The 70,508-nt window shown below is 47.2% G+C and overlaps 3 protein-coding genes across 3 annotated transcripts in view; 2 read left to right on the forward strand and 1 right to left on the reverse strand.

Moving 5' to 3' along the window:
* Nucleotides 1–3,690: 3,690 nt before the first annotated feature.
* Nucleotides 3,691–36,052, reverse strand: Scpep1 (serine carboxypeptidase 1). Its single transcript, XM_051158267.1, has 13 exons — nt 35,977–36,052; nt 34,067–34,218; nt 29,289–29,378; nt 26,669–26,824; nt 25,897–25,971; nt 23,906–23,978; nt 19,779–19,816; nt 18,379–18,507; nt 17,003–17,096; nt 15,626–15,739; nt 13,386–13,523; nt 11,015–11,178; nt 3,691–3,839 (listed from the first exon to the last, which is right to left on the reverse strand). Exons 1-13 carry the CDS (start codon nt 36,050–36,052, stop codon nt 3,777–3,779), a joined length of 1,362 nt encoding a protein of 453 aa, XP_051014224.1. The 3' UTR covers nt 3,691–3,776.
* A 6,788-nt stretch (nt 36,053–42,840) lies between these two features.
* On the forward strand, nt 42,841–55,143 carry Coil (coilin). Its single transcript, XM_051158268.1, has 7 exons — nt 42,841–43,107; nt 47,867–48,959; nt 49,067–49,153; nt 49,394–49,441; nt 51,126–51,195; nt 53,395–53,483; nt 55,069–55,143. The coding sequence occupies exons 1-7, from the start codon at nt 42,863–42,865 to the stop codon at nt 55,141–55,143; spliced, it is 1,707 nt and encodes a 568-aa protein (XP_051014225.1). The 5' UTR covers nt 42,841–42,862.
* Nucleotides 55,144–64,098: 8,955 nt separating this feature from the next.
* Trim25 (tripartite motif containing 25) overlaps nt 64,099–70,508 on the forward strand; it is a 21,562-nt gene continuing 15,152 nt past the window's right edge. The window contains exons 1-2 of the mRNA XM_051158270.1: nt 64,099–64,786; nt 69,573–69,668. Of these exons, the coding sequence (XP_051014227.1) occupies nt 64,193–64,786; nt 69,573–69,668 (690 nt within the window). The 5' untranslated portion in view covers nt 64,099–64,192. The remainder of the gene's footprint in view (nt 64,787–69,572; nt 69,669–70,508) is intronic.

Below are 70,508 nucleotides of genomic sequence, written 5' to 3' on the forward strand. Positions count from 1 at the left end.
ACCTAACTAGGATGCCAAAGGGATGAAGAAAGGACACACAGGAATGCACAGAGGGTGGCTGGAATCAGGCAGGACCTCAGTAGCCTGGAACCTCAGTAGCCCGGAACCTCAGTACATTTGTTCTGTGCAGCCCGGGAGGAGGAGTTAGCGAGTCTTTGTAGGGGAGCAGTCTCAGCTTACAGTCGCCTGGGAGGAGGAAGCTGCAGCTGTCCTTGCACACATCACTAACATTCACACTCAAGACAAGAGGAAAGCCTAGCCATCCTTCAGAGCCTCATCTCCAAAAAGCCTTGCCACCCCCATGGGTCTGCTGGCATTGGGGTCCTAGAGAGGGCTGTGCCGTGTCAACAGTACACACTCACCTGGGACTTCAGATGCTTCTTACACGTGCTGCCCCTCACACGGGAGTCAGTTTTCTCCTTCCGCCTTTGTGTGCCTTCCAGAAACTGAAATCAGGTTGTTAGGCTTATGTGGCAAGGACCTTTACCCACTGCGTCCTCTTGCAGGCCCATGGTGACCAGTTTGGTTGTTTTGTTTTTTTCTGTTTGTTTGTTTGTTTTTTTTCAAGACAGGGTTTCTCTGTGTAGCCTTGGCTGTCCTGGACTCACTTTGTAGACTCACAGCAATCCGCCTGCCTCTGCCTCCCAAGTGCTAGGATTAAAGGCATGCACCACAATGCTTGGCTGGGGACCAGTTTTGTTTTGTTTTATATGTGACCTAATGTTCACTGTATACAAATAAATAAATAAAACATGATGAGAATGCCATGTGAATAAACCAGTGGCTAACCTTTTTTTGTTTTTGTTGTTGTTGTTTTGTTTTGTTTTATTTTTTGAAACAGGATTTCTCTGTGTAGTCTTGGCTGTCCTCGACTCACTTTGTAGACCAGGCTGGCCTCGAACTCACAGAGATCCGCCTGCCTCTGCCTCCCAAGTGCTGGGATTTAAGACATGCATCACCACCCACCTCCTGGCCCAGTGGCTAATCTTGACTGCCATCTTGACAGGATTAGGATTAACTATGGAAACACACTTCTGGGCATGTGTATAAGGGTATTTCCAGGGAGATTTAACTGAGGAGGTGAGACCCAGCCTGAGTGTGAATGACACTTTCTGTAGGCTGAGGTCCTGGGACTGAATAAAAGGAACTTGGATGAGCACCAGCATCTCTCTCTCTCTCCGCCTCTCTCAGCTTCCCAACCGTGCATGCAGTGTGACCAGGCACATCACGCACCTCCCATCATGTCTTCTGAGCCCAAACAGACAAACTCTTCCTTGGGTTGCTTTTGCCACCACAAATGGAAAATAACTAATGCTGCGGTTCTTCTGCCATGCGTGCCAGGGCTGTGTGTGAACATGCCCTAAGATCGCAGGTGGCCATTTTGGCAGAAAGGGTGTGAGCAGGGAAGGCAAACGGACATCCAGAGCAAGTGTTAACTCCAGAGAAAATGAAGTATGGCCTCTTCCATATTGAAAAGTGGCTCAGGGGTAACCAAGCTCGCCCTCGGGAGCTGCCTGCACCCTAGGCAATGGTGCAGCCTTAGAGATTGGGCCTTCACTGTCACCACATGTTCATGAGCCACCATCTGCAGGAATGCCTGCAGGAGGCTGTCAGTTGTACACAGCGTGGTTATGTACAGAGCATGGGTCATCCCACACACTGGATTAGTACAATCTTCCGTTACCCTTGGGTGGGAATTCACACGGAGGACAGGACATTGACACTCAAACTAGCTTCCCACATCTTCCTCCGATTTTTCATTAGTGTTATATTCCCGTTTCTTCCCGGGCCTGGGCTAGCCTAGCAAACACAGATTTGATACTGGTCCCTTCTCCTTTCCAGGGCCTTTCAAGTGAGGCAAAGCTGGTGCATGGTTCCAAGTTCTATCCCCTGGAAGAACAGCCGTCTTTCAGGGTTATGGCTTGCATCTTCAGGAGATGTACCCGGCCAGGAATGTGTAAAGCAAGCCTTAGAGTTGCCTTCTTCAGTCAACAGATCTTGGGGAGTTCCCCGTGAAGGCATGCTTTGGAGTAGCAGCCAGTGTAATAGAGCAGTGTCTTACATTGTAACAGGATATCATAGATTGGGGACTTTTTAAACAACTCTCTTCTTTTTTTTTTTTTTTTTTGAGACAGGGTTTCTCTGTGTAGCCTTGGCCATCCTGGACTCACTTTGTAGACCAGGCTGGCCTCGAACTCACAGCGATCCACCTGCCTCTGCCTCCCGAGTGCTGGGATTAAAGGCGTGCACCACCACGCCCAGCCAACAACTCTCTTCTTATATTCACAACAAAGATACTCCTATGATAACTAAGCCATGAGTGGCATTGACACATTCATGAAGGGAGCTTTCTCGTCACCTCTTAAAGCCCCCCCCCCAACAGGAGGCAGGGGGATCTTTTTGATCTTTTTGAGTTCAAGGCCAGCCTGGACTACAAAGTGACTCCAGAACAGTCAAGGTTACACAACCCAAAGAGATCCTCTTAAATCATAGATGTCAGCACAGGATAGGCCCCCTGGGAGAGAATAAGACACAGCAAGGGCGGAAGTGAGGGATTCTCAGGAGTTGGCTCTTTAACAACAACAAATACAGAGCCGGGGTGGGCGTGGAGGCGGTGCAGGCCTTTAATCCCAGCACTCGGGAGGCAGAGGCAGGGGGATCACTGTGAGTTGAGGCCAGCCTGGTCTACAGAGTGAGTCCAGGACAGTCAGGGTGACACAGAGAAACTGTCTCGAAAAACCAAACCAAGCAAAAAACAACAACAACAACAACAAAAAACCCCAAACAAACAAACAAACAAAAACCACAAACATCAACACAGCAGGAGAAAAAGAATGCAGGGGTTTGATCCAGAACAGGCTCAAAGCGGGCACAAGAAACAGAACAGTGAGTCCAAGATCGTCTTGGAAAGTACTTAAGCACTTACTTATTCAAACCCCAAGCTGTGGTTTAAACATTAAGCCTGGAGCTTTTCATCTTAACTGTAAAGAAATGTGGAAATCTTTTGACTAAACATTTATCCTTCCAGGAGCTTACCAGAAGGAGCTGAAGTGTGCCTAGAACTATTAGCTACTAGGGTGACTCGGCAGAGTGGGACAAACCAGAACCCCCCGAGGGAAACGACTGGGAATTTGGTAAAAACACTGTGGAACCATCCTAAAATAGAATTTTCAGCAGTTGTTAAAAATATCACAGCACATTTATTGACAGGAAAAGAAGTGCGGGTCACGCTGGTAAGTGGACAAAGCAGAGGGCAAAATAGCAAACAATATGGATTCCATTTTTGTAAAAATATATATGGATATGTAGCAAGTAAAAGACCCATAGTTGGCAGCTCAGTGGGTGTTTGTTGTTTTCTTTGTGTCTTGCTCACTGTTTTTTCTCCGCCCCCCCCCCACCCCCCAATCACTTTCGGTCTTTTGTTTTTGTTTTTTGGAGACAGGGACTGTCATCTAATGCAGGCCGGGTCTGACCTTGCAACGTCGCTGAGATTGCTCTTGAACTTCCTGTCCTCTTGCATCTACCGCCCACCTGTTGGGGTGTGCATGGGTTATCATTTGCTCCTGTAGTAAGAGGCCAGTCCATCACAATCCTTCACATGGATTAAGTGAGCCTGGTTTTAAATACTCTTCAGCAAGTAGAGGAAAAGAAGCCACAGTCTTCCGGTGTAGGGGAAGAGGGCAGGAGCTCCCACTTTAGCACCTGCACCCTGGGCTCTGCTGCAGTGCGTCTCCAGGCCCCACCAGCTCAGCTCAGCTCAGCTCAGCTCAGGCTTTCTACTCCTGCTCAGTGACCAGTCTCATCATCTTCAGAGCCATTTCCCCTTGGTCAGAAGGAACCTAGAAGCAAGAAGCATTTGATTAGTGTTCCTGATGTAACCACTGGGTCAAGGTCAAGGGTGACAGACATCTTCCTTTTTTTTTTTTTTTTTTTTGAGACAGGGTCTCTCTGTGTAGCCTTGGCTGTCCTGGGCTCGCTTTGTAGACCAGGCTGGCCTCGAACTCACAGCGATCCACCTGCCTCTGCCTCCCAAGTGCTGAGATCAAAGGTGTGAGCCACCATGCCCGGCAGACATCTTCCTTTCAAGGTGAGATCTAGAAAGATCTGTGATAGCTGCCTATAAAGAAAAGGCCTCCTTGCTGGCCCCAAAGTCTTTCTGGGCTCCCAGTGTGTTGGGGCCTGAAGAAGTTGGCATTTAGGGAAGAGCCTTCTCTCCCACTTGGGGGTGACCTGTTGATCTCTCCTTCTCCTCTCTTTCTGTGCCCCCTCCCTTCTTCCCTCCTTTCTCTCTTTTTAGCAGTGCTGGGATCAAATCTAGGGCCTCACACAAGTTAGGCCAGTGCTTTACCACTGAGTCACCCCACCCCTAGTGCTTGGTGACTTTCTAATGGAGTCTGTGTTTATGGTTTGGGACCCAGACCACTGAAGAAAGAAGGAAGATGAAGCAGAAAGAAGAGCGAGCAGAGGAGCCAGGCACAGTGGTGCACACCTGTAATCCCAGCACTCAGGGAGGCAGAGGCAGACGGATCTCAGTGAGTTCAAGGCCAGCCTGGTCTACAAAGTGAATCCAAGAGAGCCAAGGCTACACAGAGAAACCCTATCTCATAACAAATAAACAAACAAAGAAGGGCTGAGGGTGTAGCTGAGCTGGTAAAAGCACTGCCTGGTATGCATAAAGTCCTGCATCCATCCATCCTTGGTACCATGTAAAAGGGGGCAAGGGCACATACATGCCCGTGAGAGTGGAAGCAAGAGGATCATGAATTCAAGACCAGCCTTGGCTATATATAGGAAGTTAGGAGTCAGCTTAGGCTAAATTATTAGACCCTGCCTCAAAAACAAAAAACCAAAACGCAAAAAAAATTATATATATTTTTTAAACTTGGTGATTGCTAGGCAAGCTAGTGCGTTTCTTTAATCCCAGCATTCGGGAGGTAGAGGCAGGCAGGCAATCTCTGTGAGTTCGAGGTCAGCCAGGGCTACACAGAGAAACCCTGACACATAAAACAAAAACAAAAACAAAAAAACCCCGCAAAATTTGGAGTGCTGGAGAGATGGCTCACTGGTTAAGAGCACTGGCTGTGCTTCTAGAGGACCCAGTTTCAATTCTTAGTACCTACATGGTGGCTCACTACTGTCTGTAACTCCAGTTCCAGGGAACCAGACACACATACAGGCAAAACACTAATGCACATAAAATAAAAATAAATAACTTCAACAATTTTTTTTTACTTAAAAAGCCAGATGTAAAAAAAAATAATAATAATTAAAAAAATAAAAAGCCGGATGTGGTGGTGTGCATCTGTAACCCACCCCAGCAGCCCTAAAGCAAGATGAAAGGTAGAGAGACAAGAGAGTCATCCAGAAACTTATGGGCCTGCGAGGCCCACAAGAGAGATCCTGGCTCATTAAGGTGGAAGGAGAGTAGCAAGTGAGTCATCCTCAGACATCCACCGATACTTTGTAACAAGTGTGTCCCCACTCATACACACATATTAACAAATAAGATAAATAATAACAAAGAAAGAAGGAAGATGTTAGACATTTGAATGTGTTCCTTTTGTGGGAGGAAGGTCCTGGTCCAGGCCGGGGTTTATAGTAGAGAGGAAGGGAAGACACAGCCTAATTAGAGAGCTGAGAACCAACAGAAATGAACCCCTGCTGGGCATGGAGCCTGAGGCTCCCGCTGTTTCTTTTCTCTCAGATTTTTTTTGAAGAAAAAAATATGTATTCAATATATATATTGATATATTAATTCAATATATATATATATTAATTTTTTCCAAGACAGGGTTACAGGGTTTCTCTGTCTAGCCTTGGCTGTCCTGGACTCACTTTGTAGACCAGACTGGCCTTGAACTCACAGCCATCAACCTGCCTCTGCCTCCAGAGTGCTGGGACTAAAGAAGCCCAGCTTTAAAAAACAAAAAACAAACAAACAAAAAAAAACCACCTTCCATACATAGGAGTTTTGAGGAAATCTGACTCCTTGGAAAAGGGACTGTTGCACCCGTATGTATTTATCTGTAGCAATAAAACACAAGCTAAGGACGCACTCAACAGACACATATAAATAAAAACTCTGCCTTACACCATTGAAGGAGGGAAAGAGGAGGCCTCAGCTTCTCTTCTTCAGTGGGAGAGGCCGAGCAGCAGTCTCTGGGTGGGATATCCCCGCCCTCCCATCCCATCTGATCCACAGTCATGGGCTCTCCTAACTAAGCCACGGTGGGGCGTGCTGAAAATGACATTTAGCCGAGGGGCTGACCTCATAACAGTTCCTAAGGATGACTTTAGCTTGTATGCGCTGTTCGGTATGTGGCAAACCAAGAAGACATGAGTGTGAATTCCACGCTGGAGTTGCTGGTTCATAGACAGTAGCGGTGGGTGTGTCACTTTAAGGCTTTCTAACAGCACTGCCTGGCTCAGTACTCACATTCACAGATCCATAACTAAAGCCACCTTAAGCCTGGTCCCTGCTGTTTCAGGTCTCTATCCTTTTCTGACAGTCTTTTATCCCAGGCTGGCCTCAAATTCACTCTGTAGCTGCGAACTCTCTAGCAGGATGTGGCAGTGGTGCCTGCGACCACAGCACTTGGGAGGTTGGGGGCACGAGAACTAGGAAGTCATCCTTACTACATGGTTCAGTTCAGACTACCCTGAGCTAAAGCAGGGTTTGTCCCCCAAACCCAACAAAAACAAAAAACAATCTGTTTGAAGCCAGGCGGTGGTGGCGCACGCCTTGAATCCCAGCACTCTGGAGGCAGAGGCAGGTGGATTGCTGTGAGTTCGAGGCCAGCCTGGTCTACAAGGTGAGTCCAGGACGGCCAAGGCTAGACAGAGAAACCCTGTCTCGAAAAACAAAATACAAAACAAAACAATCTATTTGAGTTTAGTGAAAAATTGTCATATGATACTGGGGTGATATCCCATCATTAAAAGGCTTGTCTTGCTGGAGAGATGGCTCAGAGGTTAAGAGCACTGGCTGTTCTTCCAAAGGTCCTGAGTTCAATTCCCAGCAACCCCAAGGTGGCTTATAACCATCTATAATGAGATTGGGTGTCCTCTTCTGGCCGGCAGGCACTCATGCAGGCAGAGCACTGTATACATAATGAATACATAAATATTTAAAAAAGAGAGAAAGAAAGAAAATGCTGGGTACAGCGACATGTGCTTTGAATCTTAGAGCAGTGGGAGGCAAAGGTAGGAGGATCCCTGAGGCTTGTTGGCCAGCCGGCCTTGCCTAACTGGTAAGTTCTAGGGCCAAAGACAGACCTGTCTCAAAGGAGGTTGACAGCATTCCTGAGGATAATATTACAGGTTATTCTTTGGCCTCTGCACACAAGTACTTGCATATACACACATGTACCCTCCCAAATATGTGCACTTGCACAGATACATGTATGTGAACACACAAACACACATAAACTTTTTTCTGGCTGGATGTAGCAGCTCACAATTTTAATCCCAGGGTTTAGGCAGAGGCAGCAAGATCCCTGAGTCTGAGGCTAGCCTAGTCTACATAGTGAATTTCAGGGTACATAGTGAGACACTTGTTACAAGAAGAAAAAAAAAGCCAAATGAATGTAGGCCATAATTTCCAATAATTTTTTAAATGACCCTACTTTTTTCTACTACTTCCTATGAAGCACCCTTCTCAGCGGTGACCATTATAAAATCAAAATGTCAGGCTGACTAGACGCTCAGCAGAGATGACACCCTGAGTTTGATGCTCCGGACCCACAAGGCTGAAGGAGAGAAGTGAAGAGCTCTGAGTTGTCTTTTCACCTCTATACCTCCAACCCTCTGCACAGATTAATGTAATTAAAAACATTTTAAGGTCAAAAGAGCAAGGCTGAAGACAAGGCTCAGTGGTTAAGAGCACTTGCTGCTCCCTCAGAGGACCTGAGTTTGGTTCCTAGGCTCCATCTTGGCTGGTTCACCTGTAACGCCAGCTTGACACCTTCTTTTGGTTTCCACAGGCACCCACACACATGTGCCTATTCATATAGACACATACATTGGAAAATAAAATATGGGGCTGGAGAGATGGCTCAGTGACTAAAAGCACTTGGCTGCTCTTCCAGAGAACCCAGCTGCTCTTCCAGAGAACCCAGCTTCAATTCTCAACACCTACAGGGCAGTTCATCATTGTCTGTAACTCCAGTTGCAGAGGATCTGACGCCCTCATAGAGACATACATGAAGGCAAAACACTAATGCATAGATCCTTAAAAAAATAAAAAAATAAACTCATTAAGAAAATGGCTGGGCATGGTGTGGTGGTGCATACCTTTAATCCCAGCACTTGGGAGGCAGAGGCAGGCAGATCACTGTAAGTTTGAAGCCAGCCTGGTCTACAAAGTGAGTCCAGGACAGCCAAGGCTACACAGAGAAACCCTGTCTTGAAAAACAACAGCAACAACAACAAAAAAAAAAAAAAAAAAAAGAAAGAAAGAAAAGAAAGAAAGAAAAAGAAAATGAACCTTACAAAACTAAAATAGAGGTAAACTCTGAAAAATACTGAAGATCCTCTTTGTCCCAAGTATCAAATATTCAGCTAATATGTATTTCTTTATATAAAAATACAAGTATAGGGCTGGAGATATGGCTCAGAGGTTAAGAGCACCATCTCCTTTTCTAAAGGTCCTGAGTTCAATTCCCAGCAACCACACTGTGGCTCACAACTATCTAAATGAGATCTGGTGCCCTCTTCTGGCGTGCAGGTGTACATTCAGGCAGGACATTGTATAAATAATAAATAAATAAATCTTTTTAAAAAATACAAGTATATGCAACTCACTACTAGGAAATTTACCTTAGTCTCTAATAAACAGTAAAATAAAGGATTATCTTTAAATAAACTTATGATTCACTATTAGTAAGTGTTTGGTTTATAATCCCATTTATATACCTGGGCCCCACTGAAACTTGCAGCTCCATGAGGTCAGGGACCAGCCCCATTCTCACCCCCAACCCCCGTGCTCCAGGCACTTGCACACTCGTATTTATCTAGGAGACATTCAGGTGTTTGGTTAATGAGGTCTTGGGGCCCCTCTGCCTTTTGATAGTCCCACCCAATATGGGTGGGGGAGTTGGAGGCACTTGGGATTAAGGCCTCTGTAATCTCTCTTAGATCAGAGAAAGCTATGCAACCAACACATAACCTAAGAAGAAAGTAGTACATTCCCTCCGTGGGCACAGAAGTGGTTCCTCTTTGTACTCAAAACTCCTTCTTCCTCTTCTTCTTTCTTTCTTTCTTTTTTTTTTTTTTTTTTTTTTTGGTTATTCAGGAGAAGGTTTCTCTGTGTAGCCTTAGCTGTCCTGCACTCGCTTTGTACACCAAGCTGGCCTCACAACGATCCTCCTGCCTCTGCCCTACTCCCTCCCTGAGTGCTGGGATTAAAGGTGTAAGCCACCACACCCAGCTAACAAAAAGTAATTTTATTCAATGTTTTTAAATATGTTATATCTGGGTGACATGAGATCTGGCAATAACCTTTTTCCCTGCAAAGTTGCGTTAATGTTAACAGTTTTGGATTCTAGATTTATGGATCAGCCATGCTCAATCTGTAGTAGAATTTCATAAAACAAAACAAAACAAAACAAAACAAAAAACCCAAACACGGGATGGAGAAATGGCTCAGAGGTTAAGAGCATTGACTGCTCTTCCAGAGGTCCTGAGTTCAATTCTCAGCAACCACATGGTGGCTCACAATCATCCACAATGTGATCTGATGCCCTCTTCTGGCCTGCAGGTGTACATGCAGGCAGAGCACTGTATACATAATAAAAAAATAAAAATAATAAATAAATAAATAAAAACCCCAAACATGTACTAGGGCAGTGGTTCTCAACTTCCTAATGCTGTGACCCTTTAGTACAGTTCCTCATGTTGGGGTGACCGCCCAACCATAAAATTATTTTGTTGTTACCTTATAACTGTAATTTTGCTACTGTCACGAATCATAATGTAAGTGTCTATCATGCAGGATAGCTGAATTCACTCCCAAAGGGGTCTCAACCCGCAGGTTGAGAACTAGGGTGATAACTCATTGGTAAAACGCTTGCCTCAAAAGCTTGAGGACCTGAGTTCAGATCCCTAGCACTTGTGAAAAGGCAGTCGTGGCTGGACAGGCCTGCACTCTCAGCCCTGGGAAAGGAAAGATAGATAGGCAGACACCAAGCTCACTGTGAGACCCTGTCTCAAATAATAACAATAGTAATGATGATGATGATGATGGCGGTGAGATGGCTCAGCAGTTAAGAGCAGTTAAGAAGCTACTAGCTTCTCTTCCAGGGGACCTGGGTTCAATTTTCAGCAACCACATGGCAGCTCACAACTGTCTGTAACTGCAGTTCCAGGGGATGTGACACCTTCACACAGGCAAAACACTGATGCACATTAAATAATAAATAAATAAATAAATATTTAATAAAAAATGGGCCAGGTGTGGCAACCTGTGCCTTTAATCCCAGCAGAGGCAGGCAGACCTTTGTGAGTTCAAGGTTAACCTGGTCTATTGTCTATACACTGAGCCCCTGGCTAAACCTATTTACAAGCAACAAATAAGGTGGAGAAGGAGACAACAGTCCCCACCCCCATTAAATCTGGCCTCCATGTAAGAATCCAAGACACACACACATACACACACAGAGACAGACAGACAGACACACACACACACACACACACACAGACACACACATACATAGAGACAGACAGACACACAGAGAGAGACACACACACACATACACATACACACAGAGACAGACAGACAGACACGCGCGCGCGCGCGCGCGCGCACACACACACACACACACACACACACACATGAGAGAGAGAGAGAGAGAGAGAGAGAGAGAGAGAGAGAGAGAGAGAGAGAGAGAGTGTGTCCAAATATCACCAAGCCTGAAGTTCTTTCTGAAGGCCAGTCCAGCAGTGGACATAGGCATGAAACACCGCGGCTTCCCACATGACACCATCCTTAAGTCTACAACAAAAGGCCGATGCTCACCATGTGCCCTGCCCTCAGGATCCAGTAGAAGGATAGGTTCTCATAGGACTTGACAAACGCAGACGTTTCCGAAGACTTGGGGTTGGTGTGCAGGGCCTTCCATTTCAGCTGATTGAATTTGGACAACTGTGGCCATTTCAGCCTCCGCAGCCAGGCCTCCTGACCTAGTGAGGGGCACAAGGCACAGTATCATTATAAGTGCTTGGTGGAGTCGGGGACAGAGGGGGAAAAAAATTTAGCTCTTATACCTTAGTGTTTCCCAAATGTAATGTGCATTCAGATCCCTGGGATCTTGTTCCAGGCTCCTGCCCCCTTTCTAAAAGGTTCCCATCGATACCTGGGCTAAATGACAAATCCCACAGCTATGAAGCTGGCTATTTTTGTTTTTAAACTTTTTATTCATTCATTCATTCATTCATTCATTCATCCATCTATTTATGTTTTTCAAGACAGGGCATCTCTATTACACAGAGCCCTGGCTGTCCTGGACTCTCTTTGCAGACCAGGCCAGCCTCTGCCCCTGGAGTGCTGGCATTAAAGGCATGTGTTACCACGCCCGGCTTTTTTTTTCCACGCCCCACTTTTTTAAAAAAAAATTTTTTTTTTTTGGTTTTTCAAGACATGGTTTCTCTGCATAGCCTTGGCTGTACTAGACTCACTCTGTAGACCAGGCTGTCCTCAAACTCACAGAGATCCGCCTGCCTCTGCCTCCCGAGCGCTGAGAGAGTAAAGGTGTGGGCTACCACACAGCTATTTTTTTTTTTGGTTTTTTGAGACAGGGTTTCTCTATGTAGCCTTGGCTGTCCCGGACTCGCTTTGTAGACCAGGCTGGCCTCAAACTCACAGCGATCCGCCTGCCTCTGCCTCCTGAGTGCTGGGATTAAAGGTGTGCGCCACCACGCCCGGCTTATTTTTTTCTAAAACTTATTTATTTTATGTATATGAGTGTTCTATCTGCATGTACACCTGCAGGCCAGAAAAAGGCATCAGATCCTTCTATAGATGGTCGGGAGCCACCATGTGGTTGTTGGGAATTGAACTCAGGACCTCTAGAAGAGTAGACAGTGCTCTTAACCTCTAAGCCATCTCTCCAGCCTCCTGTTTTTAAACTTTTCAATGTCACTGTCTTTTTCTTTTTCTTTTTTTTTTTTTTTAAGAGATTGTCTTGATAAATTGCAAGTGCTTCAGGTTGGCCTTGAATTTGCTGTGCTGGGCAGCAGTGGTGCATGCCTTTAATCCTAGCAGTCTGGAGGCAGAGGGAGTTGGAACTCTATAAATTGGAGGTCAGCCTGGTCTACAAAGAGAGTTCTAGTAAAGCCAGGCCACATAGAGAAACCCTGTCTCGAAAAAAAAAAAAAAAAAAAAAGATAGAAAAAAAGAAAAGAAAAAGAACTTGCTCTGGTGCTCATCCTGGCTTTGCGATTTAAACCATCCTGTCTCGGTAGCTATTATCCTAGGCCTGGGCCAATAGGCACACCTGTGTGTTCTAAGAACTGGTCTCTAGGCACCACAGGACTCTACTGCCATCAGAGGGAGTAGGTGGCTTTCAGGCAAGGCTGTGGGCTATGGGACACTGCTTGATTTTCTATAGAGACCAATTCTCCTGGGGCCTTGGAGACAGCGTTGTTAGGGGTTAGTGGTTAACGCCTTCTGTAACACCATAAAGATGAAGCTTTCCTTCAATTAAAAAGTGTATTTGAGCTGGGCGTGGTGGAGCATGCCTTTAATCCCAGCACTCAGGAGGCAGACGCAGGCGGATCGCTGTGAGTTCGAGGCCAGCCTGGTCTATAAAGCGAGGCTGGGATAGCCAAGGCTACACAGAGAAACCCTGTCTCGAAAAACAAAACAAACAAACAAAAAAAGAAGTGTATTTGGCCAAGAGCCAGGAAGACTTCAGCAGGAGGGGGCTAGATACTATTCTTTTCTTTCTTTCTTTCTTTCTTTCTTTTTTTTTTTTTTTTTGGTTTTTTGAGACAGGATTTCTCTGTGTAGCCCTAGCTGTCCTGGATGTGCTTGGTAGACCAGGCTGGCCTTGAACTCACAGAGATCCACCTGCCTTTGCCTCCCAAGTGCTGGGATTATAGGCGTGCGCCACCATGCCCAGCTATTATTCTTTCCTTTTTTTTTATTCAGAGATAGATTCTTTTCTTTAATCACACCTAGGCACCCCAGAAATAGAAAGATCCAGAATTCTCTCATGTGTCATACCTCAAGAGTCAAAGTTAGGGATGGATGGATGGATGTAGCAGGAAATGGTATTCCTCCTGGCCTTAATGCCACCAACCCCAAGGCTAATGTCTCCATTAGCAGGCCACTTCCTGTGAGCTTGACCCATGACTGCTTCTGTGTGTCCCTCAGAGTTGGGTCCTACCCATGGTGTCCACAATGAGATCCAGCTGTCCGTTATACACAGTCACATTGACCCCAGCTTCTAGCAACTCATCCACAATGCTGATGACAGGCTTCATGAAGTCCTCTTCCATGCTTAAGAACACATATGATGCCTGGCCTACAAAAGGAGAAGGAGAAAGAGTCAGCAGGTCGAAACGGGCATCTGTCAGTCCAAGCATCCTAAGGTATGGTACCTAAAAGTCCCTAGGTAGCAAAGGCTGAATGACAGGTGTGCCACAAAGTGACCAACTGGTCAGCAATAGCTGGGTGGAAATTAATAAATAAAAATAGCGCACATTGTCCCTTTGCTCAGGAGCTTGTGATGAGAGGACACGCCATGTGCCATAAGGAACTGAAATCTGCAGAAGCAAACAGAGTCAGAGGCCCAGAAACCCTTTTAGCTGGTCCATTTGGGAATACACTGTGCTTTGGCCCTGAGTTACTTTGGTGCCAAGTAGTACCTGGGCCATGTCCCAAGTTCTGAAGCTGGACAGAGAGCTATCTTACCACAATCCAAACCAGACGTAAGTTACATCAAAGCAGGCTTCCAGGAAAGGCAAATCGCTAACAGTACCAGGCAAGACAGCAGACAACACAGACTCCTGCTCAGGCCCGACCACCTGCCCTGACATCATAGTGAACGACAATTATGTTTATCTGTTTACCTGACAGGCACTAGGCTAGGTAAATATTACAGAAGCAGCTTCCACTTTGCCATCAGCATCCCTAGAAGGGAAGGAGCCTGGGCAAACTGGAGGTAAATGATGCTCAGAGAGGCTGAGGAACACAGCCAGGTGAAACTAGCCAACAGTGATCTCAGACTGACTGACCAACTCAGAGTCAAGGAAGGAGCCTTCTGAGAACTGGGACTACAAATGTCTGTCACTATATCCATCCCCCTGCAGTGTCTAATGCCACAGTCTGACTTTTTATTTGATTCAAAGATGTGAAGATACAAGCCGGGGGGTGGTGATGCAAGCCTGTGGTTCCAGCATTAGGGAGGCAGAGGCCAGCCTGGTCTACAAAGGGAGTCCAGGACAGCCAAGGCTACACAGAAAAACTCTGTCTGGAAAAACAAAACAAACAAACAAAAGACATGAAGATACTGAATGAGGAGTGAGCCCCAGCGATGCAGACTGTGTGGGAAATGACCCATGACCCCTAACGAAGTCAGGGCAAAAGCCAAAACATAGTTCTGAGCAGCTACAAGGGGGCAGGGGTGACCCGAGAAAGAGGCCTCCCGACCTTGTAGTCTTGGGGTAGGTATCTTGGATGCAAACCAAACAAATGCCACTCTACTCCTTCAGAGGCCCCTATGGGACTAAGTAGGAACTTATACAAGGTTTCAATCTGGACTTGGTCTCTAAAGACTCAAGTATTTCCACACTGTGACCTTCAGAGCAGAACACAGATGTGGCAGGCTGTATCTAGCAGCAATGTTTGAAAGGCCAGCAATGGGAACTGGCCAAAACCTGCCCACTGCACGTGGACTGTCTGATATCCTTCAAAGGACCTTTGGCTAGAAATCTCACTGTGGCCAGCTGTGGACTTACATGTTGCATTTTTATCATAATTTTAAAAAATTCTATTTATTTACTGATGGGTGGGTTGGGGTGGAGACAGGCAGATGCTGTGGTGCATCTGGTCCAGGCCAGAGGATAATTTCTGGGAGTCCATTCTCTCTTTCCAGCATGTGAGTCCCAGAGACTGAATTCAGGTCATCAAGGTTGATGGCAAGTGGCTTTAACCATTGAGCCATCTCCCTGGCCATTTATTTATTTATTTATTTATTTATTTATTTAAGAGACAGTGTTTTGATAAATTCCCAGGCTGGCCTCAAATTTGTGATGCTCCTATGTCCTGTGTCAGCCTCCTAAGTACTGGAATATCCAGGCATGCACTACCGTGGCTCACTCTTATTTTTTCACTGTTATGAAGGTAAAGACTATAATAGTCCCCATGCCCTCACATCAGGTTTTTGACAATAATCGATTCATAATCAGTCACATGTCACTTCTCTTCCCACCCATTCCTCTGCCAGCTCCTCATGCTGAATCACGTTTGCCACGTCACCGACTGATTCTACGTCTGCCGCAGACAGCAAGGTTATTTTACGTACAACAGACCGTCATCACCAAGGAAACCCATTCTATGAATTAAGGGCTCTCGATCCGCACACCCCTCCCCCTCTTACAAAGGGGAAGTGATTAGGGAAGGTACCTCCCCAGGAGCAATCCTCTGGGATGATTTTGAGCTTCTTTCTGATGGGGCCATTCATGAGTTGACTCAAGGCATCTCCTTGTAGGTGTCTCACATGACGCTGACAAAGACGAACTAAAAGCAAACTGGTACAGAGTGAGTCAAAGGGCTTCTGGGATCAGGACCCCAGAGAACTACTTTCCCAAGCTGCAGGGGGAAGATGGCACCATGGAGGGAGGTTTTTTTTCCTGGAAAAGGAAAATATGTCACTTTGATCGGTGCAGAGGAGAAAGGAGGCCAGGAGCAGGTTGAAAGCGGATCCGTTAATACTGATAACTGTATTACGTGCATGCTGGGGCCACTGGGATTGCCCTGAAGGGACTAAGAAAGTTGGTTCAGAAGAGGAAACAAGGGTGTTGGGCAAGCTCTGTGTGTTTCTTCCTTACTGAGGGAGTGTTTCAGGCATTTCACAATCAAAGCCAAGCTGGGCCAGCTGAGAGACCACTCCGGTCAGCCCTGCAGGGACCTGACACTGCAGGTGGGTGAGCAGAAACTACTTCCCCTGTGGTGCAGCTCAACCGCAAAACAGGTACTAGGGCGTACTAGGTCCTGGGCATGACGATGATGATTATTTTGAGACAGGGTTTCTCTGTGTAGCCTTAGCTATCCTAGACTCACTTTGTAGACCAGGCTGGCCTCGAACTCACAGCGATCCTCCTGCCTCTGCCTCCCGAGTGCTGGGATTAAAGGCGTGGGCCACCACACCCACCCTGGGTATGATTCTCAAGCCTCCTACATCAAAAAGGTGTTGGTTCTCATCACTTCCTGGCCCTTTGGCTAAAAAAATCACGTGTTTAAGTATGCTAAGTAACAACAACAACAACAACCAGATAGGAAGCCAGGTGCTGGCAAATGCCTTTAATTCCAGGACTTGGGAGGCAGAGGCAGGTGGATCTGTGAGTTCGAGGCCAGCCTAATCTACAGAGGAAGGGTCCAGGACAGCCAGGGCTACACAGAGAAAACCTGTCTTGAAGACAAAAAAACAAAACAAATCAAAAGACGGCAAAAGCTATTGTATGACCCCATTTGTATAGAATGTTGATAAAAGCCAAAACCCAGACAGCCAGAAAGCAGCAGCTTAGTGATTGCCTGGGGCTGGCAGCGGGAGGGGAGAGTGACCGCAAGCCGATGTGCAGGATCTTTTTGGGGGTGATGGGGATATTCTAAAACTGGATTGTGGTGATGACTGTGCAACTCTGTGAATATACTTAAAGCCACCGCAAGCTACAGTTAAAAGAAGCCAAGTTCCTGTTATATAGATGATCTCATGTTAGTAACAGGGCAGGTCGTCTTACATAGAGGCTGGGGCAGGGCCTAACAGTGGCAAGGTACACTCACCTAAGGGGCTCCGGAGGAATTCAAGGCCCGATCCCATAGCAGGTGAGGGAGTGCTTTTAGTTAAGATATTGTAGAAGTTTACCCCGTCTGTGTTCTGAAATAAAGAGTGCGTTCAGATGGCTTCTTTCTCTGTCCACCATCAAAGATGCAAATCAGAAAGGTGCTTGGCTTTCCAAGGATGACCGTAAGCTTATACATTTACTGAACTTGTAAGAAAGCCCCTCTGAAGGCTTAGACAGCAGCTGTGCACATAGCTCATGGAAGTCCTGGCACAATGGAACACAAGGGCCTGTGTGTCAATGACCAGGGAGCCTGGAGTGACAGCATGTCCTCTTGGCCATCTTCTTTTTATTTCAAGGAAGAATGTTACTTGACAAGGATCCAAATAAGAAAACATATTGTTCCTGGGCGTGGTGGCTCATGCCTTTAATCCCAGCACTTGCGAGGCAGAGGCAGGCAGGTCTCTGTGAGTTCGAGGCCAGCCTGGTCTATAAAGTGAATCTAGGCCAGCCAAAGCTACACAGAGAAACCTTGTCTCAAAAAACAACAACAAAAGAAAGGAAGAAAGAAACCATATTGTTGATCTGGGAGTGGTGGCACACACCTGTGATTCCAGCACTTAGATAGGCAGAGACAAGGCAATCTCTGTGAGTTCAAGGCCAGCCTGGTCTACAAAGCAAGTCCAGGACAGCCAAGGCTAATTACAGAGAAACCCTGTCTGGAAAAACAAAACAAAACAAAACAAAACAAAAACTATCTGAAGCAAGGCGGTCTCTTCCCTTCAGTGTTTAGAGATGTTATGTCATGTTGTGCAGGTGGGGCCTCAAACAAGCTATGTAGCTGAAGATCGCCCGGAACCCCTGGTCTTCCTGCTTCTTGCAATGGATTACAGGTGTACACTATCATACTAAGCCATTGGACCATAGTTTTGTTTGTTTGTTGGGTTTTTGTTGTTGTTTTGTTTTTGAATAAGGGCCACATGTAGCCTAAGCTGACCTTAAACTTACTATGTAGCTAAAGTGACCCCGAGCTTCTGATCCTTCTGTCTGTACCTCCCGAGTGCTGAGACATCACACCCATGTACCACTACGATGGGCCAGCAGACATTCTTTCTTATAGAATCCCAACATTCAATCAGGGACAAGAAGGTTGTTTAATGCCTAGGAAGCTTTGTGACCCTGTAAAGGGCCACTATGCCATTGCTAAGACCCTGTAGGTTTATCATTCACCATGCAAGTAGTTCTAAATCTGTGGGAGACCCAGGATAGGCGGATCCTCACAACATCAACCTCAGGTCCCATCCCCCACCCCACCCGACCCCACCCCGGGGGTGGGGGGGAAGCCATGTCCTGCTAGCCCAGAGCTTAGTCTTTTACCTTTTCAATGACCACCTCTGCTTTCCCCCACAGCTGAGTGGCCTCCTTGTACAAGCCCTTGTCTATAGCTTTGAGGACTTGCTCTGCAATGCCGGACACCTCCGCCAAGCCTTTGTCGTCAAGGAGAGACTGGAAGATAAATGAAGGACAAAAACTTTTTGATGGACTAGGGAGCGTGGATCTGGTGCTGCTGTAGCAGGTGAAGAACAAGAGAGAGAGAGAGAAGGGAAAAGAGGAGCCTCAGAGAGGTGCCGGGGATCAAACCCAGGACCCTGTGCGTTCTAGGAGGCGTGCTACCACCAAGTTATTGCCCCAGCCCCAAGTCATATACTTATCGATGGAAGAGACAGAGTAGACAGTTAAATGAATCAAGAGAGTAGGCAAATGAAGGTTTAGGTTTACCACAACCTTTCAGCTTTAGGGGAGGGGGTTATCTGAAAGGTCTTATAAGAACAAGAGAGTTTAAGGTGGTGAGTCGGGCTGAAATGGAGACAGAGGATAGGCGGATCTCTGTGAGTTTTAGGTCATCCTGGTCTTCACAGGTTTTGGGGGGAGGGGTGTAGCTTGGTTGGTGGAATAAGCAAGAAGCTATAGGACCCATGAGACCCCGCCTCAAGAATGGAAGAACCCTTGACAGGACCACACCTGGGGCTAAGCTCAGCTGGCAGAGTGGTTGCTCTGCACATAAGAGGATTTGATTTTCAACAACAATGCGCGCACGCGCACACACACACACACACACACACACACACACACACACACGATTTTTCCTTTTTCTTTTCTTTCTTTCTTTCCTTTTTTTTTTTTAAAGATTTATTTATTATCATGTATACAGTGCTCTGTCTGCATCTACACTTGCAGGCTAGAAGAGGGTGTCAGGTCACATTATAGATGGTTGTGAGCCACCATGTGGTTGCTGGGAATTGAACTCAGGACCTCTGGAAGAGCAGTCAGTGCTCTTAACCACTGAGCCATCTCTTCAGCCCCATAATTTTTCAAAAATAAATCCCCAGGGCATCAATCAGTGAGGCCTGATGTCGGGTGTGCCTGTGAAGTGTGAGTGTAGACAATCCTTGACTAGGGTCCTAGGCTGAACATAAAGGGGAAAGGAATGCCGGAGGAGTGCCAGCATTCAGTGGGAGCTCTCTGCTCCCTCATCCACCCAGATACAGGCAGGGAGCCTCCCATCCCAGCTGCTATGTCTTCCTTGTGTGTGTGTGTTGGGGGTGGGAGGGGTGGGGGGGGGTGAGGACCGGCCACACCCTCTCCAACTGTAAACCAAAACAAATCCTTCTGCCGCCAGACACTGTCCCTGGAGAACAAAGGAATCAGTTGGACTGTGGTGTGGCTCCACCCCCACACACACACAAGACTGCAGAGAGGAGGACCCACCTACTCACCATGCTGTACAGGTAAGGCCCCCAGGACAGCACTGAATCTAAAGAAAACCAAATATGTACAGATTAGCTATGTCTTTCCCGAAGACCACCCCCACTCGCTTCCCTTCAAAGCACAAAGAGACAGGAGCCAGAAACACAGTGACTTTGGGGGTAAATACTCCAGAGGCCCCTAGTATCCAAATAGCCGGCATCTCAGCAGGTGGAAGATGGGATGAGGGCCAGGCCTTCCTGCCACTGGCATGGTGATCTGATTTGACTGCCCAAAAGAGCGTCCTTGGCAGAGATGCTCTGACATACCACACAGGCAGGAGGTGGGTGTGCACTGGAGGCTTGCCTCTGTAGCCACCTAGCTTCCTGACAAATGACAAAGATTTCCCCACCCTCACACTGCCATTCTGCAATCTACTTGGCTCCTCTCCGGTGTGGAGATCTTTGCTTCTGCCAATGTACTTTAGGAAGAACATTAATGTGACCGTAGCTCCTGTGTCTGTGGCTACCCTGCCTATCAGCTCATTTGTACTCTGCAAACATGCAGAGAAGCTACTAAGGGCACCAAGGGAAGCAAACAGCTCCAAGAGACTTCAAGTTGAGTAAGAGCTGGGCGTAGTGGTGCACGCCTTTACTCCCAGCCCTTGGGAAGCAGAGGCAGGTGGCTGTGTTGAGTTTGCTGATAGTCTGGTCTACACAGTCAAGGCTACCCAGAGAAACCTTGTCTCGAAAAGCCAGGGAGAGACAGAGACAGAGAGACACACACATACAGAGACAGACAGAGACACAAATGGTTACCGTTACCTCAGGGAACACAGTGAGTGGCTGGGGCAGGTCTACAATACCACATACCCACCAGGTCAGACACAAGCTACTGAAGGGTGCCAACAAAGTATCAAGGACTTCCATGGACTGAGCGCATTTGAGAAAGTGACTCTGCTGCTTAGAACCCTCCAAGCAGGAGTCATTTAGTCCCCAAAAGAGTATCTGAAGACATGTTTGGTTGTCACACTGAGAGAAAGCCCATTGGCATCTCCTGACCAGAGGATGGGATGGGGATGCTACAAATGTCCAAAAATGGGAGTTGGGAAGAAGGCTCAAGTAGGGAAGAGGGCTTGCTGCACAAGTGTGAGGGTCTGAGTTCAAATCTCCCAAACCCAAATACAAGGCCAAGTTTGGTTACACCTGTTAATAATCCCAGAACTGTGTTGGGGCAGAAACTGAAGATTGCTGGGTCTCACTGGCTACCAGCCTAGTTCCAGCTTGAAGGAGACACCGTAACTTAAAAAAAATAAGGTTGGGGTCTGGTGGAGTGGAATGTCTCAGTAGTTAGGAGCACTTGCTGCTTTTCCAGAGGACCAAATTTGAGTCCCAGCACCCAGATCAGGTGGTTCACAATCACCTCAAACTCCAGTCCCAGAGGATCTGATGCCTTCTTCGTGCCCCTGAGGGCACTGTATGCACATGGTAGGTACATAGACATACATGTAGGCAAACACCCTTTTACATGTAATGAAAATAAACTCTCAAGAGATTTTTTTAAAAAAGCTATAAGGCAGAAAAAGTGATAAAGACATTTGATGCCTTCTGCTGGCTTATCCATACAGGCATGGGTAGAGGCACTTGCACACCCATATTAATACACCACATCTGGCACATATCACCCGCCCCCATGCACACCTGACCAAAAAGTTTGTGTTTACTACACAGAACAGTTCCCAACAACAACAAACTACACTACTCTAAGTGGCTATCACGCTGCAGTTGAGGAAACCCAAGAGAGTTAACCTGGCCAAGATGATAGATTCAGATGTCTGAAGCCACACCCTGATTGTGGCCGAGATAGGCCACTCCTGTCTGTGCTCCCAAAGGATTACGAAAGTGCAGACCTCAGAGTTGCCTTGCCACCATGGGCCACTGCAAATGCTCTTCTAGCCGATGCCAGTGGGGACACGCTGATGACACAGAGTCACCCTAGGCTGAGTCACATAAAACTGGGTCTGCCCTTTACGAGGCCACTCACCACGCCTGGGATATTTCATCATCCCTCTTAGTGTCTTCAGCGTCTCCTGCTGTAAACTTAAAGATTCTTTTTTTTATTTTATGTCATGTACATTGGTGTGAGGGTGTCAGAATTCCTGGAACTGGAATTACAGACAGTTGTGAGCTGCCATATGGTTGCTGGGAATTGAACCAGGGTCCTTTGGAAGAACACACAGTGTTCTTAACCACTGAGCTATCTCTCCAGCCCCCAACTTAAAGATTCTTTTGCTGGGAAAATCATCGCAGAGAAGGTGGAGGCTATGCCAATGCCGCTTCATCTCTAGGTATCTTGGATGCTCTTGGGGTGAATGAATGTGTTCTGTTTTTATTTTTGTTGTTGTTTTGTTTTTGTTTTTTTGAGATAGGGTTTCTCTGTGTAGCCTTGCCTGTCCTGGACTCACTTTGTAGACCAGGCTGGCCTCAAACTCACAGCGATCCGCCTGCCTCTGCCTCCTGAGTGCTGGGATTACAGGCATGTGCCACCACCACCCCCGTCGTTGAATGGTTTCTGTGATGTGCTTTCTTCTCCAAGAAATTTCTGCTGTCCTTCATCTGGACAGCATTGCCCTGTGGGATGGATGGCTGTTTCTCCCAGGCTTGACATGGTCACCACCAATGAGCAGAGTGACCTATCAGAGACCCTGAACCATTGTCAAGGCAACAAAATAAATAGAACTATGCAGCAGATAGCTAGGTCCATGATAATAGAGCAATCTAGGGAAGAAAGGAGACCACTCACTCTTCAGTAGACCCTTACTCTAGGTTCCAGGCCCACTACCTCCTGCCCCACTACACATAGTCTTAGGTACTAAAATAGACGAGGTTAAAGATTGCCTGCAGGGCCAGCAGGATGGGTCAGAGGGTAAAGGCACTTTCTGCACAAATCCCATGATCCCACCTAAATGTAGAAGAATCAACTCCACAAAGTTGTCCTGTGACTCTACATATGCACTATGGCAGACACACACACACACACACACACACACACACACACACCATTACCCTCATCATTCTCATTATCAACACTAATTTTTTTTGTTTTGTTTTGTTTTGTTTTTCGAGACAGGGTTTCTCTGTGTAGCCTTAGCTGACCTGGACTCGCTTTGTAGACCAGGCTGGCCTCGAACTCACAGCGATCCACCTGCCTCTGCCTCCCGAGTACTTGGATTAAAGGCATCAACACTAATTTTTAAACATTGCCTGGGCTGGGCATGGTGGCATATTTGGTGCGTTCCTTTAATCCCAGCACTTCAGAGGCAGAGGCAGCTAGATTTCTGTGAGTTTAAGACTAGCCTGGTCTACATAGTAAGTCGCAGGAGAGCCAAGGCAAAAAAGACCCTGTCCCCCTAAAAAAATTTTTTTTCAAGATTTATTTATTTATTATGTATACAGTGTTCTGCCTGCATGTACACCTGCCCACCAGAAAAGGACACAGACCTCATTATAGATGGTTGGGAGCCACCATGTGGTTGCTGAGAATTAAACTCAGGACCTTTGGAAGAACGGCCAGCACTCTTAACCTCTGAGCCATCTCTCCAGCTCATTAAAAAATTTTTGTTTTGTTTTGTTTTTTGAGACAGGGTTTCTCTGTGTAGCCTTGGCTGTCCTGGACTCACTTCGTAAACGAGGCTGACCTCGAACTTACAGTGATCCACCTGCCTTTGCCTCCTGAGTGCTAGGATTAAGGTGTGTGCCCTGCTTCAAAAAATTTTTTAATTGTCTAAAGACACAACTTTTCAGTGAACTGTGGTGTAAGAGGCATCTAGGGTCCTGTAGGTAACACCCATATACTCCCTGGTCCACCCAGCAGAACTTGGATGGAATCCTTCGGTCTCGGTACTGGAGGCAAATAGAGTTTTCAGTATGTTTCCCCAGAAAAGTCATACAGTAAGTCCAAAGTCACAGAAAGGGACAGGGTTAGAAAAGAGAAATTCCAGCCAGGCGCGGTGGCGCATGCCTTTAATCCTAGCACTTGGGAGAGAGAGGCAGGCAAATCGCTGTGAATTCGAGGCCAGCCTGGTCTACAAAGTGAGTCCAGGATAGCCAAGGCTGAGAGAAAGAGGGCGGGGGGGGGGGGGGCGGAATCCCAAACTTACCTATAGGGGAGATCCAGGAGTCACCCAACGCAACCCCAGAAAAGTTGCACCTGATGGCCCCTTGCTGAATAGCCTGAAAGAAAAGCCAAGAAATGTTCTGACCAAGGGCACCAAGGCCTCCATCCCTCACCAGCAGAGGCACACATACTCATGGCTTCTCCTAACCTACATTGTCCAAATTTCCCTAGGTCCAGGTGTCGGCAGACCACCCACATGACAGCACCTCCTCCCATCACCACGCAGAAGTAGAGGAGGGGCTGCTGACTCTCTGCTTTGTTTACGTGTCCTCAGGACAAGTATGGGATTTGTCCCTAGTTGTCTTTGAGAGGCTCAGGGATCTCCATGTCCTGATGCCTGGGAAGCCTCCCAAGGTGCTCAGGGGCTCCTTGGGAACAGGTACCACTGCCAAGGAGCAGTCACCAAGGCTGGGGCTCCTCAGGACATCCTTGAGGGTGGAGCCTATCCACAGGACAGGTCATCTTCTCTGCACCTGCCCAGAAACGGAAAGCTGGACATAACCTAAACATTCACCAGGATGATGGGCCACACAAACCATCGTGCATGATAAGATTCAAGGGAAGCCGGGCGTGGTGGCGCATGTCTTTAATCCCAGTACTCAAGAGACAGAGACAGGCAGATCACTGTAAGTTCGAGGCCAGCCTGGTCTACAAAGTGAGTCCAGGACAGCCAAGGCTACACAGAGAAACCTTGTCTCAAAAAACCAAAAAAAAAAAAAAAAAAAAAAAAAAAGACTCAAGTGAAAGCAGAAAGTGAAGTGAAAATACCCCCCACAGCATGTTACTGAACACTCAAAAAAACAGACTATATGCTAGGGTATCATATATGCTATCACGTGTAGTATAAATGTGGGGGGAAGATTACATATGAATTAGATTACACAGTTATGCGAATCAGTAAAATAAAGCGACTAGGGGGCTGCCAAAGGGAGTAGGGCAAAGGCTGAAAACGTGAATTATATGAGCAAATGAGACCCCAAACAAGAAAACAAGATTGGGCCTGGGCTTGCTGATACAGGCCTGTAACTCCAGCTAGATAGGAGGCTGAGGCAGGGGGACTGGATTTTCAAAGCTTGCTTGGGCCACAGAGTGAACTCAAGGCTAGCCTGGACAAGTCAGTAAAGAGGGCAGGGGTTGCGGAGCGGTAGGGTGTGTGCCTAGCACATGGAAGGCCCTGGGGTGTTTCATCCTTAGAACTAGGAAGGGAACAAAGAGAACAGGGAGAAACTGAAGGGAAGGGAAGAACAAAGGAGGAGAAGAGAGAAAAGAACAAAGCCAGGGCTGGGCCTCAGGTGTATAGCCCAGTGGTAGAGCTCGTGCTGGGCATACAGGAGGCCATGAACTCAGTCTTCTGACAGGAAGGAAGAGGGAGGGAGGCAGGAAGGAGAGGGAAGAAATCAGAGATCTGAAGCAGGGACTAAAACATTTAGAGACTGGAGAGATGGCTCAGCAGTTAAGAACACTGGCTGTTCTTTTTGAGATAGGGTTTCTCTATGTAGCCTTGGCTGTCCTGGACTGGCTTTGTAGACCAGGCTGGCCTCGAACTCACAGCGATCCATCTACCTCTACCTCCCAAGTGCTGGGATTAAAGGCGTGTGCCACCACGCCCAGCCAACAAAAGAAATCTTTAAAAAATACATTTATTTTTATTTTATGTAGAAATGTTTGCCCAAAGATGTGTGTGTGTGTGTGTGTGTGTGTGTGTGTGTGTGTGTGCGCGCGCGCGCGCACGCGCGCACAGGATGCTATGCCTGACAACCTAATTTGATGCCAAGAACCCACAGTGAAAGGAGCGAATAAACTTCTGTAAATTGACCTCTGACCTACACCCCTCCACACACACACTATGACATATGCATGCATACACACAACACTTTTTTTTTAAATAAATAAGGTCTGTTAATAGCAGGTAGGTATATGAAAGTGATGACCATATGAAAGCCAAAACCATAACAGAGTCACCCTCTTGTTTACCTTGTAAAGTTCTAGACTGATGCCAGCAGCCATCTTTCCTCCATAGGATTCTGAGAAAATGTAGAATGGAACCGTCTAGCAAGAAAAGGAATTTACAACAAATTAAAACACCCTGACCCTGATTGCTTTTCTTTTCTTTTTTTCCTTTTTGAGACAGGGTTTCTCTGTGTAGCCTCAGCTGTCCTGGACTTCCTTTGTAGACCAGGCTGGCCTCAAACTCACAGAGATCCGCTTGCCTCTACCTCCCCCGTATGCTGGGATTAAAGGAAGCCTGTGCCACCACATCCGGCCCCTGATTGCCTTTCAACTCACACAAATTATCTTCAGATTTCTAAAGTGTCCAATGCTAGATAAGGCTAGTCTGCTTTTGTCTTTGCCCTCATAACTGATTACTGATGTCTAGTCAGATGTCCGGAAATCAAAACCCACAGCCTTGGAAGGAAAGAGGAGGTCTCTGAAAGCTAGCTGCCACTGAACTCTTTTTGTTTGTTTGTTTGTCGTTTTTTGTTTTGTTTTTTGAGACAGGGTTTCTCTGTGTAGCCTTGGCTGTCTCCTGGACTCTTTATAGACCAGGCTGGCCTCGAACTCACAGCAATATGCCTTCCTCTGCCTCCGAGTTCTGGGATAAAAGGTGTGTGCCACCACACCCAGCTGTTTGTTTGTCCTAGCTGTCCTATGGCACTGAACTCTTTTTGGGGGGGCGGGAAGGGGAGGGTATGTGTCAGTATTCTGACTCTCTTGCTTGTCTTTCGTTCCCAAACTGCATAATTACCTGGAATTCTTTATGGCGATCAAAGAAGGATTTCAGAAGCACCATCATGTCGGATGCCACCGTGGCCAGATCCTTTGCGTAGGCGTCGGTAGTGTTCACGTAACTGAAGCCAGTGCCCACAGGATTATCCACAAACAGGAGACTGGCCCACTGCAGCTGCAGCCACCCCAGAAGAAGCAAGCATTGCAGCGGTTAGTCACCAATCATCTTGCTAGCAGCTAGGCAAAGCCACATTTATGATAACACAGTGTGGTGATTTTATCTTAATTGCTTAAAGTGATTTTAGGGGGGGTGGGGTGGGGAAATGGCTCAAATTAGTAAGGTATTTATTTGCCTTATGGGCATGAGGCCTTGAGCTCCAACTCCAGAACCCATGTAAAAAAAAAGTTAGGCACACGCCTGTAATCCCAGCACTCAGGAGGCAGAGGCAGGCGGGTCTATGTGAGTTCGAGGCCAGCCTGGCCTATATAGTAAGTTCTGGAATAGCCAGAGCTACATAGCGAAACCCTGTCCCAGAAAAAAAAAAAAAAAGTTGGGTAGAGTATTGCACACTTATAACCCCAGTGCTGGGGAGGTGGAGACATATATTCTGGGTCTTGCTTGGCAGTGTAGCCTAAAAGTAAGTGCTGAGTTTTAGGCCAATCACAGAATAAGAGACCTTGTCTCAAAACAACAACAAACCAAGGTGGACACACACACACTACCCAGAATAAAAGTTTTTTTTTTTTTTAAGGGAGAAGAAAGGAAAGACACAATGAACACCTACACAGGAACACAGACTTTAAGCTATTATGTCTCACGCACTGAAGCACACTACAGGTCACAATACGGGGAGCACCAGGCTGTTATAGTCCAAGCAGTAGTTTGAAGGCGGAAGCATACGCGTGGAATACGGACATCCTGGGCCAGGGATGTAGCTCAGTTCTTAGAATGTTTGCCCAGCATGCCTCAAGGCCTGGGTTCCGTGCCCAGCACGCTGCACTATGATCTTAGTGCTGAGAAAGTGGAGGTTAGAGGATTAGAGGTTCAAGGACATCTATGGATACACTGTAAATTGGGGGTGTCTTGAGCTTCATGAAATGCTGTCTCAAAAATAAAAAAAAAAAGATATATGAGCCGGGCGTGGTGGCGCACGCCTTTAATCCCAGCACTCGGGAGGCAGAGGTGGGCGGATCGCTGTGAGTTCGAGGCCAGCCTGGTCTACAAAGTGAGTCCAGGACAGCCAAGGCTAACACAGAGAGACCTTGTCTCGAAAAACCAAAAAAAAAAAAAAAAAAAAAGAAAAAAAAAAAAGATATATGGATATTGCATATCAGTTTTCTTCCAGATGAATTATTTCCCTTTTATACTTCAAGAACAGTCTCTGTTCTACTGCGGGTTTTCAAAGAAGCTGAGAATTCTTTTTGTTTTTGTTTTCTGAGACAGGGTTTCTCTGTGTAGCCTCCTGGCTGTCCTGGAACTCTCTTGGTAGACCAGGTTAGCCCCAAACTCACAAGAGATTGTCCTGCCTCTGCCTCCTGAGTGCTGAGATTAAAGGCGTGCGCCACCACGCTCAGCTAAAGTGAGACTTCTAAATCAGGTATCCAAAAGGATTCTCAGAGACGCCCATCAGCCACGTTCTGCACACTGATCAGGAAATGGAAACCCCACAAGGGCCAGGATTTGTGTGAGGTCACAAAACTGGAAAGAGGCTGGACAGACAGCAGCATCAAGACAGGGGCGCAGCCCCCCCCCCCCCCCCCCCCGCCTCCTCATTCAGGTTCTCTGCTCCTGTCTCACCACCGTCTTTGGTTCCAGAAGGTGTGGAGACAAGGCGGTGTGTGTTGGGGGGTGGGGCGTTGCCGGGATTGGCGGTGGTGGTATGTGCGTGAGTGATGGCACTGCTGTGCCTCAGCAGCAACATTAGAGCTATTTCAGGCCAGGAGAAAAAGCTACAGGAGGACAAGATGGCTTAGCACCGGATGAGAGGAAGACAAGAGAAGCCCCGCCCTGAGGACCTTGGAGAGCATTCTCGAATGCTGAGTGCTGCAGGGAAGGGAAAGAGGCGCAGTGAGGGGAGGGGCGGGGGGTGGAGGTGGGGGAGGAGCCCAGGCTAAGATAGTCAGCAGATTGGACTCAGCCAGGCTGTGGATTGAGAGAGGAGCTGCTTAGAGAAGGAAGTGTGGGGGCGGGGGTGTGGGACACAAAGAATGAGGAAGATATCAACGGGGAGGAGGACAAGGGACTTGCAAGTTTGATGAAGCCCAGATGTGAGAGGAAAGCATCGTTGGTAGTTTTATCAGACGGTGGGACTCAAGGTCTGAGACTGCAGATGGTCACCGTGTGAATAAACCCAGGATCACCACCCTCGGCTACAGGGAATTTCGGAGACAGGGTTACACATAGCCCAGGCTGGCTCTAAACTTGCTACATAGTCAAGGATTACTCTGAACTTCTCAGCCTCCAACCTCCACATCCTGTAAATGAGATGACAAGTGTTCATCCTTAAGCCTGGTTTGTTTATACAGTGCTGAGGTGGACTGCTAACCCTGTGACCCCACCCCGCCCTGGGTGGAGCTCCGGGGTCCAGCCTCTGAGAGGATGAAGGGCAGGTTATGGTTGAGGTCGGTTCTCACTGTACCCAGGTGGTGTTCCGTGGCTTGAGTTGGGTGTCAAGAGGCCCAATTTCCTCAAAGTTTCCAAATCCAGTGCTGGAACCGCCTGGACCGCCCTGTGGAAGAAAAAGGAACAGACATTAACCAGAGAAAATGCAGCCAAGCCCTGCTTGTTAAAACAGATGTGCAGCCAGGCAGTGGTGGCGCACGCCTTTAATCCCAGCATTTGGGAGGCAGAGGCAGGCAGATCACTGTGAATTTGAGGCAAGCCTGGTCTACAAAGTAAGTCCAGGACAGCCAAGGCTACAAAGAGAAACCTTGTCTCAAAAAAACCAAAAAATAAAAAAACAAAACAGATGTGCACACCCAGGGAAACAGCTTAGGACGCAGTGACGGCTGCACTGCCCTATACGAAGGGTACATCTGCAACAGGATGAGGAAATGCATGTCTATAATCCTAGGGGCATCTGGTGCCCTCGCCGGTGTACAGGTGTACATGAAGGCAGAACACTGTGTACATAATAATAAAGAAATAAATCTTTTTAAAAAAAGATTCTGCCTGCAGGCTAGAAGAGAGTACCAGATTTCATTACAGATGGTTGTGAGCCACCATGTGGTTGCTGGGAATTGAACTCATGACATTTGGAAGAGCAGTCAGTGCTCTTAACCACTGAGCCATCTCTCCAGGCCTGGAAATAAATCTTTTTAAGAAAGAAAGACAGACAGACAGAAATATGGGTGCAGAAGCAGGAGGCTAAAGGGAAGAATAAGATGGCACAACGGGCTGGGCGTGGTGGTGCACATCTTTAATCCCAGCAAAGGCAGGTGGATCACTGTGAGTTCGAGGCCAGCCTGGTCTACGAAGTAAGTCCAGGACAGCCAAGACTACACAGAGAAACCCTGTTTCGAAAAACAGAAACAAAAGACCAAAAAACAAAAACAAACAAACAAAAAGATGGCACAACAGAAGCCAGGGAAATTTGCCTAGGGAAATCTAAAGAAAAGAAACTGACCTGGGTGTAGTGACAGATACCTGTCACCCCCTGCACTGCTTACAAAGGAGAAGGATTATTGAGTGGAAGGCTAGTCTGGGAAAGACCCTGCCACTCCCAAAAAGAAGAGACAGACACAGGGGTGGGGAGGACCAGTGGGCAGGGATAAGGACCTGCAGGCCAAGCAACAGGCACTATCTGCAAAGTGTCTCCCATGTTAATGTTTTGAACAGACATTAATCCTCTTGATAAAAATCAGAGGCTCGACTCCCCCGTGATTATACACCTTTACATGTTAATATTTCTTAATACGGTGGCAAAAAGTTCTCAAACCAGTTGGAGAAGTGCATCACAGTGCCCTTAATAGCACCAAGAGTCAGAGCGCCAACTGGAATGTCTTACCACAGGGAGGAGGGGGAGAGACCACATCTGCAGGGCGATTCACAAACCTCCTGAACAAATATGAAGTACATTAAAGGGGAGAGCACCCTCCGATGAAGGCGGGCCCTTTCCTTCAAGGAGACTTGTGAGTATCGGCAGGATGAAAACCAAAGTTGCAGGGCGCCCGTCTAAGCATCTAGAGGCCTGGGGCACTGTGGGAGAATTTCCATTTTCCGCTTCTGCTCCTTCTTTCTGGGTCCATCTCTCAAAAGTTAGGAGAAACTGACTGGAAGATTCCACACGGGGTGTGTGTGTGTGTGTGTGTGCATGCGTGTGTAAGGAAACCAGAGGTCACCAATGGGTATTTGTTCAATCACTCTCCACCTTGTTTTTATTATTACTTTTATTTATTTATTTATTTATTTTTCTTTGAGACAGGGTTTCTCTGTGTAGCCTTGCCTGTCCTGGACTCATTTTGTAGACCAGGCTGGCCTCGAACTCACAGTGATCCACCTGCCTCTGCCTCCCTGAGTGCTGCAATTACAGGCATGCACCACAGTGCCTGGCTTCCACCTTATTTTTTAAGACTGAGTCTCTTGCTGAACCTGGAGTTCATAGTTCTGCCAGCCTGGCTGGCCAGTGAGCTCCAGGGATCATCCGGACTCTCTCTCCAAAACACTGGGGTTACAAACTGGTACCATTGGCGCAGCTTTTATACGAGTAATGGGTATCTAAATTCAAAACCTCATACTTGCATAGCCAGCACTGAGCCATATGTTAAGCTGCTCCAATAATAATAATAATAATAATAATAATAATAATGATAATAATAATAATAATAATAATAATAATAATAATAATATAAATAAAAGGTTCACATTCAGAAACTCTGGAAACAAGTGGAATATACAGCTGAGGCTCAGGGCTACACAGTTCCTCTGAAATGTGATAAATGTGTCTGTGATTGACCTGGAGCACTTAAATGACTTAAAAAATAGTTTACTACCCCTGAAATAGCTTACTGTTCCACTCATGATGTGACCTCAATTCTCAAACACCACCACCTCGCAAAGAAGTGACTGCATCAATCCTTGGAAGGCTGCTAACTAGATCTTTTCCTCTAAGTGAACTATTTCCTCCCTGATCAGAGTTTATTCTTCTCTGGGCCTCTGGGGACACGGAGAAGAACAGATGTGCATCTTCAGCTATGAACCCTCATACAGCGTCTCAGTTGGCGGGTTAACCCAAACAACAGCACACACCAGGCAGCTTCCAGTGCCAGGCAGAGCAAGGAAACTGTGGTCAACCGAAAGGCTGGTTTGCAACTTTGGTTTTGGTTTCCTTTTGTGTCTCGTAGTGGCGTGGGGAGGGGGGGGGCCGGGGGATGGGGTGGGGCCCAGGACTTTATGCAGGCCAGGCAAACCTCTCTACCACAAAGCTAAGTCCTGAGCCTATGAAATCCATTGTTTTTTGAACCTGTTTCTGGAAAGCCCAGAGAGAACCCTGGGTTAGCAGGGGACAAAGAGGCAGCCACATACCTAGAACTCTGCAGCTGCCCCACCCTAACCTTAACACTTCTGTTTGTTTTATATATATATATATATATATATATATATTTTTTTTTTTTTTTTGAGATAGTGTCTCTTTTTATTTGTTTATTCTGTGTGCATTGGTGCTTTACGTGTACGTTTGTCTGTATGAGGGTGCCAGGTCCTCTGGAACTGGAGTTTCAAACAATTGTGAGCTGTCATATGGGTGCTGGGAATTACACCTCTGAAAGAGCAGGCAGTGTTCTTAACCACTGAGCCATATCTCCAGCCCCAACACTTCTGCTGTTTACTTTTCTTTTCTTTCTTTCTTTTTTTTTTTTTTTTTTAATCCCCCTACCCTGCTGGCTTCATCTGAGCCAAAAAGCTCAACTAGTTAACAATCTCAAAATCCCCCAACTCAGAAAAGTAAGGCCCAGAGTAGGGAAGTGTCTCGACATGGCTAAGAGTGAAAGGATAGTGCTGAAACCCAGGTGTCCCCAGCAGCAGGCCCTGGCTTTTCCACATCCAGGCTCTTCAGGGCAAGCCACACATTCATCAACAGCTGCTGGACCCGGGAAGATCACGTGGATTCCACTCCTGATCGTTTTCCAGCTAGCACTATCGGGCGGAGCCCTATTTCCAGCCCTCAAGAGAGGGAGCTGCGACGTTCTTATAGTAGGCACACACTGCTAGTCTGTCTGACTTCACCCCAACATGAAGCCTGTAGTGACAGCCCTGGGGCATTTGAGAAGGAAGCCTCACCCATACCCCACAGAGGTGAGGCCCAGGGTGCCCTAATTACTGGTGAGACAACCGGAACCTCGAGGTACCTCAGCCCCTCCCTAGAGATTAGTCTTCAGGGGTGGGCGAGGCCACCATAGGTGCCATTTGAAGAATGCAGGAGGATCTCTGCCTATGCCTAAACAGTTCAAAGTTTTATGCCTTCAACCCTAGGGGCAGAACTCAGGGTTAAAATGCAAACACAGGACCAGGTGTGGTGGAGCACGCCTTTAATCCCAGCACTCGGCAGGCAGAGGCAGGTGGATCGCTGTGAGTTCGAGGCCAGCCTGGTCTACAAAGTGAGTCCAGGACAGCCAAGGCTACACAGAGTCTCAAAAACAAAAAAGAAAAAGCAAAACAACAACAACAAAATACAAACACAGTATGGAAAAGGGTAGGAACAACATATATATATACATGGAATAACAATGAAAAAAGAAGCCATGAATTTGAAAGAGAGCAAGGAGGGGGTATATGAGAGGGTCTGGAGGGAGGAGAGGGAAGAGAGAAATGTAATTATATTATAATCTCAAAAAGTAAAAAAAAAAAAAAGGCTTCTCTGGGGATGAGAAGTTGGGGCTCAGGACTGTGGAGAAGAAGAAAGGAGGAGAATTGGGGTACCTCATCCTTTGGTTCAGAACTTTTCAAATACTTCTGTCGAAACCTACTGTATCATTACATTCAAAAAGGGCCCTTAGAACTATCTGACCTCAAAAAACAAAACAAAACAAAACCTCTAGAGCTGGGCATGGCGGCTCAGCATTGGTAGGCAGAGGCAGGTGGTTCTCTGTGAGTTCGAGGCCGGGCTGGTCTACAAACAGGACAGCCAGGGCTATTACACAGAGATATCCTGTCTCAAAAACAAAACAAAACAAAACAAAACAAAAAAAAAATAAACAAACAAAGGAGAGAAATCAAGATCAGTGAACAGGCCTCCCTTCAGTACACCCTTGCTTCAGGCTGTCTCAGCAGCATGTGACATCCCCCTCCCCCTCCCCCCAGGACTGGATGGACCAAACTGAGTCACCACCAGCTAAACTGGAAGCTCCTAAGGACCAAGCAAAGAGGTATGAGGAGACCTGACCAGGAGGCCGAGGAGGCCGGGCCACAGAGTCACGTTACCTGGAGCCACATGACCAGGGGCAGTTCTGAAAAGTTCTTGCAAGGATTCGTGGCATAGTAGAGCCACCAGAACATGTGGGCATCCTTGCGGACAGTCACGTAATCCCAGGCTTCCTTGCCTTCTTCCTCTGCAGGCCAGTCAGCAGTGGACCCTGAAACTGAGGCTCAGTGTCAATTTCCTGAGGAGTGTCTAACACCCAGGGGCGTTCCAAGTTTGGTAGAGATGGGTTATGCCTTAGGTAAGTCACCTACCTCAGGATATTGTGCCGGTAAGGAAAAACAAAGACCAAGGGGGGGAAAAAGGCCCTAAGGCATGTTGGTGTACCCCTTTAATTCCATGACTTGAGACGCAGAGGCAGGTAGATCTCTGTGAATTCAAGGCCAGTTTGGTCTATGAAGTGAGTTCCAGGCCAGCTAAGGCTACACAGGGTGAGACTCAGTCTCAAAAACACACACATAACCAAAGACGCACACACTTCAGCGATGGAAAAGAGAAACCAAACTTTTTTGTTTGTTTGTTTGGTTCTCTTTGTTTGTCTTGTCTTTGTTTATTGATTTATTTATTTTTAATTTTTTAAAAAACCAAATTTCTAACATGGGCGACATAGCAAGACCAGCTGTAGAGGAAAAAGGCTGAGAGACAAGCTCAGGTATGGGAACCCTGGCCTGACTTGTGGGTGGACAGGGTCGGGCGGGTGGGCGACAAGGAAAGGAAGAATCCCTGGGTGGCTCCTGCTTTTTGCTTGCCTTCTCCTTCCTGCTTTCAGTCCTCTTCAGCAAGTAAGAGAACAAAAACTAGTAGTCCCAGCAGGGAAGAGGTGGGAGTGGATGAAAAGGAGATGCTGTCCTGTGACCAGGTCAGCACTTATCACTGGGCAGGCAGGAGACAGGAGGATTAGGGGTCCAAGTCCATCGAACTCAGCACATAGTGAGCTTGAGGCCAGCTGGGGCAACAAGTATCTTTAAAAAAATACTTACGAGCTCTCTACTCTCTCTTCTTCTTACTCTTCCTGTGTCTGTCTCTGTCTCTATCTGGGGCACCCCTCCCCCCTCTCCTTCTCTCCCCATGCTCATTTAATAAACTCCTCTACAACATAAAAGAAAAAAATACAAATACAAATAATAATAATAATAAAGAAGGGGAAAGACTATGAAAACCAAAAAGTGGAGCTGAAGAAGTAGGTTAGGTCAGTCAGTGAAGTGTTCACCTTGCAAGCACAAAGACCAGAGTTCGATCCCTAGCTGTGTCTGTGCTTGGGATGCCAGGACTGGAGTCAGGAGAATCCTGGTGCTTGCTGGCCTAATTGGAGGGCTTTCGACCAGTGATAGACCTTGTCTTCAAGAAAGATGGACAGTCCCCGAGGGACAGCACGTGCATGGAAACACACACGCACACGCATAAAATCAATCTGCAAGTCATTCCACAAAACAAATCTGCTTTTGCCCAAAAACAGGCCAGCGGAGTCAGCTGATACTTTGTCTCTTCTAAACCAGCAGAGGGAGGAGGCCTCGTCTCAAAGTGTGGGAAGACTTGCAGGGGTCTCTTTAGCCTCGGATTTCAGCTCCACTAAATGACCCTGTAAAGTCACTAGGCAGCCGACATCAGGAGAAACGGGAGGTGGCCTTTAGACCGTGAAGTCTCTTGCATCAGCAGTTTCCCAAAACCAAACGTTTCTGGACAACCACCTCTACCTCCCCGTAGAGGAGGAATCATCCAGAACCAGAAAAAAGCAGAAAAAGCACTTTGACTTAAAACGTAAATAAAAACTAGAAGGTTCAAAAGCAATGTAGATTATTGCAAAGGAAGAGCCGAGTGGGAAAGAAATGTGTTTAAAAAACAAGAGCACGAACCCACTAACAAATTCGAGAAGGAGGCACCCACCGCTGGTGCGCCTTCCTCGCGAACCTACCCGCGTTGAGGCCTAGGAGGAGCGACAGGAACAGCCGCCACAGTCGGACCGAACACATTCGCCACGCCAGCACCATGGTGAAGACTGCGCCGCAGCATCAGCAACAGGCAGGAGCCTTGCCCGGCAGCGAGTGACGGCGGTGGGTGGGGCCTGGGCGGGGGCAGGGGCGGGCCCTCGGCTGGGCTGGCCCGGCCCTAAATTGACCTGAGGCTCCCAGTGTACGGCGCGCCCTCTGCCGGTCAGACCCACCCAGGACCTCCTACTAGGGCTCTGTGATGTTTCTGCCTTTTAGGGAGGTGTTGCGGAAAGGAGGCATTAATGTGTCCTTTGAATTTGGATACAAAGTAGTGGATTGAGAAACCACTGTGGAAGTGTTTAATCCCAGCACTGGGGAGGCAGGCAGGGGCAGGGGCAGGGGCAGGGGCAGGGGCAGGGGCAGGGGCAGGGGCAGGGGCAGGGGCAGGGGCAGGCGGATCTCTGTTGAGTGCGAGGCCAGACAGTTCTAGGCTGGCCTGGAACTCAAGTAATCTGTCTGCCTCTGCCTCTGCCTCTCAAATGCTGGGGTTAAAGGTGTGCGCTACCACGCCTTCTTTTGTAAGACTTGTCTTTATTATTTTCTGTGTATGTATGTGTGGATGCACATGCCTCAAGTGTAGGTTATGCAGGAGAAGGAGTGGGGTCCCCTGGAGCCCGAGTTACAGGTTTATGAGTGGCTCAGTGTGGATTCTGGGACCTAAATTTGGACCTTTTGGAAAAGCAACAAGTGTTCTTTTTATTTTTTCAAAGGTTTTTTTCTTTCTTTATTATTATTATTTTTTTTTTATGTATAAAGTATTGTGCCTGCATTTATGCCTATGTGTCAGAAGAGGCCCACCAGATCTCATTATAGATGGTTGTGAGCCACCATGTGGTTTCTGGGAATTGAACTCAGGACCTTGGGAAAAGCAGACAGTGCTCTTAACCTCTGAGCCACCTCTCCAGCCTCCGCAAGTGCTCTTAATTTGAACAATCTCAACAGTCCCAGGTGTAAAAAAAACAAAAATTTTTTTTCTTTTTGGATTTTCGAGACAGGGTCTCTCTGTGTAGCCTTGGCTCTCCTGGACTCACTTCATAGACGAGGCTGGCCTCAATCTCAGAGAGATACACCTGCCTCTGCCTCCCGAGTGCTGGGATTAAAAGCATGAGCCACTGACACCAGGCCCCAGGCCTAAAATTTTATTTAAAACTGCATCTTCTGGGGCTGGAGAGATGGCCCAGAAGTTAAGAGCATTGTTACTCTTCCAGAGAACCAGAGTCTGGATCCCAGCACCCACAACCATCCGTAACTCCACATCTCATATTCCAGGGAATCTGACATTTTCTTCTGGCTTCCTCAGGCACACGTGTGATGCACATGCAAATCTGCTGGCAAAATGCTCATATAAAATAAAATGAATCTAAAATATTATTCTTAAGTCACATGCATCATGAATATGTTAGAAATTCATAAAAATAGATCACATATAACCATTTGCCCATACGTTTTTGTTATATCTTTTTGTTTGTTTCTTTTTGTTTTTTGAAACAGGGTTTCTCTGTGTAGTCTTGGCTGTCCTAGAACTTACTCTGTAGACCAGGCTGGCCTCGAACTCACAGTGATCTGCCTGGCTCTGGGCCCCTGGAGTGCTGGGATTAAAGGCGTGCACCACCTTACCAGCTTGTTATATCTTCTTAACCATAGGGAGGAAAATGTATTTTTCTCTCTTGGTAAAAAGTGGTCAACATCATTGTGTGTTCAAAGCCGTCATTTAAAGGAAGGTCTCAGGGGCTTGAGAAGACCAGCAAAGAACATGCGGATAGGAGAGGGGGTGTATCTGCCTGTCTGCCTGCCTGTCTGTCTGTCTGAAGATAATTTTTTGCTTTGAAGGATATTTTAGAGGTACTGACTCACCTCAGAGAGCTAAGAAACAACGAGAGCTACATGAAAGTGGGGTTATCTCAACATACTTATTGTGTTTTCAGAGTGTAGATAACAGTCCTACAAAATGAAGCAAGAACACAGCACGTGTCCCTGCCTCACTTTTGTTGTTGTTGTTGGTTTTGGTGCTGAACGAACTTTGTAGACCAGGTTGGCCTTGAACGCACAGCTATCCACCACCTGCCTCTGCCTCCCGAGTGCTGGGATTAAAGGCGTGAGCCACCACTGCCCGGCTCCTGACTCACTTTTTAATCCTCCCCGTGCCTCCTATAAATTTTTTTTCTCTGTGTAGCCTTGGACGAACTGGACTTGCTTTGTAGACCAGGTTGGCCTCAAACTCAGAGATCTGCCTGTTTTTGCCTCCCCAAGTGCTGGGATTAAAGGTATGGCCCAGCTGCCATAAATATTTTTTTATAAATATTTTTAATAACAGCAGAAATGTTTTTCTCTGCAGCCTCTAGATTCTGGAGTCTAGAAAGTGTGTGTCTGTCCTCTGCTGCCAGGGAGGCTGTGCTGTTGACAAGTGGGGATCTGACGTCCGTCTTTCTCCTGCTCCAACATGGGTCTAGCACTTGAGTGTGGCCCCTTGGGAAACATTTGTAAAGCCCGGAAGTTGCACACTACTCAGAGTGGAGGATGGAGCTCAGTGAGTGGAACGCTTGGCCCCTGGGTTCAGTCCCAAGCATTATATAAAGCAGGACATGTAATCAGAGGTCGAGGCGGAGGGCCAGGAACTCAAAGCCAGCCTGGGGTACATAGGAGAGCCTGTCTCAAAAATAATTAGGTTAAATAAAAACAACTAACTGAACACCAAACAAGCTTTTCCATCCAGGTTGTCCTCTGTGGCCAGGGCCTCAAACACACTTATCCAGCAGGTTCAGGACTATGTGCTGTATTTGCAGAAGGCTGCACACAGCAAGAGGGGTTCTATGAGGCTTTCTCCAACCTGGGATGCATAGCAAGACCTCCATCTCAAAACTCTGTGTGGGGGGGGGAGGGAGGAGAGAGAGAGAGAGAGAATGCACATGAATGCACAGATAAAAACAAAGTATTATACTGTGATAGTAGTAGAACATAAATAAAGGAGTGTTTGCAGCAAAAAAAATTCTAATTTTCTATGCTTGAATTTTTTTAATAATAAAATGTAGGGAAAATTAACTTTCATAAAAGGTGAGCGGAAGGGATGACTCAGTGGTTAAGAGCACTTCTGCTTTTGTGGAAGACCTGGGTTCGATTCCCAGCACTCACACAGAGGCTCACACCTGGCCGGCCATAACTCCAGTTCCAGTGGATCCAGTGCGCCCTCTTCTGTGCTCCTCAGGCACCGGGTACACGTCTGGTGCACAGATGTAGATGTAGGGACGACACACACACACACACACACACACACACACACACACACACACACACACACTTAAGCCTCTAGTCAAAACAGAGGCAAATCGTAAATGTGATCGGCAAAGGCCAGGACAGGAATCTATCAGAGATGAAATAGTCTAGAGATCATTGTTTGCAAGGAGACCCACAGGACTAGAGGTATAGCTGGGGCTCCTCTCTTCCTCCGCGCTTTTCCAGATGGCTAGCTTAATGAGCCTTTCAAAATTGCGTGCTTTTTATTGGTTGCTTTATTCCAAGTGGCACTTCAAGCTGTCGTGCATATGTCACAGATAACCCAAAAGACATGTGGTGATGGCGTGCTAGATGCAGTGGCCGCTTGGAGCCACCTATGACTCCGGGTAGGATGGAATTGCTAGGTCAAAGAACACAGGCACTGATAATTTAGACAGATGCTGCCAAGTAACTAAAGACAGGTGTGTATGCATGAGGTCATTTGAAAAAAGGTAGATGGAGGCAGGAAGGGGGCGGGGCTGGTAGTGTGTGTGCTAGAGAGATGGGTTAGCAGCTAAGAGCACTTGCTGCTCTTACAGAGGATGAAAGTTTGGTTTTTAGCACCCACACAATGGCTTAAAACCCTTTTGTATTTGTAAATCCAGTTTTAGGGGGCGTGATTCCCTTTTCCAGCCTCTACAAACTCCAGGAAGTCACTAGACATGTCGACATGTCTCTCTCTCTCTCTCTCTCTCTCTCTCTCTCCCTCTCTCTCTCTCTCTCACACACACACACACACACACACACACACACACACACACACACGAACTTGTACACACTCTCATAGATGAACACACATAATATATAAATAAATCTATTTTTAAATTTTTAATAAATGTATTTATTTTTATTTTATGTGCATTGATATTTTTCCTGCATATATGTCTGTATGAGAGTGTCAGATCTTGGAGTTACAGACAGTTGTGAGGTGCTATGTGGGTGCTGGGAATTGAACCCAGGTCCTTTGGAAGAGCAGTCAGTGCTCTTAACCACTGAGCCATCTCTCCAGTGCCCTATAAATAAATCTATTTTTAAAAAAACTTCTGGGGGGAGCAAGGAATGGTGTATTCCTTTAATCCCAGCAGTAGGAAGGCAGAGACAAGGATCTTAGGGAGTTCAAGGCCATCCAGGGCTACATAGTTTCAAAAAAGAAAAGAAAAGAGGATGAAAACATGGTTTAGGTGTTAAGAGCACTGTGTTAGTGTTTTGCCTGCATGTATGTATGCAAGTATGTAGATGTGTATGTATGTATGTACCTATGTACGTGTGAGGGTGTTGAATCCCCTGGACCTGGAGTTATAGACAGTTGGGAGCTGCCATGTGGGTGCTAGGAATTGCACCAAGGTCTTCTGGAAGAACAGCCAGTGCTCCTAACTACTGAGCCAACTCTGTGTTCCCAGATACTTTTATTTTTATTATTTGGGGGCAGGGTTGAGACAGGGTTTCTTTATGCTATCTTGGCTGTCCTGGACTTGCTTTGTAGGCCAGGCTGGCCTCTAACTCACAGGGATCCACTTGCCTCTGCCTCCTGAGTATTCGGATTAAAGGCATGTGCCCCCATGCCCGGCTCCCCAGATACTTTCTTTTCTTTTTCTTTTTTTTTTTCTTTTTTCCCACACAAGGTTTCTCTGTGTGTATCCCTATCCTGGACTCACTTTTTTTAGACCAGGCTGGCTTCGAACTCACAGGGATCCACCTGCCTCTGTTTCCTGAGTGCTGGGATTAAAGCCGTGCACCACCACACCTGGCCCAGAAGACACTTCTTAAAAATAAACCTTTAAGTAATTTTAGCACTTAACTTGGAGTATAAGGACTTTTCTGATAGGCAAAAACATAAATCCTTCTGTATTGTTTAATCATATGAATAATGTCTCAGACCTTTTCATCTATAAGCAACAACAACCCTCCAAAATTAATATGGAGTTTTGTCTCATTTAGTGAGGTTGAACTACGTACCTGGATTAAATGCCTTCTCTGTGTAGCCTTGGCTGTTCCGGACTCGCTTTGTAGATCAGGCTGGTCTCGAACTCACAGCGATCCACCTGTCTCTGCCTCCCAAGTGCTGGGATTAAAGAGGTATGCCACCACACCCGGTTTACGTATGCTGTTTTGATTTGTTTTGTTTTTCGAGACAGGATTTCTCTGTGTAGCCTTGGCTGTCCTGGACTCGCTTTGTAGATCAGGCTGGTCTCGTACTCACAGTGATCCCCCTGCCTCTGCCTCACAAGTGCTGGGATTAAAGGCGTGCACCACCATGCTACTTTGATTAGCTGTCCATCACTAATAACTGAAATGGTAACGCAGGGCTGGGGTGTAGTTGAGGGGTAAGGCATTTCCCTAACGTGTATGATACAACTCTTTGACTTTGACTCCAACATCAAAAGAAATAGTGATTTAATCCAGAAGTTCTGCAAGTCAGAATCTTAAGAAGAGGTTTGTTTTTTTTTTTTTTTTTTTTTTTTCCAGTGTATTTATAGACTGCCATGCCCCAACCATTCACTTCTCTAGAGATCTGGTGGGAACTGCTTAACTTCTCTGCACTTTAAAATTTAAAAAAAAAAAAAATATTCCCAATAAGGGTAAGAGGTTATAATTTAGACCTTTGTGCTTTGTGGTGGGACTGGAACCCAGGGCCACGTGTGTGCTGGGAAATCACTCTATCCACTGTGCTATAATCCCAGGCCAAACTTATTGGTTTGTATTGCTTTCACAGAACAAACCTTGGCTTTATTTTTAAAAGCTTCATATTTATTTATCTTTCAACACTTTCACGACGTTGTTGTGCCTTAAGATAAGGAAAGCACACTTATCTGGTCATGGACACAGCACACAGGAAACCCCCAGGCCTCGAGCACGTGTGTGTGTGTGTGTGTGTGTGTGTGTGTGTGTGTGTGTGTTTGAGACATTCTCATGAGAACTTTAGAGCTCTCAGCACGAACTCCTCGGATGCTGCCTAGACCCACCCATGTGGATTGTGGTGCTTTCCTGACCTTTTTGATATAAAGGTAAAAATCCTATTACAGGGTTTTGGGCTAGGCATGCTAACTACTATTTTTACAGTTTTCGTTTTCTTTCTTTCTTTCTTTTTTTAACATACACGAGCCGATTATCTTAGAAGACACCTTTACAGCCTCGTACTTAACACAGACCTTACAATCAGTTCTGAGAAAGTATGGAGGTGCCAGCTGGGCATGGTGGCGCACGCTTTTAATCCCAGCACTGGGGAGGCAGAGGCAGGCGGATCGCTGTAAATTCGAGGCCAGCCTGGTCTACAAAGTTAGTCCAGGATAGCCAAGGCTACACAGAGAAACTTTGTCTCCAAAAACCAAAACCAAAAAAATACCCTATCTCAAAAAACCAAAAACCAAAAAAAAAAAAAGGAATGGGGATGCCGCAGCTCGCGATGGGAGCCAGCAAGACACGCTTGCGCCCCTAGGTGGCGCACGCTAGCTGCTGCCGGTGGGGGGGGGGGGGCGAGTCTCCCGAGCACGCCTCTCGGTGCCCTGTGGAACACTTCGGCTTCCGTTGAGCACTAGCAAGATGGCAGCCTCCGAGACGGTTAGGCTACGGCTTCAATTTGACTATCCGCCGCCGGCCACTCCAGACTGCACGGTCTTCTGGCTTCTGGTTGACCTGAACAGATGCCGAGTTGTCACGGATCTCATCAGTCTCATCCGCCAGCGCTTCGGCTTCAGTTCCGGGGCGCTCCTAGGCCTCTATCTGGAAGGGGGGCTTTTGCCCCCCACCGAGAGCGCGCGCCTTGTGAGAGACAACGACTGCCTCAGGTGCGCGGGAGCGCGCGGGGAGGGAGTCGGGTGGGTGGGGCGGGGGCGCGCGGCGCGGGGGCGCGCTTGCTGGACCCAGCCACCACGGACCCGGTGGCGAGCTACCTGTAGTCTTTGTGGATCTTTGTGACTCCGAAGCCAGCCTGGTCTACAGAGTGGATTCCGGGACAGCCAGGGATACACAGAAAAACCCTGTCTTGGAGAAGCAAAAAGGAAAAAAAGAATAAAACAAAGGGGGGGGGGCGTAAAAAAAAAAAAAAAAGGCCAGGTGGCTCACACCTTTAATCCTAACTCTCAGGAGGCAGGGGCAGGCAGATCTCTGTTGAATTTGAGGCCAGTCTGCTCTATGTAGTGAGACTATGAGGGCTAAGCCGAGAAGCCCTGTCTCAAAGCAACAACCAATTATTTAAAAGTTGACGCTGAAGTGAGTCTCCAGGAGCCACTGTAGTGTGACTAGTTGGCACATGCTTCGTCACCTCAGATGCTGGCATGATGGGATGATCGTGCCAGTTCGCAGTCATACTTGGCTGGTTTAGTCTGTGCCCCTCACCTGTCTTCTGGTTTCAGCTGCAGTGACTTCCTTTCAGAGTTATAAACCAGGCTCTTTCTTGCTTGCCTTTGTTGTCTGATACTGCTTTCTCTCTCTAGAGAGTGTCACGTTTACAAGATTTCTTCAGAACACCCGGGAAATTAATTAGAAACAATGGCCATGTCTTTGCATCTCTCTCAATGATTTATTAGTACTGTTCTGCTTCAGGTGACAACTTGAAAGAATTCAAATTTTGAACTTTTATCCTCCTTGTTGTCCCCTTTCCCCTCTTTTTTCTCTCTCTGTCGTCCTTCCTTTCCTTCCTCCCTCTCTCCTTTTAGCCAAGGTCTCTTTATATAGAACAGGCTGGCCTTCAACTGTAGAGATCTGGCTTCTTCTGTCTCCCAAGTGCTGGGACTAAACGTCCCCAAGGCTCTCTTCTCTTCTTCATTGACTGAAATAAAGTCCATTCTCTTTGCAGTCAGGACTATTTAAACAAAGAAAAAGGGCTGTGTCCCTACCTATTAAGGTATTTTCTAAACTGTTCCCTGCCTGATGACTGAAGAACTTGCTGCTGGCTACAGTTAATACTTAAATTAATGAAGCACCCAGGAATTACATTCTTAAATTAAAAAAAAAAAAAGATTTATTTATTTATTATGTATACAGCATTCTACCTGTATGTATGTCTACAGGCCAAAAGAGGGCACCAGATCTCATTATAGGTGGTTGTGAGCCACCACGTGGTTGCTGGGAATTGAACTCTAGAAGAGCAGACAATGCTTTTTTTTTTTCTTTTTTAAAAAATTTTATTTTATTAACTTATTCATATTACATCTCAATGGTTATCCCCTCCCCTGTATCCTCCCATTCCTCCCTCCCTCCCATTTTCCCCTTGCTCCCCTCCCCTATGACTGTGACTGAGGGGGACCTCCTCCCCCTGTATATGCTCATAGGGTATCAAGTCTCTTCTTGGTAGCCTGCTATCCTTCCTCTGAGTGCCACCAGGTCTCCTCATTCAGGGGACGTGGTCAAATATGAGGCACCAGAGTACATGTGAAAGTCAGTCCCCACTCTGCACTCAACTGTGGAGAATGTCCTGTCCATTGGCTAGATCTGAGTAAGGGATAGTCAGTGCTCTTAACCTCTGAGCCATCTTTCCAGGCCCAGGAATTACAGTCTTATAGTGATGCTAATGATGTCAGAAACAACTGTGAAAGCTGTTGCAAGCAGTGGTTGCAGCATATGACAGGGAAACCCCTCCTAAATGTCTCAAATGGAAAAAAGTCATCTCTGTGGCCGGAGAATGTCTCTCAGTAGCTGAGGGAGTGCTTAGCTGGCATGCCTGAGGCCCCTGCTTCAGTCCAGAGAGATAGAGAGGTAGGTTGCAGCTAGTCCTGGTGGTAAATGGTGTAGACCATAGGAAAAACTACATGTGAGGGATGGTGAGATGGTTCATTGGTTAAGAGCATTGACAGGTCTTCACCCTGGTTCAGGGTTCAAGTCCCATATGATAGCTCACTACAGTCCCAGGGGAATCTGATGTCCTCTTCTGGCCTTCATGAATACTGCACACATGTGGTACACAGACATACATGTAGTCAAAACAGCCATACAAAGAAAAATAAACCTGGGCGTGGTGACGGATGCCTTTAATCCTAGCACTTGGCAGGTAGAGGCAGGCGGATCTCTGTGAGTTCGAGGCCAGCCTGGTCTATAAAGTGAGTCCAGGACAGTCAAGGCTACACAGAGAAACCTTGTCTCGGAAAAGAAAAAGAAATAAAATATCAAGCCAGGTCTGGTTGCACACGCCTGTAATCCCAGCACTAAGGAGGGAAGCAGAGGCAGGTAGATCTCTGGGAGTTCGAGGCCTGGTCTACAAAGCAAGTCCAGGACAGCAAAGACAGCAAGAGAAACCCTGTCTCAAAAAACAAAACAAAACAAAACAAAAACAAAAACAAACGACCTCAAATTTTAATTTAAAAAGCAACTAAGTGTGAAACAGTTTTTTTTTTTTTTTTTTTTTTTTTTTTAATTTTTATTTATTTTCATTTTATGTCCATTGATGTTTTGCCCGCATGTCTGTCTGTGTGAGGGTATCAGATCTTGGAGTTACAGACAGTTGTGAGCATCCATGTGGGTGCTGGGAATTGAACTCTGGTCCTTTGGAAGAGCAGTCAGTGCTCTTAACCGCTGAGCCATCTCTCCAGCCCCGTGAAACAGTTTTTTGTTTGTTTCTTGCTCCTTATAATTGTCTCCCCCGGACAGGTTCATTGTATGTCTATATGTGTGCATCTTTTTGTTTGTTTTCTTTTTGTTTTTCGAGACAAGGTCTCTCTGTGTTAGCCTTGGCTTGCTGTCCTGGACTCGCTTTGTAGACCAGGTTGGCCTCGAACGCACAACAATCTGACTGCCTCTGCCTCCCAAGTGCTGGGATTAAAGGCATGCACCACCATGCCTGGCATATGTGTGCACCATTTATTTATTTATTTATTTATTTATTTATTTTGTTTATTTTTTATTTTTTTGGTATTTTTGGCTTTTTGAAACAGGGATGTGTGCATCTTAAATGTGTGTGCGCACATATGCTTGGGTGTGTATGCGCGCGCGCGCGCGCGCGCGTGTGTGTGTGTGTGTGTGTGTGTGTGTGTGTGTGTAAATTTATTCGTGGAGGCCAGGGGTTGGCCTGGCCAGTGAGCTGCAGGGATCTGCCTATCTCTGTCTCTCCATGCCTCTCCAGTGCTGGGACTGCAGAGACACCACCACAGGAGGCCTCCGCATTTGGGTTCTGATGTTTGCACAGCAGGCACTCCGTTGGCTGAGGCTTTGGGGAAACCAATGTCCTTTACTTAGTCCTGTTGATTTTAAGTAGTTCCCCTGAGAGACCCCCCCTCACTTCCAGAGGAAATGTTGAGAGGTCCAGTACTGAGTGTAGCATTTGTCTCCCCGTAGTTTAGCATGCTGTCTTCCAGTTGCATCCGCATGGATGCAAATGATGTGCCTTCTTTACAGCTGAGGGATAGTCCATTATGTATACGTGTACTGCAGCGCCCACGCTGCTTGTCTAGGCTACAGCGAGGGTCTGCGGATTGAAAAGACGACACAACAATGGGTCATTTGTGCTAAGAGAATGCCGGTTATTGGGAGTAACAGAACTGCTTATATAGGGGAGGAACCAGCAATCAAACAGCTCGATGGAAAGTCCCCAAGAGGGAGCAAACCAAGGGCCAAATAATGAGACTCAAAACAAGGAAAATAAAGGCAACCAGTGGAGCACAATGTTTCAACTGCAGACAAAAACAAGTAAAGTTTCAACTGCAGACAAAAACAAGTCATGGTCAGTACCAGCACAGCTGCAGTTCTCCACAGTGCACCACATTTTTTCCTTCCTTCCGTAACTGTGAGTGGACATTCCGATTAATTTTGTATTTTTACTCATTCTAAAACAAAGCTGGATGGTTAGTATGTTCACCTTTTAGGATGGCTAACACACACATAGTAGACAGATTGTGAGTTGAGAAAAGAGGGCATGAGATTGGGGGAATCCAAGAGAAGTTGGAAGCTGGTGTTTATGAATGTGATTGAAATACATTGTATGGCTGGGCGTGGTGGCGCAGGCCTTTAATTCCAGCACGTGGGAGGCAGAGGCAGGTGGATTGATCTGAGTTCAAGGCCAGCCTGGTCTACAAAGTGAGTCCAGGCCAGCCAAGGCAACACAGAGAGACCCTGTCTCGGAAAAAAAAAAAGTTAATAAACTAGCCACAAGCCAGGCATGATGACACATAGCTTTAATTCCAGCACTCAGGAAGTGGAGACGGGTCAATCTCTGTGAGTTGGAGGCCAGCCTGGTCTCCATAGTGAGCTCTGGGCCATCTAAGGTGACCAGTGAGACCCTGTCTCCAAACAACAAAGACAACACAAAACTAGTCGCATGAAAGAGGTGTTTTTGTGGAGCCTTTTATTTATTTATTTATTTATTTCCAGGCAAAATTTCTCTGTGTAGCCTTTGCTGTCCTGGACTGACTTTGTAGACCAGGCTGGCCTCGAACTCACGAAGAACCACCTGCCTCTGCTTCCCAAGGGCTGGGATTAAAGGCTTGTGCTGCTATGCCTGACTTGAGTCTTTCATCCTTAATCTCTGGGACAGTCTGCAGTCTTGGCTGTATGTGAGTGCGTGCTGGAGCTATGCTTGCTCGTTGCTCATGTGAGCCTTCTTGCTTCTTTGGACAGGGTTAAGTTAGAAGACAGAGGATTTCCCGAGAATTTGAAAATAAGCAACGGTGGTGACTTTCATTTCCCACCTAGGAAAGCAAAGAAGCGGGCTTTGAAGTCGGGGGAGGATGAAGAGATGGAGCTGGGTTACAGGTGCTCGAGGAAACACTTTAAGAGGCAAGAGGACAGCAGCCAGAACGAAAAGGCCGTGGGCCTGGGGACCAAACCCAGCCCAGATGACATGGGGAAGACGAAAAGCAAGAGAAAGAGCAAGGTGACGGGCAGCCCAGCCGAGGAGGAGGAAGAGACCAAAAAGAAATCTCCCAAAAGAAAGGAGAAAAGCGACCAGAAGAAGCAGACCAAGGCCTCCAAGTCTGCCAAGCCACAAGCACCTAAAGAGTGGGGCTCACAGAACTGCAGCTCCCCCAAGGCCTCCCCCAGGAGCAGCCTTGCTAAAGGCCAGAGGAAAAGCAACAGGGGGCCCAAAGGGAGCTCCGACTACATGTCCGAGTCTGAGTCTTGTCCGGAGTCAGTCATCGATGGCCACTGCAGTATCACAGTACAGGGGCTCACCTTTTCAGAGAAGGTGTCATCTGAGCTGCTGAAAGATGGACCCCCTACCAAAACTGCAGCTGCCAACAGACAGGCCTCAAAGCCTGGCTTTACCTTTAGCAAGGGCAAGGCCACTGGAACCTCGTCCTCCAGCTCAGACTCCAGTTCAGAGTCGGAAGACCAGTTCGTGGTGTCCAAGAAGATGCCAGATGGCACTTCTGACTTCTTAAAGACAGCAGGCCTCTTTGCAGGGCAAGGGTGTCCGGGTCCAGGGCTGTCACTGCAGACTCCGGGTATCATGGGATGGAAGTCCTCCGACTCGAGCAGAGGCCGACAAGCTTCTGGTCCTCCTTCCAGTGTGCCTGTCCCCACCAGTTTGGGAAGAGGATGGGGACGAGGAGAGGACTTCTTGTTTGGGAAGGGACTGAGGGGCCGGGCCGTCCGGGGCCGAGGTCGAGGCCGAGGGCACACTGTCTCCTGTATCTTAAACAGAGGCTCTGAGAGCCAGAAGCAGAAACAATTACATGATATCCTAACCAACTCATCCACGGTGATCCAGGTCAGTGCTTAGGGTTTGTGAGCTGGAGTGTATCTCCTCACCATGGGGTGGCATGGCATGGGTTCCCATCATCTCACCAGTAACAGAGTCACGTGACTGTTTTCCAGAATCCAGTAGAGACCCACAAGAAGGATTATAGTCTATTACCACTGTTGGCAGCCGCCCCTCAAGTCGGAGAAAAGATTGCATTTAAGGTATATGTCAAAACAGCATTGACTCTTAACAGCGACAAGATTACCACCCCCCACCACCCCCACACACAGCTTCCTTGGTGAATCTTCCTAAGTAATGTCTACAAAGTCATGGTGGGGCCTCAGATGGGTGGAGTGGGCACCTCTGCATGGCACATGTTCTTGGGGCAGGAGGAAGGGATCCCAGGAGAGTGGGGTTCTAAGTGGGAGTTTGTATACTGTAAGATTTTTCTTCTTTTTTAGCTTTTGGAACTTACATCAGATTACTCTCCTGATGTCTCTGACTACAAGGTAAGGATGTTTCTATGGAAAAAATAAAACGGGCTGGAGAGATGGCTCAGATGTTAAAAGCGCTGGTTGCTCTTCCAGAGGTCCTGAGTTCAATTCCGAGCAACCACATGGTGGCTCACAGCCATCTATAATGAGATCTGGTGCCCTCTTCTGGTGGGTAGGTGTGGGCATAGACAGAACACTGTATATGTAATAAATAAATAATGTCTTTTTTAAAAAATGAAGCCGAGCCAGGCGTGGTGGTGCATACCTTTAATCCCAGCACTCGGGAGGCAGAGGCAGGTGGATCGCTGTTAAGTTCGAAGCCAGCCTGGTCTACAAAGTGAGTCCAGGACAGCCAAGGCTACACAGAGAAACCCTGTCTGGAAACAAAACAAAACAAAACAAAGAAACAAACAAACCAAAAAAAAAAAAAAAAATGAAGCCGGGCATGGTGGCGCACATCTTTAATCCCAGCACTCGGGAGGCAGAGGCAGGCGGATCTCTGTGAGTTTGAGGCCAGCTTGGTCTACAAAAGCGAGTCCAGGACAGTCAAAGCTACACAGAAAAACCCTGTCTTCGAAAAACAAACAAAAAAATGAAGTTAGCTGCTTGTGGTGGGGTGCACCTCTTGTCCAAATTACTCAGGAGGCCAGGAAGTCTTTAAGCCTAGGAGTTCATAGCTAGCCTGAGCAATATAATGAGCCTCTATGTCTTTGTTTGTTTGTTTTTGTTTTTGTTTTTTGAGACAGGGTTTCTCTGTGTAGCCTTGGCTGTCCTGGACTCCCTTTGTAGACCAGGCTGGCCTCGCACTCACAGCGATCCCTCTGCCTCTGCTCCCCCGAGTGCTGGGATTAAAAGTGTGCACCACTTTTAATTGAACCCAGGTCCTCTGGAAGAGCAGCCAGTGCTCTTAACCACTGAGCCATCGCTCCCGACCCTTCCCCTCGACTTTTACATTTTTGAGGGCTGGCCTCGAACTCATAACCCTCCTGCCTCTCCTTCTGGAGTGCGTGGATTACCATCCCAGCCACCTTCAGTACATCTTCATGCAACTGAAAACCAGCTCTTACATCTGGAGACCTGGGAAGAAGCAGCTGTGGCCTTTTCAGTGACAAAGTCCCTTCTTGTCCCTGCTGATGGATAGGGTGTATTTGCACACACTTTAGAGGGGTCCCAGTAGCAATAGCAATGGAAGCACCACTCCTTATGTGTGGCTTTTCCCCAGTGTGATGCTACTCCTCACATGAGCACTTGGCTTAGTCGGCTTTCCTCCCCCACCCCACCAATTTTGAGGACCTACTATAATTTTTACCTTTTTTCAAGTGCTGTGGGTATCTGCCAATCATGACTAATGTGTATCTATTTTACCTCTAACAATATTTCTGTGTATTCAGGTAGAGTATTTATAATTCCATTGTTTGGGCCCCCCCCCCCAAGACAAGGTCTCTGTGTAGCCTTGGCTGTCCTGTACTCACTTAGTAGACCAGGCTGGTCTCAAATTCAGAGATCCACCTTCCTTTACCTCCCAAGCTCTGGGACTTAAGGCATGTGCCACCATGCCTAGCTGCACTGTTTGTTTTCATTCTCCTACATGTAGATTTGTTGAGATAAATTTATATTGCATGAAATTAGCCGTTTTAAAGTCTACTTACTCAGTGTCTTTTAGGTTTTACATTTTGACTTGGTCTTTTATTTTTGGAAGGAAGGAAGACTACTAAGCCATGACCCAGAGACCCAGCAGGTGGATATCGAGGTCCTCTCTTCCTTACCAGGTGAGAAACCCTGACTCGAAAAACCAAAAAAAAAAAAAAGGGAGGGGGCCGTGAGAGGGGGAGTTTTTTGTTTGGTTGGTTTTGGTTTTGTTTTTTTTTTTTTTTTTTTTTTTTTCTTAAGACAGGGTTTCTCTGTGTAGCCTTGGCTGTCTTGGACTCCCTTTGTAAACCAGGCTAGCTTCGAACTCACAGCAATCCACTTGCCTCTGCCTCCCTGCTGGGATTACAGGTGTGCACCACCACACCTGGCTAAAAGGGGAGATCTTATGGAGAGAAGACTAGAGATAGAGTGCTTGCCTTGTATCTACAAAGAGGCCTGGGGTTCCATCCCCTGCGCTGCCTAAAACTGGTGGCTCATCCCTGTAATCCCAGTCAGTACTCAGGAGGCTGAGATAGGAAGATTAGAGGCTCAAGGTCATCCTCAGTTGCATAAAAAAATTAGAGGTCAACCTGGGCTAAATAAAAAAAGAAGGGGCTGGGGAGATGGCTCAGTGGTTAAAAGTGATACCTGTTCTTTCAGAGGTCCTGAGTTCAATTCCCAGCAACCACATGGTGGCTCCCAACCACCTATAGTGTGATCTGATGTCCTCTTCTGGCATGCAGGTGTACATGCAGATACAGCACTCATATACATTAAATAAATAAATGTTATGAAAGAAAAAGGAAAAAGGAAGAAAAAGAAATTTAAAATAGGGCTTGGGGATTTAGCTCAGTGGTAGAACGCTTGCCTAGCAAGAGCAAGGCCCTGGGTTCGGTCCTCAGCTAAGGGAGGGGAAAAAAAGAAATTTAAAAGAAACAAACTAGAAACTGAAAGTTAAAAAGTATATATTAGGGATATGGTTTATAAAAGAAAAAAATCTATCATTCCAGTGAATAAGACCCACTCAGAAGGTTGGCAAATCAACATACTTTTGTATATTAAATATAAAACAAAATGTCTGAAATGTATATATGTATACACTTCCATGTTTTACTTATATTCTTGTGACGTTGGGAACTGGCTACATCCAGAGCCTTGAAAGTGTCTGATAATGGCATGTTATTCTCTATGGTTCTCTCTCCTTTCTCCCTGGTGACCTACACCTATTGGTCCTGAAAGCCTGGAGTGTGGGCTTTTACTATATATAGCTTGGGTACCCAGTCAGGAAGCAGGATAAATGGATAATTGAGTTCTTGGAGATAGGTGAGAGGCTAAAAGGTCTGCCTTGCAAACATGAGGCCTTGAGGTTGATCCCAGAGCCCAGGTTAAGCAAAAGCCTGGCATGATTGTGGGTGTCTAGAATCTCAGTGCTGGCGAAGCCGGGACAGATGGGGTCCTGGGACTCACAGGCCGGCCAGCCCAATAAGAATCTGTGTCTCAAAACAACAACAAAGTGCTGAGGAACTAAACCGGAGCAAAGAAACAGAAAGGGATCATGCTTGAAGTGCCGTCTCCCATGAACCCGAGTGGAGCTGCGTGTGACTTATCCAACAGTGGGGGTGCTGGCACTGTGCCTGTGAACGTCCTGACCTCAGTGGCCTGGCTGCATTGGGAAGGATGATGGTGTTCCAGATGACACCAGCAAAGAGCTGCAGAAGTGGCTCACACCTCAAGTCACAGTACTTGCTGCTGAGGCAGGAGGATTTTGAGTCAGGTAGAGCACTAACCAAAACAGAAAGCTTATAGAGTGAGAAAGAGACTTCTCAGAGCTGTTGCGCCATAGTAGGAGGTCAGAGGAACCAGGCTCTGAGGGGAGCTCGCCTGCCCGCAAGGCGCCGGAACCCTGTGTGAAAGCTGCAGGAGGCAATCTCATCCCACTACAAATGAAACACTTTATTTTTTCAATGTCTGCTCTTCAAGCTCCAAGTACACAATATGTGCTTACTGGGTTTTTGTTTTGTTTTGGTTTGGTTTGGTTTGGTTTGGTTTTGGCTTTTCGAAGCAGGATTTCTCAAGTAGCCTTGACTGTCCTGGACTCACTTTGTAGCCCAGGCTGGCCTTGAACTCACAGTGTTCCGCCTGCCTCTGCCTCCCTGAGTGCTAGGATCAGAGTTGTGACAAATGCTAAGAGGACCCTGATGCAACCACAGGGCCTTGTCCTCTGTAGCACTATGACCCTTTGCTGTGTGTCCCCAGCCTTCACACCAAGCTCTCGGTGGTGGTTTGACGTCCCTGTGAGGAACATTTTGACTTACTGTCTCTCTGCCTTCTGCCTTCAGCTTTGAAAGAACCTGGGAAGTTTGATTTGGTTTATCACAACGAAAACGGAACTGAGGTGGTGGAGTACGCCGTGACGCAGGAGAAGAGAGTAGGCACCTTAATCGTGTGTGTGTGTGTGTGTGTGTGTGTGTGTGTGTGTGTGTGTGTGTGTGTGTGTGTTTCAAGACAGGGTCTCTCTGTGTAGCCTTTACTGTCCTGGACTCACTTTGTAGACCAGGCTGGCCTCGAACTCACAGCGATCAGCCTGCCTCTGCCTCCCGGGTGCTGGGATTGAGGGCATGCGCCACCATGCTGGTTAGGTACCTTACTCTTAACACTTTTGACTGATAATTGGGGGTCACGAAAGGTGACATTGTACCTTCCTTAGTTGCTTGTGTTTAAATCCTAGAGGATGGGGCTCTTGGGGCATTTAGTCTTCCTCTGGAATAACAAACAAGTGCCAAGTTTCAAAGCAAGGTGCCATCCAGACCTCCCAGAGCCCACATGACAGCAGGCACAAACACTGTGTCCTTGTTTAAAACCATAGCACTGCTTTAAAATTCTAGTCAGCAGGTTCCCTTAGGAGATCAGCGTATGTCAGTCTTTATAGCCGTTGCTATAGCTTGAGCTTAGACACATGATCAGAAGAAACATGAGCTCAGATGCCTCCGCCATGTGCCTTCCTGGCTGGCCTTGAACTCACAGCAATCCACCTGCCTCTTCCTCTCCAGTGCTGGGATTAAAGGGGTGCGCCACCACCACCACTGGCCTAGGTACACATTCTTAGGATTTGTGGCAACAGCAGAAGGTTTGGCCTCATTTCTTGTGCTTCTGTGTTTGTAATATTTAAACCTTACTCTTTTTCTTTTCTTTTTTTTTTTAAATATGTTCTTGGGCAGGGTGGTGGTGGCACACACCTGTAATCCCAGCACTTGAGAGACAGATTGCTGTGAGTTCCAGGCCAGCCTGGTCTATAAAGCAAGTCCTGGAAAGCCAAGGCTACACAGTGAAACCCTGTCTGAGGGGAAAAAATAAAAATAAAAAATAAAAGTTCCTGGACAACTGCAAGCAGAAAACCTGTAGTTTCCCTTTTTGACACTAGGTGGCTGTCATTATTCACCCATGCTGAGGGCTTGGGTTGTCTCTCTTGGTCAATTGTGTGGTGGTTGCTGTTTTAGGCAGATCAGGGTGAGAACTACTGAGTGGCACAGAAAGGACATCAGCCACCCAGTGACAGCTGCCAGGCCCCATCTAGCTCCCAGAGCCACGCATCTATAAGGCACATCCCGTGACACTTCATAACCTACTTCCCAGCCTCCCACTCCCTACTCTTAATCAAAGGTTGGGATAGGTTTAATGGAAGCTTTAGCTACATTCTGAGTAATTTATTTTTTTGTTTTTGTTGTTGTTTATTGTTTTTCTCAACAGGCTTTCTCTGTATAGCCTTGGCTGTCCTAGACCTATTTTGTAGATCAGGCTGGCCTCGAACTCAGAGATATCTGCCTGCTTCTGCCTCCCATGGTGGTGGGATTACAGGTGTGGGCTACCACACCCGGCTCACATCCTGAGTAATTAAACTCGGTTTACTAGCATTAAAATTATTCTCATTATCCAACCATTTCTCACAGAAATTAACTAACTTACAATTTTTAGCTTAGGTGACCTTAAATTTGATGTTTTCCATTTTTCCTCAGATCACTGTGCTCTGGAAAGAGCTGATTGACCCCAGATTGATTATCGACTCCTCAAGTAGCATCTCAAGTAAATAAGGTGTCTGCAGATAACCTCTGACCTCGGGCGCCTCACAGTCTATAATCGTATTGTTTGTGAATGTGACCATACATAGCCTGAAGTTTCAAAGAAGATTAACTGTTGTTTGGCCTTTTTTGTTATCCTCGCTGTACACATATTAGGAAAAAGAAATCTACCTCACCATTTAGAGTAACAAGGGTGTTAATTTGTGGACCTTCATTCCCTTCAGGCTAAATTCAGTAACTGAGTTGAAAACATGGCGTTCCCTGTGAGCAGAGCAACATGGCAGTGTGCTTGGTTCTCTTCCACCTGTCTGTCCATCAGTAGCAATCGTCAGTAGGAGTTTACAATACCACACACAAGAGTGTGCTGTGCATCTTGGGTGTTGTTTTTTTTTTTTTTTTTCTTTTAAAGTCACATTTAAAAATACTAAGGCATGTTTCTTGACTGAATTTTTTGAACCTGTGAGCTGTTCTGTTAAGCATGGAGCATCTCACACATTCCAAGCATTTCATACCTGTCATCCTCAAGAGCTAGTGGAGTTGGATCTGTTGGAGTTGGGGAGTCAAAGAATCTTTCACCTTTCTCCAGCTGTGAAAGGCAGGATTCTCAGGGCCTTGTGGAGACCGTGCAGAAGGCCTTGTTGTGCATCTGCAGGAGAGCGGGGCTGACCGTGAACCTCAGGCCAGGCTGGGCCCAGTGACCCTGCTGCAGGATGCCAGGAGCCTGTGCTGAAGTGAGGATCCTAAACAGAACCTTCCTTTTCTGTTATTATTCACCATAAAACTAAAGGCGAATATAAACTGTGAAAATTGTTTTCTTCTAACAAAAACTCAGATCCCTCCTCAGCTTTGCAAATTTTTAAATAAAATCATACGGAACTCAATGTCCATGCAGAGTTGTTGTGTTTGAGCACTGCGAATGGTTACCTCGGTTCATAATCATTTTCATGACTACCTGGAGGGCCAAGACAGGAGGTATTTTTACAAGGTCAGGGACAGCCTGGGTGACATAGTGAGACAGTGTCTCAACAAAAGGTAATTTTCTTTTTCTTTGACCCAGTCTGTTGTCACAAAGTGTGGTTCGGCTGAGTCCATGGATCAGTGAAAACGCTGTTTAGTCCTAATCAGTCCAGTGCAGTAGGAAAGTGTGTCAACGTGTGTCTTGGCTGGTTTGTAGTGCTAAGTGTTAGTCTAGGAGGGGAGCTCAGCCCTGAGGGGCGGGACCTGAGCAGTGGGGTTCTGTGGAGCACACTCCTTTCCGGCTTGGGGAACAGGCGGAGGTATGTAGTTAGTATTGACTCAACCCAAAAGTGTTTTAGGTGTCATCAGCTGATGAACTGCCCTTCTCTGTATACTGATTACTAGAGTACATAGGAAGATGATGAAACTTATTTAGGGTTCAAAAACACCTCTCTGAAACATACAAGATTTTAGAAAAATCAGTATATTGTGTCCAGTGAGTTAAATTTTATCTTATGATACTTTTGCTTTATTTGTATATACACAGCCATGTGTGGACTGGGCTCCCCTATAAAATATTACCCTATAAAATATTTATTTATAAAGGGCTGGAAAGATGGCTTAGTGTTTAAGAACACATACTGCTTTTACAAAGGACCTGAGTTCAAGTCCCAGTGCCTCCGTCTGATTCCTTGAGCACCTGCACTCATGAGCACATCCCCACATAGACACACATGTCATTTAAAATAATGAATCTCTTAAAAAAGCAATATATACTTGGACACAGAATCTAGCTAGAATTCCTGGCTGGCCTGGAACTCTTGCTGTGTAGACCAGGGTGGCTTCCAGCTCACAGAGATCTGCTTGCCTCTGCCTCTGCCTCCTGAGTGCTGGGATTAAAGATATGCGCCATCATGCCTGGTTGAAAGTAAAATCTTTAGAAGTAAAAATAAGATGGAGAGGTGTAGGGAAGTGGAGACTTCTGGCCTTTTTTCATTTAAATAAAAAATGGAAAAATACCAGCATGGGAAGATTGCATGGCAAACATGTATTAGTGTGAAGAAATGGACAGATTCCTTGAAAAACAACAAAAGGGACACTAGAACAAATTTAAAATCTGGCTTTAAAAAAATGTGTATGGGCCAGGCGGTGGTGGCACACGCCTTTAATCCCAGCACTTGGGAGGCAGAGGCAGGCAGATCCTTGTGAGTTCGAGGCCAGCCTGGTCTACAAAGGGAGTCCAGGATAGCCAAAGCTACACAGAGAAACCCTGTCTCAAAAAACCAAAACAATAATTAATTTTAAAAATTTGTATGGGGCTAGAGAGATGGCTCAGAGGTTGAGAGCACTGTCTGTTCTTCCAAAGGTCCTGAGTTCAATTCCCAGCAACCACATGGTGGCTCACAAGCATCTATAATGAAATCTGGGTCCTCTTCTGGTATGCAGGCAGGATACTGTATAAGTAATAATTGTTTTAATTTATGGATGTTTTGTCTGCTTGTATATCTGCACTGTGTGCCTGTATGGTACCTACAGAGGCCAGAAGAGGACACTGTACCTCTTGGAACTGGAGTAACAGACAACAGTGAGCTGCCATGTAGGTGCTGAGCGTGAACTCCAGGGTCTCTGCAAGAGCAACAAGTGCTCTTAACCACTGAGCCTACTCTACAACTTCCGAATATTGTCACAGCAGCTGAAATGATTGGGTTCATGGAGCTGGAGAGATGGCTCAGCTGTCTAGAGCATCTGTGACTCCAGTCCCAGGGGACCCGATGGCCTCTTCTGACCTCCAGGCATACATGTGGCATACATACATTGCAAGTAAAAGAATCAGAAGCATAAAATAAATCTTTTAAAACTATGCAAGAAGAAATTGAGTTGACAAGTCAAAGCTTTATCTTGGAGAAAATTCTTTTTTTTTTTTTTTTTGGAGAAAATTCTTGACCAAGATGCCTTCTTCAGATGCTGGAGAGATGGCTCAGAGATTCAGAGCACTGGCTGTTCTTCCAGAGGTCCTGAGTTCTTTGTTTTGTTTTGTTTTGTTGAGACAGAGTCTCTCTGTTTAGCCTTGACTATTCTGGACTCGCTTTGTAGACCAGGCTAGCCTCAAACTCACAGCGATCTGTTGCCTCTGCCTCCTAAGTGCTGAAATTAAAGGCGTGCGCTACCACTGCCCGGCGAGGTCCTGAGTTCTATTCCCAACAACCACATGGTGGCTCATAACCATCTATAATGAGATATGATGTCCTCTTCTGGCAGTCAGAATACTGTATAAATTATATATATATATATATATATATATATTTTTTTTTTTTTTTTTCTTTTTCCCTGAGACAGGGTCTCTCTGTGTAACCTTGGCCATCCCGGACTCGCTTTGTAGACCAGGCTGGCCTTGAACTCACAGTGATCCACCTGCCTCTGACTCCCGAGTGCTGGGATTAAAAGCAAGCCATGCCCGACTTTTTTTTTCAAGATGCCTTCTTCAAGAACTGAAGCACAAGCTCTTTCAAAATAAAAGACCATCTCAGTTCCCTTTTATGAAGGTAACATGACCCAGATAACACTGCCTGACATGTTTTAATGAGTTTATAGACTACCATCCCTTAGGGTCACAGACAGGGTCACAGGAAGCATCCAGCACTTAAAGGTTTGTGTCCACAAGGCGGTGCTTTTGAGAGGTGGAAACTTTGAAGACCAAGTGCCAGCCAGGGAGCATGTCCCATCCTGACAGGCTTCCCCACTGATAAGTATAAAGTTTGGCTGTGCCAGGCATTCCTGCTGCTACGAGCTTCTGTACCACAGACTCGAGGCAAGGGGACCATTTGATGATAAAGTAGAACACCCCCCCTTAAAAAAAAAAACAAAACAGAGTAAAGATTCACCCTTTCCTGTTATTCTGTCATCTCTGGTATTTCATCATCACCATGAGATGCTGACTAACACAGCATCTGTACAAAAGCTCAGCAAGTCCTGACTGTGGTTATAACTCAGTCTAGGGCTTGCCTAAAACACACAAGACCCTAGGTTAGATCCCCACCACTACATGGACTGAATGTGGTGGCACATGGCTATAATCACCTAGTACTTTGGAGGTGGAGGCAGGAGCATCAGATCTTCAAGGACATGCTCAGCTACATAGTCAGGTCATGTTGTCCTATGGGAGACCCTGTTTCAAACGAGAAGGAAGAGGAGTAGAAGAAGAAAAAGAAGAGCGAGGCTTATAAGATGGATCATCAGGTAAAGGCAACTGCATCCAAGCTTGACAACCTGAGTTCTGCCTATGGACTTCACACAGTAAAAGAAGAGAGTTGTCAGCAGAGTGTGGTGCCACAAGCCTTTAATCCCAGCACTCAGGAGGCGGAGGCAGGTGGATCGCTGTGAATTTGAGGCCAGCCTGGTCTACAAAGCTAGTTCAGGACAGCCAGGGCTACACAGAGAAATTCTGTCTCAGAGAGAGAGAGAGAGAGAGAGAGAGAGAGAGAGAGAGAGAGAGAAGAAAAAAATTAGCAAATCAAAAAGCTAGCACTATAGAAAATGATAATACCTCATGCCTTAGTTTGTTAAAAATTCTTTACACTTATTTTACAGTTAGGGATAACTTTGGTGGGAGCAGGAGGAATTTGAAGCCAGCCTGGGCTAAACAGTGATAGTCTTCTTTTCGAAATCTGGGGAAGATGGGAGTTTGTTTTAAAATGTTTTGGGGGCATATGTGACAGCACACCACCCACCCACCCCCAAAGAAAACAACTAAGCTAAGAGACCTAGATTCTGGGATTCTGAGACCTTTTCCCACCCATTCAGAGCTCAGTCTGTTACATGCTTTTGCACAGTAGGTCTTAGGTCATTGTGACATCTCTGGCTTCCCCACCCCCCCCCCCTTAACCTTTGATCACATTCTAGCTCTAAGCTACATCCCCTTTCGAGCTGCCTTTTAAACGAGAATCAATGTCCTTCATAAGGGTTTGAGGATTCAAAGGCATGCATTGAAACCACAGCTGAAGTTTAATAAGGACCACACTGGTGAGAATAATTGATGTTATATTTGCAGGCAAATGAGGCTTCTTACTCCACCGACCTTTCTCAACCTCCAAATACAGAGCAGGAATCCTATTATGATTGTTAGCCAGCACCTGGATTGTAATGCCCAAGTTGTGAAACCCCCAAAGACTACCAGGAATAAGCTGGATGCAAATCACACAGGTCTGGTTTATTTCAAGCTCAGAGCCTGGACTTGGTCAGCCCCTTCATGAGGAAGGAAGATGGTGGCCCCTAGTGCTAGGGGAACAGGGTTTTTAAAGGAAAGAAACTGCAGGAGGGTGTGTGTGTTCCAAGCTGTTTCTAAGCCTTGCTCTTACATGATAGGTTAGAGGGATACAGGAAAGTTGCCTTTTAAACTGATTGAATAGGGGACCAGGGCTAAGCAAAGGGGACCAGTGCCAGACCACAGGAGGGAATTTTTTTTGTATCTTCTGGTCACTGTGACCTGCAGCTCTGATTGATTGGCCCCAGGTGTAAGCTCCTAGGAATGGTTACTAGCTATATGTTTGTGGCTTTCCCTGGAAACTCTGGGGGGTGGGGGTGTCAAGTTCTCAGGCCCTTGAACACAAAATGGTGTTGTTTTGGTCTCTACAGGATCATGTCATATAGTTAGTTCCCTCTTGACCAACTGGGTCCCACTTGACTTTGGAACATCGCTAGACTGAAGATAACAGTTATGGTGGAAAAACAAACACCTTGCCGGCCAAGAGCAGTCCCCGGCCGGCCTCCCATCAGCCCAGGCGTAAAGGTCACCTACGATTCACAGTACTCTCCTACCACCTACATCTGATATGTTTGCACGGCATCAGTAACAAAAGGCAGAAGAGATATCCCTGGGCTCCAAGACTCCCAGGTGAGAAATCCATGCCCTCAAGAGGAGCCTTCTACGCTCCCTGTAAGAAGGCAGTACCATGTGGCTCACACTCCTTTCCCTGTAGCTCTGTGGCACAGCTGTTGTGCAGAAGTAGGTCTCTGTGACTATCTCGCCCTAGGAATTTGATAAACACGGAGTATGGGCCATGTCCCAAATCATCTTCGTTGTCCAACTAGTCTTTCTCAACCACTCAACCTAGAAAGAGAATTCCACGTTCTGCCATGAATCACCAGACTCCTCCACCCACGATAATTAGGTTAGAGGTGGATTTATAGTGTTCATTTCCTGGAAACTGCTTTGCTCCTCCCTTGGGAGGCAGCGTTTTCGTAGTAGTAGGAAATATTTGCCTTCTGGAACCAGACAGGCTTTGTGCCAGCATTGTCTTAGCTGGACTGCTGGCTCTCTATACCTGGTTTGTTTTGTTTTGTTCTTTTTTCTGAAACATGGATGATTTCTATCTACTTAAAAGGTTATTGTAAGGAGTCTTAGCATCTCACCCCAGAACCTCTTTGTCTTCTTCTTTTCCCATACTGCCAAAATATGAACGTAGGTCCTGGAGTAACAGAAGTCCATGTAATGAACATTAGGGGAAGCAGCACTTTGAATGTTGAGTTCAGCAGTCCTGAGCTCCAATCCCAGCTCTGTCTGTGACAGCAATTTCACTGACACCAGTGAAAATGGATGTGGGACACCACCTCCTAGGGCTGTGTAAAGATTTTTCTGGTAGTATACTTGATTGGTCTGGCACACAGTCAGTGCCTCACAAACAGTGGCTGTTAGATAACAGGAGATATTTACTTTGTCCTCGGGGCTGCTTAACCTTGTCACCCAAGGTAAACTCCCATGGTTCTTCCAGAAGCTCCTCCTTGCGTTTCCCATTGAACACTTGTAGCCTCTGTGTCCACCCGTGTGTTCTGCACTCAGCCCAGAATGGGAGACTCACAGAACTAAAAACAAAGTAAGCCTAGATGAATGATTTGGAGGGGGGGGGGGAGAAGAAGCTCCAATATTGTGTGTGCATACATAAGGGGAAACATTTGTTAAATTTGGGAGTCCCTCCCAGCACTCAGGAGGCAAAGGCAGGTAGATCTCTGTGAGTTCGAGGCCAGCCTGGTCTACAAAGCGAGTTCAGAGCAGCCAAGGTTATTTACACAGAGAAATCCTGTCTCGAAAAACAAACAAACAAAAAGCCGGGTGTGGTGGTACACACCTTTAATCCCAGCACTTGGGAAGCAGAGGCAGCAGATCTCCGTGAGTTCGAGGCCAACCTTGTCTGCAAAGTGAGTCCAGGACAGCCAAGGATACACAGAGAAACCCTGTCTTGGAACCCTCACCCTCACCCCCACCCCCAAAAAACACCAAAAAAATAAAAAATAAAATAAAAGTGAACTTTCTAGGCAAAGGACTTTACTATTAAGTTATATCCCTGGATCCTTTATTACTTTAAAAGAAAAGGGGGGGGCGGGTCTTGCTATGTAGCCCAAGCAGGCCTTAAACTTGAGATCCTCCTGCCTCAATCTCCCTAGAAAAAGTTCTGGGATTATAGGTGTGCCCCCACCTCACCCAGTTTAGAAATACTGTAATCAATTTGGTGAAGAAATTCTAAAAAGACACTTGTGTCTCTCAGTCTATCAGATGATTGAAACAATGGACCCCAAGGAAATGGGAATTTCCTCCGCATTTCATGCTGGGAGAAACCAGAAGGAGGACTTGTCTCCTGGAAAGAAATCCCATACAGTTCTAGCAGCTTTTCAGAACAGTCTACAAGAAGCCACCGGACTCCCAAAGGATGGGCTGCACTAGGTCTTGACTGGTACTTAGATGTATGTATTTTTGTCGTTTTTAAAAAACTTCCATCCATAGGGAGGCAGAGGCAGGTGGGTTACTGTGAGTTCGAGGCCAGCCTGGTCTACAAAGTGAGTCCAGGATGGCCAAGGGTACACAGAGAAACCCTGTCTTGAAAAAAAACAAACAAATAAATAAATAAATGAAATAAAATAAAAAAATAAAAAAATAAAAAACTTCCATCTTACATAAGAACCCGGAAGATAGACTTGAGGGGTTGGCTGGGTCTCTTTGTGGCCACATTGAATAAATCTTTTTTTCCCCCCTTTTCTTTTCTACTTTCCTCTTTTAATTGGCTTGAGGACAGGTGGCTGAAGCTGACTTGCGCACAGATTGTGCCACCCAACTTTTTGTAATAGTAGCAGTTTTTAAAGAAAATATCCCATACCATCAAAGAAATGAAATTACCAAATCTGAGTGTGTGACTTATGGGATGCCGCCTTTATGTCAAGGGCCCACAGTCAGGGAAGAAGTGGGAATTGAATAGAAAGGGAGTGCAGCTGGAGGGAAGGAGAAAGGAAAAAGGAAGGGAGGAAGGAATTGTGTTGTTGCTTTTGTTTTACTTAAATTTTTATGTAGTGTGTATCGGGGGTTGGGGAGGTCCGTGGACAATTTTGTTGAGTCTTAACCAGCGTTTCAGTAATTGAGTTTAGGCCCCGTGGCCGCATACTGCAAGTTCTTTTCCGATTCAGCCATCTTCCTCCCAACCCTGTTTTAGATGTTGAGACCATCACTCACTTTGTAGCTCAGGCTACTCGGAGCAATCCTCCTGCCTCAGCCTCCCAAGTGACAGAATTACAGGCATGAGCCATCATGCTGTGTGTCTACAGTATTTTGTTCTGTTTGCTTTAGTTTTAATGAGGATTAGACCTGCCTTGTTCTGAAGGCGCAGTTGAGCACACCTCGGGACATGGATTCTCCAAAGCTGAGCTGCACTCCAGCAGGACTTAGGCCCTGGTGTGTGTGTGTGTGTGTGTGTGTGTGTGTGTGTGTGTGTGTGTGTGTGTGTGTGTTTGTGTGTGTGTGCGCGCGCGCTAAGGATACCCCCTCCCTTGCTACAGTTCATCTGTAGAGTGGCCCAAAATTTGAACCTGGTGGTCTTGCCGGAGCTCAGACCGGCGGGGGGGGGGGGGGGGCATCATGTCGTTCCACCTTCACCTCCCAGGCCCAGCTTGGTGGCCTCCACTGCCTGCCGCCCGGCCCCTCGAGCCTCACGTGACTTCCTGAAGGCCCCAGGGCGCCGCCCCTCCTGTCCAGTTTCGATTCCTTCCTTGCTGCTTCCCGAGCGCGGCGCGGTGGTGTCTACCGCGGTCCCTTTGCGTCTCGTCGGGTGCCCCCAGGAGCGCGATGGCCGAGCTCTTCCCGTTGGCCGAGGAGCTGTCTTGCTCCATCTGCCTGGAGCCCTTCAAGGAACCCGTCACTACCCCGTGCGGCCACAACTTCTGCAGGTCCTGCCTGGATGAGACGTGGGTCATCCAGGGCCCGCCGTACCGGTGCCCGCAGTGCCGCACCGTGTACCAGGTGCGCCCGCAGCTGCACAAGAACACGGTGCTGTGCGCGGTGGTGGAGCAGTTCTTGCAGGCGGAGCAGGCGCGGACCCCCGTGGAAGACTGGGCTCTGCCCGACCGCTCCGTCGCTTCCAGCTCAGCCACCCAGGTGGCCTGCGACCATTGCCTGAAGGAGGTCGCGGTGAAGACGTGCCTCGTGTGCATGGCCTCTTTCTGCCAGGAGCACTTGCGACCACACTTCGACAGCCCAGCCTTCCAGGACCACCCCCTGCAGCCACCGGTCCGGGACCTGCTGCGCCGCAAATGTTCCCAGCACAACCGTCTTCGGGAATTGTTTTGCCCAGAGCATGCCGAGTGCATCTGCCACATCTGCCTGGTAGAGCACAAGGCCTGCTCCCCTACACTCCTGAGCCAGGCCAGCGCCGACCTGGAGGTAGGGATTGGCTGGTGGGGGTGTAGAGGACAACTTTAGGGCCCGCTGAATTGTGGAAAGGGCCCACTCAGAGTTTCTCTGTAGTATCAATGGGTTGCTAGAGGAGATAGCCATTGCTGAGCTAGAGTTTCCCATCCCTTAACAAGATCTCATGGCCCTAAGGCTCCATGGTCGTTATCTGTTAGTTGAGCAGTAGGGGGGCGGGCAATCCCCACAGAGCAAGCAGAGAGCAAAGAGATTTTATATATAGCCTCCCCCAACCCCAGCCCCAGCCATTGCTTGCTTTCTCCAAGCCTCTCATGTCTATTTTACATAGCAGACAACTGAAGGCGCAGGGAAGGGTGTCTGCCACACGCCTGTGTTTGTCCAGTGGTGTTTAATATGTTTTGAATATTATTTATGAGCCGTGGGAGTTACCTTTGCGCTCCCTCCAGATCCTGGCCGCATGCAAAAGCGGTATGCTCTTAGTTCATTCCACAGTTCAGGAAAACGGGCCCAAGAGAAGTTCTTAGCTGAGCTGGGAATCAGGCTGCTTTGACTCACAGTTTCTAGTTCCTTGTTCCCCTGAAGACCAGACTGATGTCCACATCTGGTGAGTCCAGAGAATGGAGCATTCTTGGAGGCTTGAGGTCATGAGTAACAGAAACCTGTGTTAATCTGGAGAGTTCTAAAGATAGGGAGTGTAGGCAGATCTCCTGGAGTCTCTGCTTGTGACCTACTGGGAAAGCCTGCACTGTTGTACCACAGTTTTGGTTTCTGCTTTGTTTTGTTTTTTGGTTTTTCAAGACAAGGTCTCTTTGTTAGCCTTGGCTGTCCTGGACTCTGTTTGTAGTCCAGGCTGGACTCGAACTCACAGTTATCTGCCTGCCTCTGCCTCCCGAGTGCTGGGATTAAAGGCGTGTGCCACCACGCCCGGCCTGTGTTGTTGGGTTTTTTGTTTTGTTTTGTTTTGTTTTTTGTTAATGGAGTCCTGGCTGTCCTGGAACTCATCCTGTAGATCAGGCTGGCTTCAAGCTCACTGGGACCCTCCTGCCTCTGCTTCCCAAGTGCTGGGATTAAAGGCATGCACCACAGGCTGGTGTAGTCCTTTTTGCTTTGTGAAATTGACCGGGGATTCGGCCTCTGGACCTGGGTCCACTTTGATAAAGACAGGAAGTGGGTCGGGGGTTCAGGGTTCCTAAGGGCCCTTCCAGGCTTGCAATGAATTTAGTGGCTTGCTTTAGAGGGTCCTGTCTTCTGTTCCTGTCTTCCCACAATGGACTCAAGACGGAAGCTGCCTGTCTTTGCCACGTTTATCAACGTGCGATCAGATCTCACACGTCTGTTTAAGTTGAGGCCTGTCCCAATCTTGTGAAAGGACCCGTAAGCCTGGGTGAGGCCGGCAAGCTTTGCAGTAGTGCCAGGACCAGGATTCCAGCTCCTCTTCCTCTTGCCACAGCCCTTCCCTGGCCTTGCGTGCCTTCTCTGGGTCTTAGCCATGTTCCTCAGGACATTTTCCTCCTGAGTCTCGGCACCTGGATCTATGGGGACATCTTTTGAGTTCACCTCTTCAGTACACCCCATGTGGGTGCGGACACATCTGACGCTACCAGTTCTAGGAGAAAGTCTGTCCCCCCCCTCGCACCCCCTGCCTTTGGAGCCTGGAGCTCTCTGCTTTGTCCAGCTAGCGTTTGGCTTGAAGCAAGTCACTACAGATCTCTGCTTTAGATTCAGACCCACCTGGGAAGTGCTTCCGAGACACAATCCAGTGTCTGTGTCAAGAGTCCCGGCGCATACAGGGTTCCTAACCAGATTCCATGCCAAATCTGTGTTTTAAATCCTGACCCTGCTCGTAGCTTCCAGCTGCAAAATGGAAAAATGGGGGACAGGGTGGTGCTAGTCTCTGGTTATGGTGAGCAGTGGGCAAAGCTCATGCCTATAATTTTGGCACTTGGGAGGCGTAGGCAAATAGATCATCATGAGTTTGAGACCAGCCTGGACTATATAGTTTGAGGCCAGCTACAGGGTGAGACTTTGATCGAACAATAACAACAAAAAACCAGAGGCCATCAAGATGTCTCAGCTGGGAAAGGTGTTTGTTACCAAGGCTGTGACCGGTTTTGATCTCTGGGACCTATATGGTAGAAAGAGAACCAACCCCAGCTAGTTGTCCTCTGACATGGCATCCATATGCATGTGATGATGCCTGCAGACGCTTACACAAATAAATAGCAAAAAAAAAAAAAAAAAAATTGTTTTAGCGGAGTATGGGGCGCATGCCTTTAATCCCAGCACCAGGGAGGCAGAGGCAGGTGGATCCCTATGAGTTAGAGGCCAGCCTGGTCTAGAAGGCAAGTCCAGGCCAGCCAGCCAAGGCCACACAGAGAAAGCCTGTCTGGAAAAACAAAAAAACAAAAACAGAACAAAAAAGTTTTTGTCTTAAATAAGAGAGAAAGTAGACGAGGCAGTCTATAAAAAGCAACTTTGTGCAAAAGTCTCTATTTAGGTTACTACCATTTCTGCTATTGGGCCTGGGTAGATGGGAGTACTCCGTGCTCTGAGGCAGCCCTAGGCAGGACAAACTGTCCTGATGGTCTCTGTCTCAGTCAATGGCACTTGCTAGTGATCCCTGCTGTGGGAACCTGGCTTCTGAGAAATACGAATTCACCAAGGCAGAAGTAAGTGGGGGGGGGGGGGGGGGGGGGAGGGCTCCCTAGCCTGGCCTGAGCCTCTGCTCCCTTTCAGCCTTTTTGCCTGGAGCTGTAGTGAATGGCCATTCCTGCTGATTTTTTAATCCCTGTAAGCAGGATTCCCCCTGCCGGCCTTCGTGTTCAGGCTCTTTTTCAGCCCAGCTGTTGCTCTTGCTGTTTCAGGACCAGAACCTGGCAATGCTTGCTCAGTCTTAAGCTAGTTTGGGGGGTGCCGACTCCGAAATCCACTCGCTCCCACGTGGAGAACCCAGGTCCTTGGCCTGCGGTAACGTCTCCCAAACATCGAAAGGATCTCTGTCCTTGATCAGTGGACTGTTATCACCCTCCAAGTCCTTGGACTGCTTCTCTTTGGTTTGGAGTGGGGTGGAGCGGACCCCCATCCACAGTGAGGTGGACTGTTCTCTGTGTTTTGTTAGTGTCAGATAGACCTTTCCACGGGGAGGCTCACAGTGCGATTCTGGAAGTGGGCCCATTGCTAGCACCTGCCTCTTCTCGAGTCTCTTCTAGCTCAGGGAGGCAGGATGTGCCTGGGTTTGCCCTTTGACCCAAATCTATCTCAGCCACTGTTCGAGGCCTAGGGGGAGGGCTGTGTCCCAGAGGTTGAGTCAACCATCCCTGACCTGGGCTTTCTGGCTAGAGTTTGTGCTGTCTTGATCTCTGTGTCTGGCCCTTACGTGTGACAGATGACCGTTTAAATCCAGCCCCAGGGGCCTCTGATGGAGTAGAGGAAGTAGGGTGGGGGGTGAGTAGAAGGGAGGCTACTGTGTCTTGAGTTACTTGGTTACGGGAAGGAAATGGTTTTTTGTGTGTGTTTCATAGAAATCCCTAGCATACACAGTTTGGTCACGTGCCTATAGGTTTAGTACCAGAACCTTAGCAGTGCCAGATACTAACAATGTGGTCTTGGGTGAGTCACCTGATGCTTCTGCCCCTCCAAGTCCTTCTGTAAAGATTGAGCAATGTCTACTTTCAGGCATTGCTCGGGGCTTTAAGAAGTTAATAGGGGTCAGGGTCTGGAGAGTGCCTGGTGTGTGTGTGAGCACTTCAGAACAGCTCCCATTACGGCTGTGGGAGTGCCCTAGTCTCTGCACACCACCATCCCATCTTAGCAGGGACATAGGAGACATTGGAGGTGGCTAAGAGCCAGACGGTTTTGAATCAGCTTAGCTGTTTCAGGTCCTGGTGGCCACCTTATCCTGATTCCCAGCCCTTGGTGACTCTCTGCCTTGCTGGAGCTGACAAGGCCTTCACCTAGCTTCCTGCCACGGTTGGAAGTGGCCCCTGGGAAGGAGAGCCTTGAGTGTTGGGCTCCTTCGCTGGGTCCCCCACTTCTCCTGGAAACTCCACTGTTTTGTTAGCTTTCCAGCACCTTGTAGAAATGGCTTTACTTTGCTATTTTTGTCTGCTTTCATGGTTGTGTGCTGTGGTAGGGCGAGTGACCTTACCCGCTATCACAGAAGCAGCTGTTCCAGGTCATTATGTCTCTGGGAGCTCGGCCACGCGCTGTCCCCCTTTCTTGGATTTCATGAGCTGTAGACTGAGTAGCAGGAAAAGAAATGTGTTAGAAGCTGACATTTAGTATGACCTGAGGCAGACCTGAGCTCTCTCTGAGCATGGAGCTGGCATCATTAGTCTTTTTATTTATTTATTTATTTTTGGTTTTTCAAGACAGGGTTTCTCTGTGTTAGCCTTGGCTGTCCTGTACTCACTTTGTAAACCAGGCTGATCTTGAACTCACAGTGATCTGCTTGCCTCTGCCTCCCTGATGCTGGGATTAAAGGCATGTGCCACCACGCCCAGCTTACATCGTTAGTCTTAACCCCGCTGTAGCCTCCTACCCAGTGGTATCTGTTCATGGCTGAGGAAGTAGGCGGAAGACACATTGCTGGGAACAGGATTTCAAACACAGTCATCTTGGTTTCAGGATTTAACATTTCTATATTGCCTCCATAGAGGGAGAAAGGGAAGCATCAATTTCAAGAAGCACAGGGTAGGTAGAAGGACCAGTGGATGGATGGAGAGAGTGGTCCTCAGTGTGGGGGGCTAAGACACTAGGCTAAAGAGGGGCTCTCTCACCCTGTGTGTTTCCCCTACAGAACAAACTGAGGCATAAACTCACCATCATGTACAGTCACATCAATGGGGCAAACAAAGCGCTGGAGGACGTGAGAGCCAAGGGGCAGAGTGTGCAGGTGAGTAAGTGACTCCCCGGACTTCTTCAGAGGGTGCAGGCATAGTTGTGATCTGGACCGGCCTGGCAATATTCAACACTTAGAATCCAAACAAAGGTGGAAGGAGAGAATTGACGCTACGGAGTTGACCTCTGACCTCCAAACTCATGCTGTGGTACTTGCTTTCTCCCCCAAAAGTAAATAAAAATGTAAGAAAAAGTAAATAGGACATCTTTACTTTGTGCATCTTTAATTCCAGCATTCAGGTACTAGAGACAGCCGAGTCTCTGAGTTCTAGGCTAGCTGACACTACAGAGTGAGACTTGACCTAAGAAGAAGGAGGAGAAGAAAAAAAATAAAATAAAATGTCTCAGGGAGAATTCTCCTGCCTCTTCCAGAAGCTGGGGTCTTCCCTGTCTTTTTTTTTTTTTTTTTTTTTTTTTGAGACAGGGTTTCTCTGTGTAGCCTTGGCTGTCCTGGACTCGCTTTGTAGACGAGGCTGGCCTCGAACTCACAGCGATCCGCCTGCCTCTGCCTCCCGAGTGCTGGGATTAAAGGCATGCGCCACCACGTCCGGCTTTTTTTTTTTGTGTTTTGAAACAGGATCTCTCTGTGTTATCTTTGGCTGTCCTGGGCTTGCTTTGTAGACCAGGCTAGCCTTGAACTCCCAGTGATCCACCTGCCTCTGCCTCCTGAGTGCTGGGATTAAAGACATATGCCACCACGCCCAGCTAGGTCTTCCCTGTCTTGTCTTGTTTCTGTCTTTCCCTCCTGTACCATTTTTTCCATCTGTAATAGGGCCGTTGTTGTTGGACTCAGGACCCACCCTGCTACCTCAGGATGCTCTCACTCTTGTTTTAA

Source organism: Acomys russatus, chromosome 16 (genome assembly GCF_903995435.1).
Source record: "Acomys russatus chromosome 16, mAcoRus1.1, whole genome shotgun sequence".
In the NCBI taxonomy this organism is placed as follows: Eukaryota; Metazoa; Chordata; class Mammalia; order Rodentia; family Muridae; genus Acomys; species Acomys russatus.

Bases quoted from the DNA above. Each gene is read 5' to 3' on its own strand.
- Scpep1 (XM_051158267.1), bottom strand. From the start codon at position 36,052: ATGGTGCTGGCGTGGCGAATGTGTTCGGTCCGACTGTGGCGGCTGTTC. The intron at 25,972-26,668 runs GTAATTATGCAG...TTTTCTTGCTAG, and splicing joins ATCGCCATAAAGAATTCCAG to ACGGTTCCATTCTACATTTT. The intron at 15,740-17,002 runs GTGAGTGTACCT...GTTTGCTTTTAG, and splicing joins ATTCCTCCGGAGCCCCTTAG to TTCGTCTTTGTCAGCGTCAT.
- Coil (XM_051158268.1), top strand. From the start codon at position 42,863: ATGGCAGCCTCCGAGACGGTTAGGCTACGGCTTCAATTTGACTATCCG. The intron at 49,154-49,393 runs GTATATGTCAAA...CTTCTTTTTTAG, and splicing joins GAGAAAAGATTGCATTTAAG to CTTTTGGAACTTACATCAGA. The intron at 53,484-55,068 runs GTAGGCACCTTA...ATTTTTCCTCAG, and splicing joins CCGTGACGCAGGAGAAGAGA to ATCACTGTGCTCTGGAAAGA.